Below are 72089 nucleotides of genomic sequence, written 5' to 3'. Positions count from 1 at the left end.
TGATCATAGAGATGAATATCTGAATTACGAGTTTGGCACAGAATTAAGACATTGTGGAAATTGTTTCACAACTAATACAGCCTGGAACACCATAGTGTGATGGTGTGTCCGAACTGCACCCTATTGGATATGATGCATACCATGATGTCTCTTATTGAATTACCACGATAGTTTATGGGTTAGGCATTAGAGACAACCACATTCACTTTAAATAGGGCACCACGTAATTCCGATGAGATGACACCGTATGAACTATGGTTTAGAGAAACCTAAGCTGTCATTTCTTAAAAGTGTGGGGCTACGACGCTTATGTGAAAAAGTTTCAGGCTGATAAGCTCGAACCCAAAGCGGATAAATGCATCTTCATAGGACACCCAAAACAGTTGGGTATACCTCCTGTCTCAGATCCGAAAGCAATAGGGATTGTTTCTCGAATCGGGTCCTTTCTCGAGGAAAAGTTTCTCTTGAAAGAATTGAGTGGGAGGATGGTGGAGACTTGATGAGGTTATTGAACCGTCACTTCAACTAGTGTGTAGCAGGGCACATGACTTGTTCCTATGGCACCTACACCAATTGAAGTGGAAGCTTATGATAGTGATCATGAAACTTTGGATCAAGTCACTACCAAACCTCATAGGACGACAAGGATGCATACTACTTCAGAGTGGTACGTAATCCTGTCTTGGAAGTCATGTTGCTAGACAACAATGAACCTACGAGCTATGGAGAAGTGATGGTGGGCCCGAATTCCGAAAATTGGCTCGAGGCCATAAAATCCGAGAGAAGATCCATGTATGAAAACAAAGTGTAGACTTTGGAAGACCTACTTGATCGTCGTAAGGCTGTTAGGTACATGTGGATTTTAAAAGAAAGACGGACAATGATGGTAAGTATCACCATTAAGAAAGCTCGACTTGTCGTTAAGATGTTTTCCGACAAGTTCAAGGAGTTGACTACGATGAGACTTTCTCACTCGTAGCAATGCTAAGAGTCTATTGGAATTAGCAGGTACTGCATTATTTATGAAATCTTGCAGATAGGATGTCAAAATATTGTTTCCTTGATTATATTCTTGAGGAAAGGTTGTATGTGATACAACCAGAAGATTTTGTCGATCCTGAAAGATGCTAACAAGTATGCAAAGCTCCAGCAATCCTTCTAAGGACTGGAGTAAGCATCTCGGAGTCGGAATATACACTTTGATGGAGTAATCAAAGTTTATGGGTTTATACAAAGTTTGTTAGAAACTTGTATTTACAATAAAGTGAGTGGGAGCACTACGACATTTCTGATAAGTATATGTGGATAACATATTGTTGATCTGAAATGATGTGGAATTTCTGGAAAGCATATAGGGTTATTTGAAAGGTGTTTTTCAATGGAAAACCTGGATTAAGCTACTTGAACATTGAGAATCAAGATCTATAAGGATAGATCAAAAACGCTTAATGGTACTTTCAAATGAGCACATACCTTGACATGATCTTGAAGGTGTTCAAGATGGATCAGCCAAAGAAGGAGTTCTTGCCTGAGTTGTAAGGTATGAAGTTAAGACTTAAAGCCCGACCACTGCAGGAGAAAGAGGAAGGACGAAGGTCGTCCCCTATGCTTTTGTCATAGGCTCTATACGGTATGCCATGCTGAGTACCGCACCTGATGTGTGCCTTGCCACATGTCTGGCAAGAGGGTACAAAGGTGATCTAGGAGTAGATCACCGGATAGCAGTCAAAATTATCCTTAGAGGAATAAGGATATGTTTCTCGGTTATGGAGGTGATAAAGAGTTCGACATAAAGAGTTACGTTGATGCAAGATTAACACCTATCCGGATAGCTCTGAGTAGAGATACCGGATACGTATAATGGAGCAACAATTTAGAATAGCTCCAAGTAGAACAGTTATTTGAAATGGCTCCAAATATAGCGTAGAGATTTGCGAAGTACATACGGATCTAAATGTTGCAGACCCGTTGACTAAAACCTCTCTCACAAGCAACATGGTCAAACCCAGAACTCATTAAGTGCTAATAACATAGTGATGTGAACTAGATTATTGACTCTAGTAAACTCTATGGATGTTGGTCACATGGCGATATGACCTGTGAGTGTTAATCACATGGCGATGTGAACTAGATTATTGACTCTAGTGCAAGTGGGAGACTGTTGGAAATATGCTCTAGAGGCAATAACAAATTAGTTATTATTATATTTCCTTGTTCATGATAATCGTTTATTATCCATGCTATAATTGTATTGATAGGAAACTCAGATACATGTGTGGATACATAGACAACACCATGTCCCTAGTAAGCCTCTAGTTGGCTAGCTCGTTGATCAATAGATGGTTACGGTTTCCTGACCATGGACATTGGATGTCGTTGATAACGGGATCACATCATTAGGAGAATCATATGATGGACAAGACCCAATCCTAAGCTTAGCACAAAGATCGTGTAGTTCGTATGCTAAAGCTTTTCTAATGTCAAGTATCATTTCCTTAGACCATGAGATTGTGCAACTCCCGGATACCGTAGGAATGCTTTGGGTGTGCCAAACGTCAGAACGTAACTGGGTGGCTATAATGGTACACTACGGGTATCTCCGAAAGTGTCTGTTGGGTTGGCACGAATCGAGACTGGGATTTGTCACTCCGTGTGACGGAGAGGTATCTCTGGGCCCACTCGGTAGGACATCATCATATGCGCAATGTGACCAAGGAGTTGATCATGGGATGATGTGTTACGGAACGAGTAAAGAGACTTGCCGGTAATGAGATTGAACAAGGTATCGGATATCGACGATCGAATCTCGGGCAAGTACAATACCGCTAGACAAAGGGAATTGAATACGGGATTGATTGAATCCTCGACATCGTGGTTCATCCGATGAGATCATCGTGGAGCATGTGGGAGCCAACATGGGTATCCAGATCCAGCTATTGGTTATTGACCGGAGAGTTGTCTCGGTCATGTCTACATGGTTCCAGAACCCGTAGGGTCTACACACTTAAGGTTTGGTAACGCTAGGGTTATAGGGAATAGATGTACGTGGTTACCGAATGTTGTTCGGAGTCCCGAATGAGATCCCGGACATTACGAGGAGTTCCGAAATGGTCCGGAGGTAAAGATTTATATATAGGAAGTATGGTTTTGGCCACCGGAAGTGTTCCGGGCATCACCGGTAGTGTACCGGGACCACCGGAGGGGTCCGGGGGTCCACCGGGAGGGGCCACCAGCCCCGGAGGCCTACATGGGCCAATAGTGGGAAGGGACCAGCCCCTAGATGGGCTGGGACAGCTCCCACCAAGGCTTAAGGCGCCTCCAAGAGGGGAAGGGGGCAAACCCTAGGGCAGATGGGCCCTAAGGCCCACCCTAGGTGCGCCTCCCACTCTCCCCCTTGTGGCCGCCACCCTAGATGGGATCTAGGGCTGCCGCACCCCTTGGGGTGGGAACCCTAGAGGGGGCACATCCCCCTCCCCTCCCCCTATATATACTTGAGGTATGGGGGCTGCCCAACACGCGATTTTGATCTCTCTCTTGGCGCAGCCCTACCTCTCTCCTCCTCGTCTCTCGTAGTGCTTGGCGAAGCCCTGCTGGAGTACCACGCTCCTCCACCACCACCACGCCGTCGTGCTGCTGCTGGACGGAGTCTTCCCCAACCTCTCCATCTCCCCTTGCTGGATCAAGGCGTGGGAGACGTCACCGGGCTGCATGTGTGTTGAACGCGGAGGTGCCGTCCGTTCGGCACTAAGATCATCGGTGATTTGGATCACGGCGAGTACGACTCCATCAACCCCGTTCACTTGAACGCTTCCGCTTAGTGATCTACAAGGGTATGTAGATGTACTCTCCTTCCCTCGTTGCTAGATTACTCCATAGATTGATCTTGGTGTTGCGTAGAAAATTTTGAATTTCTGCTACGATCCCCAACAACTAATAGCGTAGAACAAGCGAAGAGATTATGGTAGGGTACGAAACCACCTCAAAGTTATTCTTTCCAATCAATCCGTTGGGCCATTCCTATAAGTGTCACAAACAGCCCTAGAGTTCGTACTAGAATAACACCTTAAGACACAAATCAACCAAAACCCTAATGTCACCTAGATACTCCAATGTCACCTCAAGTATCCGTGGGCATGATTATATGATATGCATCACACAATCTCAATTCATCTATTCAAACCAACACATAGAACCTCAAAGAGTGCCCCAAAGTTTCTATCGGAGAATCACGACGAAAACGTGTGCCAACCCCTATGCATAGGTTCATGGGCGGAACCCGCAAGTTGATCACCAAAACATACATCAAGTGGATCAATAGAATACCCCATTGTCACCACGGGTATCCCACGCAAGACATACATCAAGTGTTCTCAAATCTTTAAAGACTCAATCCTATAAAATAACTTCAAAGGGAAAACTCAATCCATTACAAGAGAGTAGAGGGGGAGAAGAAACATAAGATCCAACTATAATAGCAAAGCTCGTGATACATCAAGATCGTGCCAAATCAAGAACATGAGAGAGAGAGATCAAACACATAGCTACTGGTACATACCCTCAGCCCCGAGGGTGAACTACTCCCTCCTCGTCATGGAGAGCGCCTGGATGATGAAGATGGCCACCGGTGAGGGTCCCCCCCTTCGGCAGGGTGCCGGAATAGGGTCCCGATTGACTTTTGGTGGCTACAGAGGCTTGCGGCGGCGGAACTCCCGATCTATTCTCTGTTTTGGAAGTTTTAGGGTACGTGGAGTTATATAGGCGGAATAAGTACGTCATGGGAGCCACGAGGGCCCCATGAGGCAGGGGGCGCGCCGTAGGGGGGTGGGCGCGCCCCCCACCCTCGTGGCTTCCTCGTTCCTTCCTTGACGTGGGGTCCAAGCTTTTCCGGTAGCTTTCCTTCTAAAAATAACTTCTCTAGTTGATTTCGTTCCGTTTCGACTCCGTTTGATATTCCTTTTCTTCGAAACACTGAAATAGGCATAAAACAGCAAATCTGGGCTGAGCCTCCGGTTAATAGGTTAGTCCCAAAAATAATAAAAAAGTGGATAATGAAGCCCAATATTGCCGAAAACAGTAGATAATATAGCATGGAGCAATCAAAAATTATAGATACGTTGGAGACGTATCAATACTTTCTCCCTTTTTGTCTTCTCCACATAACCCTCATCATCATATTCTATTCCACCTATAGAGCTATATTCATGGCTTGCGCTCATGTATTGCGTGAGGGTTGAAAAAGTTGAAGCGCGTTAAAAACTATGAACCAATTGCTCGACTTGTCATCAGGGTTGTGCATCATGTGAATATTTTGTGTGCTGAAGATGGAGCATAGCCAGACTATATGATTTTATAGTGATAACTTTTTTTGGCCATGTTATTTTGAAAAGACATGATTGCTTTATTAATAGGCTTGAAGTATTATTATTTTTATGTCAAATGATAGACTATTAATTACTTTGAATCACTCGATAACTTGAATTAGTACTACGGGAAGGAAGCAGGTGCAAGTTTGTTTGGAGAGAGCATTTAACTAGAGATTGAACCAATTCACATAGTATGTAGTACATAGCACTTATGAAATACAAGAGTGGAACACAGATTTAGAAGCAAATGGACAAGTACAAAAAATTGTGATGATTTTGCATGTGGTAGAATTTTATTCAACCGTGCTATACGTATGAAAGTCTGGTACGAATTCTGTCCGAGGTAGCAGATCAAACCGTACGTCAATTGGACTCGAAGTCCAGCGACGGCTGGATGTTGCATTGTACCAAATCGGACAAGCATATTCGTATGTGTAGTAGTTTTGAATTTTATTCATGAAACTCCCTTGGTGGTTATAACGATGTTGACATGTTTGCTGCCAGGATGCATTCACTCACGCATGGTTCAGTCCATCCATCCATCCTTTCTAGTAGCAAAAATTGCTTTTCTGTCATGTAGTGCTGCTGCGGATGCGTTTCTTTCGCACGCGTTATGCCGCCGAAATTTATGGCTGAAACTCACATCACTTGTCAGGACTCTGGGTGCAAAAGAAGAAAATTAGTATGAGGAGCTCCAGCAGCAAAGCATGTGCGCAGGTGGTGTTGAACCGTGCTCTTCTGGACGATGAAGGAGATGGGTGCTGGCGGTCACATACTCGGGTTGAACCCGTTGAGTATGTTGATCCCATGGTCAGAGTAGTCTGATCGCAGACAACTTGTACAATGGCAAAATGGCTTTCTGTCATGTACCAATCCATCCTTTCTACTAGCCAAAATTGCTTTTCACTAATGTAGTGCCATTTTAGGATGCATTTCTTAATCCACCCCACGCGTTATGCTGCCGAAATTTCTAGTGGAAATTGTCACGACTTGTTAAAATTTTGTCCTTTTTTGTAAGAAAACAAAAGCTTTAGGGTGTTGACTGCAAAATTTTAGGGTCTTGGGCGTAAAATTTTAGGACATCTCAAATGTAGACCCCTAAACTTGTGTTTTTTATAATATACAATGAACACTTTTAAAATATCTAGCCCAAAAATAACAATAGCCAGTTTTAAAATACAATGTAGACTGGACCACGAGCAAAGCTACGTCACAGAGGAACACTTACAAAATGCAAAATTTCACGTACATGAAGAAAACTTACCCTAAAAAGTGGCCGCCGGTTCGTTTGAAGAAGAAGAAGAAGAGGAGGAGGAGGAGGAGGAGGAGGAGAAAAAAGAAAAGAAAATTTTAGCTTAGTGTGTTTTATTCAGTACTAGCAAAAAAAAACCGTGTGTTGCAACGGGAAAGAAAATAACACACGTTCTTAACCCAATAACCATGACTCAAGACCTTAATAGGCCCGCGTCTCTTAGTTTCATATGGCATCACATTTGTATTTCCTCTGTACTCACACACTCGCTCGAAAAAAAAGCCCATGCATTGCAAAGGGAAAAAAATAACACACACTCTTAACCCAATAACCATGACTCAAGACATTAATAGGCCCACGTCTTACTTTCCCATGGCATCATATTTGTGTTGCCGACAGTGACCTCTGTGCTCACACAATGAAAACACGTTTGAATGTGGTTAGTCTTAATATCTCTCTCTTTTGCGCGCACACACGTGGGCACACTCGCTTGGAATAAGATAAAAAAGTATGTTTTTTTTCCGCAAGGTTTTTCACAGTTGTGTATGCATGGTTCTTGATGTTTTTTCTCTCACTCTGGTTTTAATAGATGTTTATTTGCAATTCGAATCACCGACGGTACAAAAAAAACAGACCATACACTATATATTAAGTTTGCACCAAAAATTATATTTTAGAAATATTTAATAGCTAAAAATAACTTCATATTTAGATTCTACATATTTTTCTAATCAAGTTTCATACATAACATGTTAAAATCTAAGTTACGGTTTAAAAGATATGAATAATCTTATTTTACATAAACTGTAGATTGATTAACCGAAACGTCAAGGGGTTTTCTGTTAAAACTAAAAAAACATTTAGGCTGACTTAAATATGGACGGCGGATTGATTGTCTAAAACGTCAGGGGGTTTTCTGAGAAAATGAGAAAAAACGGTTCGGTTGTAACTTAAACGTGTACTGCGGGTTGATTTACAGAAACCTAAGGGGTTTATTTGTAAAATGGCGTGACGGACGACCAGAAACAGTGCATGCTTTATTAGTAGGTAAGATTATAGTTTTGTTTGGTACGTCAATTATCCAGTATTATAGTTTTAGAAATGGTGACTCCGACATTATAACGTCCAACCATTGTGTAACTATTTCTTAAAAAACTAAGTAAAATGGCAAACTTATGTGAATAGAACACACTAAGTTAAATTTTCTGTACAGGATAATTCTTCTTCTTCTTCTTCTTCAAGTGCATTGCATCCATCTTGATTTTATGACCATCGACGACATCCGAAACATACAACTCCAATATCATTTTCTCCCGCTCAATTATTTTCAATTTTTCCTTCAAGTAATTGTTTTCTTCTTCAACTAAATTGAACCTCTCGATAATAGGGTCAGTTGGAATTTCCGGTTCACATACCTCCTAGATAAAAAAATATATGTCACGTTGGTCGGCGTAATTGTCATAAACAATAAATGAACCAAATAGTTATAAAAGATAATATATACCACATCCGAATCATAGACAGGACGAGGGCCGACGGGGGCAGGGCGGATACCAAAACCGTCGCACTATATAATAACAAATAATAATAAAAATAAGAAAATTATACAAGTATCTATCTAATCATACAAGTAAGAATTTTTTTCTTTTAGAAAGAAGATAAGAACAAGAGGCTCACTACGGTGGTGCCGGTGACGAGATCGGCGCGGGCTGTCGACGGCGGTGAAGATGGGGACGGGACCCCAACTTTGCAGCTAAGCGGGAGGCATAAATTTCTCCATACAAGTCACCATTGCCCGCGCTGCGCTGTAACCTCCGTGCAACAATCGCCCCGTGATTATACGGTTTAAAGCCTGTCAGGGCAGTATGAATAATGTTCAAGTCAGGGGCGTAAAGCGCACTACGGTCTTGTTTACCAGCGATGCATTTTCCATTAGACAGTGCAAAGTAACGAATAGAGAGAAATTGAATACTTTTAACTATAGCTTGCGTAACTCCTCTATCATTGCTATTGCAAAGACTATTAAGAAACATATCATAATTAGATTTTTGCGGTTCGCTAAGTGAACCCCAATATGAAATTTTGCATGCATCACAGAATTCTTCAAGAGGCATTCCATAGGATCTATCATAAAGATGAAATAAAACTCTTGAATCACGAGAATGATGCTCAAACTTCCGGGTGAATGAATGAGTGAGATTATAATGTTGAGTACACTTACCTGCAAGGAAGGCAGTGAGCTCAGTGTTCTAAATATATTGATCAAATTCTTCCTTAATACTAGCACCTATCATGAACTCGTTGCACGACCACCGACATGATTTAGCTTCGGCAATCGACGCCGAACTTGCCCTTGGCTCAACATACACTTGCCGTACCGAGCTCTCACTTGACGACCCCTTCGAGGACCTCCTCCTCGAAGAACTCTCCTAAAGAAGTTTATTTTTCCTACGAACAATTTCTGAAATTTTTTGGACCACAAAATTTTGTCAATAAAACTTTACAAGATTGATAGAAACTACTCATATGGATGTCTAAAGCCTTGATCGCTAACAATTGGATTGTGTCTGTAGCAGTTCGATCTCTCAATTACTTTGAGCCAAACACTGCTACAACCTTGAAAAACTTGTACATGGAGTCTAGGCACATGGATTCGCTCATTCGGACATACTCATCAATGAGGTCACCAGGTAATCCGTATGCGAGCATCCGAATAGCTACAGTGCATTTCTGGTCAGAGGTGAAGCCAATCTTTCCCAGGGCATCCTTCTTTTACTCGAAATAGCTATCGTACGCCAACACCCCCTCCCGGATACGGTTGAACACGTGTCTAGCCATCCGAAAGCGGCACCGAAATAGGTTGTGTTTGAAGAGCGGGTTAGGGGACTTGAGATAGTCCTGCGAGAGTAGGCAATGGCCGCTCTCTCTGTTGTGATTCAACATCGGAGTATGCCCTGGGATTGATCCCCTAAACATCGGCCGCTGCCTACTAATATTGTCATGGACGAACTAAGCAGCAACCACCATCTCATCATCATCTAACGACGAATCATCCGAATCGCGAATGAAATTATTGAAGAAATACTCGTCGTTGGAGTCCATTTGTACCTTGCGGGTGAACTATCAAACAACTTGTGTGCGTGGCGGAAGAAGCCGGTCGGTGAAGAGCCTCACGCCTCTCTTAGACCAGGCAGCAAGCCTCACGGCGTGGAGGCGAACGTGGCGGCAACCAGCGATCGTGGTAACCACGCGTGGTGGTGCTACCTACAGCGGAGGCGAGGAGGGTGGCATCGACATTCGAGGCAAACATGGCGGTGAAAACAACCCACCGACGATGAAGTATGGACCGTGAAGGGGCAGTGTGCTGCTGGAGAGTGTCTGGGTGCGGGCGGGCGGCCTCGGCAGCGGAACTGGACGGTCGCGGCGAGGGCAGGAGGCTGGGTGTGGTGGCGATCGATGGGAGAAGGGGGAAATGGCTAATGTGCGATCGACTAGTGGTCCAGGGGAGGACAAGGGCAGGCCTCGCGCGCATCCGCTATGTGCCCGCGCCGACAAGGGGACGACTTTTACTCAACCGTCGAGCGGTGGAGTATATTCAAGGATAAAGTTGGGGCTGGAGTAAAAAATTTACTCCCTTACGGCGGATAAGGGATCAGCTAGGTGCTGGTTAAAAGAGTAAAAATTAGTTTTTACTCCTCTAACCCATTATAAGAGATCCATTAGAAATGCCCTTACTACACACCTCGCGTTATTACCGCGTCCAATCTCTGCTGTCCCGGTCAAGTATCTTGGGTAGCTAGCCCACACAACCTTAACCCGCACTACAGAGTATCATCGGTCATCACCGACCGATGCCGAGGTTCATGTATCCATTGGATCACTATATCCAGCCCGAACAATATGTCCCTCGCTTTTCTCACTAAAATAGGCTCTTGCTGCTAACTTACACTCTAGCTTCTCCATTAGCCGAGTGAAAGCTTCCATCAGATTCTGAAGCGCGAGGCAAGATGGTCCGGCCATTTCATGTGTGCACAAGTTTTTTTTTCTTTTTCTTTTTTTTGTGTGTGTGTGGTTTTTGGTTTTGGTTTTCTATTTTATTTTTTGGGTTTTTATTTTTTACTATTTTCAGATTTTTATTTTCTTCTGTTTTTATTTTTTTACATTTTCTAAACTTTTATAGTTTTCGCAATATATGGTGAACATTCTTCTAATATACAGTAAACGTTTATTTCAAATATACTGAACATTTTTCTAATATACAACTATTTCTTTAAATACTTAGAATTTTCAAATATATAGTGAACTTTTTTTCATTATATATGATGAATATTTTCATAACATACACCGAACATTTTTAATGTACATTGAACTTTTTTTTAACTAATATTTTCATATATAACATGTACTCCCTTCGTAAGCTAATATAAGATGGTTTCTCAACTTTCCGTCAGCTGATTTTCTTTAACAATCAACACGGAATAGAGTTTTTTTAACCCAACACCGTAGAACAATAGTTCTATGGTAAATATATTAATAAAATAAAATATAGTACAAACCCAAGAAGGGTCAAAGTTTGGCCAATGGATCAGCCAATGCCTGCTCTAGGTATGGAAATCATGCTATTACATGTTATTTTCTATACACTGTAAGAAACTAAATTCAAACTTGTTTTTGATCTTGTGTCGAAGAAGTCTTAAATCTTGCTTGAGATGAAATCGCCAAGATTGAATAGTGTGTTGAAGTGCCTTGAAGACTTTCCCATTTCTCTGAAATCGGCAAGCATCAAAGTCATCACCAAGCTCAAGTTGTATGTGCAAGGCAAAGGTATACCTTATCTAGGTTTTCCTAGTTTTGCTGGTCTCATGGTGCTTGGAGGGAGACCGGATTATAGGTTTGATAGCCGTACTATCAAGAGGGACTTTCGGGTGAGTAGCTTGATCACATCGCATGTAGAGAGCTCAAACCTTTGTATTACTTGCATCATTCTTTATTTTTGATCTTGGGTGGCTCTCTATGTGCGGACCTTGGGCTTTTCCCTAGCTTCAAAACGAGCCCAAGATCATCGAATTCGGAGTCCGTATGCCAAAGTTATCACTGTTTTAGTGGGCTGCTGTAGGCTGTTCTCGGTACCCCGTGGACACGGGGTTTTTGACCTCCATGGGCACGGGGCCCCGTGCACACGGGCTTGGGCACGGGGACTAAACCCCCATGGGCACGGGGTGTCCAGGAAGTGTTCGTGGGAGCCGCAATGGCTAGTTTTGAAAGTTGGCTATAAAGGAGCCCTTCCTCCCCACCGGTTTGGGGGTTGTTGATACAGTTTCTAAACATCATTTTGAGCATCATACTACCTCTCCCAAACCCCTATCTCCCCTCTATGTGAAGGGGGATTTGTGGATGGATCTTGGAGTCATTTGTTGATTTCCTCCATTGCATCCCCTCTCTTCAATCCCCCACTTTCTTGAGTTGCATCTTATGAGATTAAGAGGGTGAGTTGAGCATTTGTTGCTTGACCTTGCATTTCATTTGTTGCATTGGTTTGAGCTCCCCACATCGATTAGTTCGAGTGAGAGCCCGTGAGTTTATTACTCTTGGAGGCTTCCGCCTCCTAGACGGTTTGGTGATACATTGAGAAGATTATGAAGAGGCCTATGTGGCCAAGGTTCCCCTGGATGCTTCCTTTTGTGGTGTGCTCCGGAGAAGGGTGTTGAAGTGGCCTAGGTGGTCAAGTTCCTCTAGAAGCTTCCGTGTTTGTGGTGTGCTCCGGAGAAGATTGTAAAGGTGTGGTGGTCACCTTCAAGACCAACCCCGAGTGAATCGAGGCTCATCCGTTGGGGGTGACTCGAAAGGGAGAATACGGTGAGTCACTTGGTGATGCCCCAAAGCTTTGGCTTCGGCACCGCTCCAACGGAGATTAGTACTCTCACGAGTATTAACTTCGGGATAAATCCGCGTCCCCAACTCACTTGTGGTTATCTCATACCCACACTCTTTACTTTCCACAATTCATACCTGCTCTTATTGATATATCTTATGCTAGTTGAATTGCTTAGTTGTTCCTACATTTCCATATCTCGTGATATAGTTTGTGCCTGCTAGTTTGCTTAAGTGCCTATATTGTTTAGCATAGGTTGTTGGTGCACTTAGTTGAGCCTATCATATTTAGGATTTGTGCTTGAAAAGTATCTGTTACTTTAATTCCGCATTAGTTCAATTATATAGACAGAGGTACCTTCGTAATATGAGCCGTACTAAATATTTGAACCTTGAATGAAGTGCTATCATAGCAAAGCCACCAAGGGGCATAATGCGTAGGCTAACTACACTCTGTTGACTTGTAAATTGACGAAGGTTGTTATTTGGACAGGACCATCTTGTATCTCTGCATATCTGTCGCTTTAAGTCGCGTGTATAGGTATAACTGTTGTGGGCTACATTATCTTGTGTTTGTTAAAAAAATATGTTCTTTGTGCATGACTTGCATGCCATCCTCCGTAAACTGAAGGTGTCACGAATGAATGCACCCTTCTCTTTTTGTATGCTAAATGTTTGACAAGAGCAACTGTCTCTCTACTCCCAGCTTACTAATTACAGAATATGTGTCTCTTTCCTGGCAGACTTCAATTAAAAAAGACTACATTTTTTATATTCTTCCAAAATTAAGCTTTCTAATGAACCTTTGGTTATATTCTTAAGATCGGAAACCACTTTGTCTGCCGCAAGGAAGAACCTCCGTGCCCCTTCGGCTTTGTGGCATCACCGACCGGTCAGCGAAGGCTGTGTCGTAACCTTCCTTTCTGGCTACTATGGCTTGGCGGACTACCCCCCTCCTCGGCAACTACCTCGGCTTCTTCCTCAGTTTTGGCAAGTCCCTCTCCTCCTCCCTTTCCTGTGCCCTAAGATGGTCCGGCCATCGAGCCGTGGCCGGTTGTGGTGCTCGATTTAGTGCCTGGTTCTGTGGTGCCCGATGACTGATTTAGGGGTTGGTTCTGTGTTCATGCTGTTGGAAATATGCCCTAGAGGCAATAATAAATAAGTTATTATTATATTTCCTTGTTCATGATAATCATTTATTATCCATGCTATAATTGTATTGATAGGAAACTCAGATACATGTGTGGGTACATAGACAACACCAAGTCCCTAGTAAGCCTCTAGTTGACTAGCTCGTTGATCAATAGATGGTTACGGTTTCCTGACCATGGACATTGGATGTCATTGATAACGGGATCACATCATTAGGAGAATGATGTGATGGACAAGACCCAATCCTAAGCCTGGCACAAAGATCGTGTAGTTCGTATGCTAAAGCTTTTCTAATGTCAAGTATCTTTTCCTTAGACCATGAGATTGTGCAACTCCCGGATACCGTAGGAATGCTTTGGGTGTACCAAACGTCACAACGTAACTGGGTGGCTATAAAGGTGCACTACAGGTATCTCTGAAAGTGTCTGTTGGGTTGGCACGAATCGAGACTGGGATTTGTCACTCCGTGTAAACGGAGAGGTATCTCTGGGCCCACTCGGTAGGACATCATCATAATGTGCACAATGTGACCAAGGGGTTGATCACGGGATGATGTGTTACGGAACGAGTAAAGAGACTTGCCGGTAACGAGATTGAACAAGGTATCGGTATACCGACGATCGAATCTCGGGCAAGTACAATACCGCTAGACAAAGGGAATTGTATACGGGGTCGATTGAGTCCTTGACATCGTGGTTCATCCGATGAGATCATCGTGGAACATGTGGGAGCCAACATGGGTATCCAGATCCCGCTGTTGGTTATTGGCCGGAGAACGTCTCGGTCATGTCTGCATGGTTCCCGAACCCGTAGGGTCTACACACTTAAGGTTCGATGACGCTAGGGTTATAAAGGAAGTTTGTATGTGGTTACCGAATGTTGTTCGGAGTCCCGGATGAGATCCCGGACGTCACGAGGAGTTCCGGAATGGTCCGGAGGTAAAGATTTATATATGGGAAGTCTTATTTTGGTCGCCGGAAAAGTTTCGCACTTTATCGGTATTGTACCGGGAGTGCCGAAAGGGGTCCGGGGGTCCACCGGGGGGTCCACCTGCCCCGGGGGGGCACATGGGCTGTAGGGGGTGCGCCTTGGCCTATATGGGCCAAGGGCACCAGCCCCAAGAGGCCCATGCGCCAAGACATAAGGAAAGGGGAGAGTCCTCAAAGGGGAAGGCACCTCCGAGGTGCCTTGGGGAGGATGGACTCCTCCCCCCCCTTGGCCGCACCCCTTCCTTGGAGGAAGGGGCAAGGCTGCGCCTCCCCCTCTCCCTTGCCCCTATATATAGTGGAGGGGAGGGAGGGCAGCCGCACCTGAAGCCCTGGCGCCTCCCTCCCTCCCGTGACACCTCCTCCTCTCCCGCAGGTGCTTGGCGAAGCCCTGCAGGATTGCCACGCTCCTCCACCACCACCACGCCGTTGTGCTGCTGCTGGATGGAGTCTTCCTCAACCTCTCCCTCTCTCCTTGCTGGATCAAGGCATGGGAGACGTCACCGGGCTGTACGTGTGTTGAACGCGGAGGTGCCGTCCGTTCGGCACTAGGATCTCCGGTGATTTGGATCACGACGAGTACGACTCCTTCAACCCCGTTCTCTTGAACGCTTCCGCTTAGCGATCTACAAGGGTATGTAGATGCACTCTCCTTCCCCTCGTTGCTGGTTTCTCCATAGATAGATCTTGGTGACACGTAGGAAAATTTTGAATTTCTGCTACGTTCCCCAACAGTGGCATCATGAGCTAGGTCTATTGCGTAGATTCTTTGCACGAGTAGAACACAAAGTAGTTGTGGGCGTTGATTTTGTTCAATATGCTTACCGTTACTAGTCCAATCTTGTTTCGACGGTATTGTGGGATGAAGCGGCCCGGACCGACCTTACACGTACTCTTACGTGAGACAGGTTCCACCGACTGACATGCACTTGGTGCATAAGGTGGCTAGCGGGTGCCAGTCTCTCCCACTTTAGTCGGAACGGATTCGATGAAAAGGGTCCTTATGAAGGGTAAATAGCAATTGGCATATCACGTTGTGGTTTTGCGTAGGTAAGAAACGTTCTTGCTAGAAACCCATAGCAGCCACGTAAAACATGCAAACAACAATTAGAGGACGTCTAACTTGTTTTTGCAGGGTATGCTATGTGATGTGATATGGCCAAGAAGAATGTGATGAATGATATGTGATGTATGAGATTGATCATGTTCTTGTAATAGGAATCACGACTTGCATGTCGATGAGTATGACAACCGGCAGGAGCCATAGGAGTTGTCTTAATTTATTGTATGACCTGCGTGTCATTAAACAACGCCATGTAATTACTTTACTTTATTGCTAACCGGTAGCCATAGTAGTAGAAGTAATAGTTGGCGAGACAACTTCATGAAGACACGATGATGGAGATCATGATGATGGAGATCATGGTGTCATGCCGGTGACGATGATGATCATGGAGCCCCGAAGATGGAGATCAATGGAGCTATATGATATTGGCCATATCATGTCACTACTATATAATTGCATGTGATGTTTATTATGTTTATGCATCTTGTTTACTTAGAACGACGGTAGTAAATAAGATGATCCCTTACAACAATTTCAAGAAGTGTTCTCCCCTAACTGTGCACCGTTGCTAAAGTTCGTCGCTTCGAAGCACCACGTGATGATCGGGTGTGATAGATCCTTACGTTCACATACAACGGGTGTAAGACAGATTTACACATGCAATACACTTAGGGTTAACTTGACGAGCCTAGCATGTACAGACATGGCCTCGGAACACGGAGACCGAAAGGTCGAGCATGAGTCGTATAGTAGATACGATCAACATGAAGATGCTCACCGATGATGACTAGTCCGTCTCACGTGATGATCGGACACGGCCTAGTTGACTCGGATCATGTAATCACTTAGATGACCAGAGGGATGTCTATCTGAGTGGGAGTTCATAAGATGAACTTAATTATCCTGAACATAGTCAAAAGATCTTTGCAAATTATGTCGTAAGCTCGCGCTTTAGTTCCACTGTTTAGATAGTATCCTAGAGAAAATATAGTTGAAAGTTGACAGTAGCATTTATGCGGACAGTAGAAAGCTTATGTCCTTAATGCACCGCTCAGTGTGCTGAACCCCAAACGTCGTTTGTGGATGTTGCGAACATCGGACATACACGTTTTGATAACTACGTGATAGTTCAGTTAAAGGTTTAGAGTGAGGCACCAAAGACTTTTTCGAAACGTCGCGGAACATATGAGATGTTTCGAGGGCTGAAATTGGGATTTCAGGCTCGTGCCCACGTCAAGAGGTATAAGACCTCCGACGATTTTCTTAACCTGCAGACTAAGGGAGAAAAGCTCAATCGTTGAGCTTGTGCTCAGATTGTCTGAGTGCAACAATCACTTGAATCGAGTGGGAGTTGAATTTCCATATGAGATAGTGATGTTTCTCCAAAGTCATTGCCACCAAGCTGCTAGAGCTTCGTGATGAACTATAACATATCAGGGATAGAGATGATGATCCTTGAGGTATTCGCGATGTTTGACACCGCGAAAGTAGAAATCAAGAAGGAGCATCAATTGTTGATGGTTGGTGAAACCACTAGTTTCAAGAAGGGCAAGGGCAAGAAGGGATACTTCATGAAACGGCAAAACAGCTGCTGCTCTAGTGAAGAAACCCAAGGTTGAACCCAAACCCGAGACTAAGTGCTTCTGTAATAAGGGGAACAGCCACTGGAGCAGAATTACCCTAGATACTTGGTAGATGAGAAGGCTGGCAAGGTCGATAGAAGTATATTGGATATACATTATGTTAATGTGTACTTTACTAGTACTCCTAGTAGCACCAGGGTATTAAGATACCGGTTCGGTTGCTAAGTGTTAGTAACTCGAAATAAAAGAGCTACGGAATAAACGGAGACTAGCTAAAGGTGAGCTGACGATATGTGTTGGAAGTGTTTCCAAGTTTGATGTGATCAAACATCGCACGCTCCCTCTACCATCAAGATTAGTATTAAACCTGAATAATTGTCATTTGGTGTTTGCGTTGAGCATAGACATGATTGGATTATGTCTATCGCAATACGGTTATTCATTTAAGGAGAATAATGGTTACTCTATTTATTTGAATAATACCTTCAATGGTCTTGCACCTAAAGGAATGGTTTATTGAATCTCGATCGTAGTGATACACATTTTCATGCCAAAAGATATAAGATAGTAATGATAGTACCACTTACTTGTGGCACTGCCATGTAAGTCATATTGGTATAAAACGCATGAAGAAGCTCCATGTTGATGGATCTTTGGACTCACTCGTTTTTGAAAGTTTGAGACATGCGAACCATGTCTATTGGTGTATACGCATGAAGAAACTCCATGCAGATGGATCGTTTGGACTCACTTGATTTTGAATCACTTGAGATATGCAAATCATACCACATGGGCAAGATGACTGAAAAGCCTCGGTTTCAGTAAAATGGAACAAGATAGCAACTTGTTGGAAGTAACACATTTTGATGTGTGCAGTCCAATGAGTGCTGAGGCATGCAGTGAATATCGTTATGTTCTTACTTCACAGATGATTCGAGTAGATGTTGAGTATATTTACTTGATGAAACACAAGTCTGAATTATTGAATGGTTCAAGTAATTTCAGAGTGAAGTTGAAGATCATTCGTGACAAGAGGATAAAATGTCTATGATATGATCATAGAGATGAGTATCTGAGTTACGAGCTTTGGCACGCAATTAAGACATTGTGGAAATTGTTTCACAATTAATACCGCCTGGAACACCATAGTGTGATGGTGTGTCCGAACATCATAGTTGCACCCTATTGGATATGGTGCGTACCATGATGTCTCTTATCGAATTACCACTATCGTTCATGGGTTAGGCATTAGAGACAACCGCACTCACTTTAATAGGGCACCACGTAATTCCGTTGAGACGACACCGTTGAACTATGGTTGAGAAACCTAAGTTGTCGTTTCTTAAAAGTTTGGGGCTGCGACGCTTATGTGAAAAGTTTCAGGTTGATAAGCTCGAACCCAAAGCGGATAAAATGCATCTTCATAGGACACCCAAAACAGTTGGGTATACCTCCTAATTCAGATCCGAAAGCAATAGGGATTGTTTCTTGAATCGGGTCCTTTCTCGAGGAAAGGTTTCTCTCGAAAGAATTGAGTGGGAGGATGGTGGAGACTTGATGAGGTTATTGAACCGTCACTTCAACAAGTGTGTAGCAGGGCACAGGAAGTTGTTCCTGTGGCACCTACACCAATTGAAGTAGAAGCTTATGATAGTGATCATGAAGTTTCGGATCAAGTCACTACCGTACCTCGTAGGGTGACAAGGATGCGTACTACTTCAGAGTGGTACAGTAATCCTGTCTTGAAGGTCATGTTGCTAGACAACAATGAACCTACGAGCTATGGAGAAGCGATGGTGGGCCCAAATTCCGACAAATGGTTAGAAGCCATGAAATCCGAGATAGGATCCATGTATCAGGACAAAGCATGGACTTTGGTGGACTTGCCCGATGATCGGCAAGCCATTGAGATAAATGGATCTTTAAGAAGAAGACGGACGTGGACGGTAATGTCACCGTCTATGAAGCTCGACTTGTGGCGAAGAGTTTTTCACAAGTTCAAGGAGTTGACTACGATGAGATTTTCTCATCCGTAGCGATGCTTAAGTCCGTCGGAATCATGTTAGCATTAGCTGCATTTATGAAATCTGGAAGATGGATGTCAAAACGAGTTTCTTTACCAGTCTTCGTAAGGAAAGGTTGTATGTGATACAATCAGAAAGGTTTTGTCGATCCTAAGGATGCTAAAAGGTATGCTGGCTCCAGCGATCCTTCTAAGGACTGGAGTAAGCATCTCGGAGTTGGAATGTACGCTTTGATGAGATGATCAAAGATTTTGGGTTTATACAAAGTTTATGAGAAACTTGTATTTCCAAAGAAGTGAGTGGGAGCACTATAGAATTTCTGATGAGTATATGTTGTTGACATATTGTTGATCAGAAATGATGTACAATTTCTGGAAAGCATATAGGATTATTTGAAAGGTGTTTTTCAATAGAAAACCTGGATTAAGCTACTTGAACATTGAGCATCAAGATCTATGAGGATAGATCAAAACGCTTAATGGTACTTTCAAATGAGCACATACCTTGACATGATCTTGAAGGTGTTCAAGATGGATCAGTCAAAGAAGGAGTTCTTGCCTGAGTTGTAAGGTATGAAGTTAAGAGTTAAAGCTCGACCACGGCAGAAGAGAGAGAAAGGACGAAGGCCGTCCCCTATGCTTCAGACGTAGGCTCTACAGTATGCTATGCTGGGTACTGCATCTGATGTGTGCCTTGCCACATGTCTGGCAAGAGGGTACAAAGGTGATCAAGGAGTGGATCACCAGATAGCGGTCAAAATTATCCTTAGAGGAATAAGGATTTGTTTCTCGATTATGGAGGTGATAAAGAGTTCGGCGTAAAGGGTTACGTCGATGCAAGCTTTAACACCTATCCGAATGACTCTGAGTAGCAAATCGGATACGTATAGTGGAACAACCATTTGGAATAGCTCCAAGTGGAGCGTGGAAGTAGCATTTACAATATGACCTATAGATTTGCGAAGTACATACGGATCTGAATGTTGCAGACCCGTTGAATAAAACCTCTCTTACAAGCAAAACATGATCAAACCCCAGAACTCATTGAGTCTTAATCACATGATGATGTGAACTAGTTTAATGACACTAGTAAACTCTTTGGATGTTGGTCACATGGTGATGTGACCTGTCAGTGTTAATCACATGGCGATGTGAACTAGATTATTGACTCCAGTGCAAGTGGGAGACTGTTGGAAATATGCCCTAGAGGCAATAATAAATAAGTTATTATTATATTTCCTTGTTCATGATAATCGTTTATTATCCATGCTATAATTGTATTGATAGGAAACTCAGATACATGTGTGGGTACATAGACAACACCATGTCCCTAGTAAGCCTCTAGTTGACTAGCTCATTGATCAATAGATGGTTACGGTTTCCTGACCATGGACATTGGATGTCATTGATAACGGGATCACATCATTAGGAGAATGATGTGATGGACAAGACCCAATCCTAAGCCTAGCACAAAGATCGTGTAGTTCGTATGCTAAAGCTTTTCTAATGTCAAGTATCTTTTCCTTAGACCATGAGATTGTGCAACTCCCGGATACCGTAGGAATGCTTTGGGTGTACCAAACGTCACAACGTAACTGGGTGGCTATAAAGGTGCACTACAGGTATCTCCGAAAGTGTCTGTTGGGTTGGCACGAATCGAGACTGGGATTTGTCACTCCGTGTAAACGGAGAGGTATCTCTGGGCCCACTCGGTAGGACATCATCATAATGTGCACAATGTGACCAAGGGGTTGATCACGGGATGATGTGTTACGGAACGAGTAAAGAGACTTGCCGGTAACGAGATTGAACAAGGTATCGGTATACCGACGATCGAATCTCGGGCAAGTACAATACCGCTAGACAAAGGGAATTGTATACGGGATCGATTGAGTCCTTGACATCGTGGTTCATCCGATGAGATCATCGTGGAACATGTGGGAGCCAACATGGGTATCCAGATCCCGCTGTTGGTTATTGACCGGAGAACGTCTCGGTCATGTCTGCATGGTTCCCGAACCCGTAGGGTCTACACACTTAAGGTTCGATGACGCTAGGGTTATAAAGGAAGTTTGTATGTGGTTACCGAATGTTGTTCGGAGTCCCGGATGAGATCCCGGACGTCACGAGGAGTTCCGGAATGGTCCGGAGGTAAAGATTTATATATGGGAAGTCTTATTTTGGTCGCCGGAAAAGTTTCGCACTTTATCGGTATTGTACCGGGAGTGCCGAAAGGGGTCCGGGGGTCCACCGGGGGGGTCCACCTGCCCCGGGGGGCACATGGGCTGTAGGGGGTGCGCCTTGGCCTATATGGGCCAAGGGCACCAGCCCCAAGAGGCCCATGCGCCAAGATATAAGAAAAGGGGAGAGTCCTCAAAGGGGAAGGCACCTCCGAGGTGCCTTGGGGAGGATGGACTCCTCCCCCCCCTTGGCCGCACCCCTTCCTTGGAGGAAGGGGCAAGGCTGCGCCTCCCCCCTCTCCCTTGCCCCTATATATAGTGGAGGGGAGGGAGGGCAGCCGCACCTGAAGCCCTGGCGGCCTCCCTCCCTCCCGTGACACCTCCTCCTCTCCCGCAGGTGCTTGGCGAAGCCCTGCAGGATTGCCACGCTCCTCCACCACCACCACGCCGTTGTGCTGCTGCTGGATGGAGTCTTCCTCAACCTCTCCCTCTCTCCTTGCTGGATCAAGGCGTGGGAGACGTCACCGGGCTGTACGTGTGTTGAACGCGGAGGTGCCGTCCGTTCGGCACTAGGATCTCCGGTGATTTGGATCACGACGAGTACGACTCCTTCAACCCCGTTCTCTTGAACGCTTCCGCTTAGCGATCTACAAGGGTATGTAGATGCACTCTCCTTCCCCTCGTTGTTGGTTTCTCCATAGATAGATCTTGGTGACACGTAGGAAAATTTTGAATTTCTGCTACGTTCCCCAACACATGCCATCTGTGATGGTGATCTTCTGGCCACCACAATCTTTCGGTTGTGGTGACCTCAGTTGTGGAAATTGGCCATATGTTGGTTAAGTCAATTTGCTACTGTATATTCTGTTTGTTGGTGTTTGATACTTACATACTTATTTAGTCGACTAAGAATTAGCAAATTCGAAGCAATCCCCTATGAAGGGTGACTTTTGATAGGATTTAGCCTTTTTTATATTCCCCTTGGCACGATACTATCTATCTTTAGTCTTGATCTAGCTTATTTGGGTTCATGATGGGATAAATGTTCCATTTTCCTGTAGCATGGTTTTTTTGTTAATTAATCTCAAATATTAGATTTAAATTAGATTTATATCAGATTTCTGGCATTCTTATCGAATACTATCACTCAACTATGGACGAATATTAAACTGATAGGAACTTGGGGATTAAGTGATCTTGAATGCTAGCAATGGAACTGCCACATTATTTTCTCGAGATTATTTGATGACCTGTTGGTTTCTGAACATCTGTGCAATTTTTTTTTCTGAAGCTTAGTGCCTGAATTTCAGTAATCCACATGTGAAATGTCATGGTATTTGATAATATTGATTGTCAATATAATCTGTCATTATCTTCCAGAATTTTACCATTCTTGGATGTTTAGAGTGGCCACTGCAAGTTCTTGGTTCTCTGTCAAATTTTGGAAGTGATGTTTGTGAAATTTCTGCTGACATCCTACGGTGTGCCATTTTATAGTTTTCTCATTATTTCTGTGCCATCTATTTTTTGTCAATCATTTATGGTACCTGTTACAAGTTTAGCGCTCTCCATCTGTATGCGTTGAAGCTTTTAGTGAAATTTCACTGACATGCAACATGGTACTGTACATCAACAATATAAGATTCTTCTTATAGCTAGCTTCAACTTAATGTCTTGAGCAAGGCCATATACTCTTGTATCTTTGCTTATCTGCCACTTTAAGTTGCATGTATAGGTATAGCTATTGTCGGCCACATTGTTGTGCTTCTATACTCTTGTTCCAGTGATTTGACCCCCGTGTTTGTTGGAAACAGTTCTTTGTGAATGACTTGTGTGTTATCTGTAAACAAAAGGCGTGACGAACGAATGCGCTTTCTACTGCTATATGCTAAATGTTTGACAGGAAGCAATTGTCTCTACTCATAGCTTACTAATTAGAGAATATCTGTGGCTTTTCCTGGCAGACTTTAATTAAGAAAGGGCTGGAATTTTTATATTCTTCCAAAATTAAGCTTTCTAATGAATCCTCGGTTATATTTTTCAGATCAAAAACCAATTTGTCTGCTTCAAAGAAGAACCTTTGTGCCCTTTTAGCTCTGGCGGCGTCACCGACCGGTCAGCGGAGGCTGCGCTGTAACCTCCCTGTACGGCTAACATGGCTCGGCGGACTACCCCCTCCTTGGCCACTACCTCTGCTTCTTCCTCAGTTCTGGTGAGTCCCTATCCTCCTCCCTTTCTCGCTGTGACCTAAGATGGTCGAGCCATTGAGCCATGGTCGGTTGTGGTGCTGGCCATTGAGCCAACGAGTTACGACTTGGTTCATGTCGTCTTTGGTGGTGGTCTTCTAGCCACCACCATCTTGTGATTGTGATGATCTCGTTGTGAAAATTGGTTCACGTGTTGGCCAGGTCTATTTGCTACTATATATTCTATTTGTTGGGGTTTGATACTTCCATACTTATTTGGGATCTTGACTAAGAATTAGCAAAATCAAAGCAGTCACCTCAGAAGGGTGACTTTTGTTTTTTATGATTTAGCGTTTTTATACCCCATATCATGACACTATCTATCTCTAGTGTTGTTCTAGCTTAAGCTGGGTTCACGATGGAATAAAGTTTCCATTTTGTTGTAGCATGGCTTTGTGTTGATTAATGTCATATATTAATATCAAATTAGATTTATGTGATCTCCATGGATGTACACGAGCTCCTGAGCAAAGTTAGATTTCCGGTATTCTTATTGGATAGCGCTCAACTGTGGACTAACATTAAACTGATCGAAACTGGGGGACTAAGTGTTTCTTGAACGCTCGCAGTGGAACCGTTACATTATTTTCTTGAGCTTATTGATAAACTGTCGGTTTCCGAACATCTGTGCAATTGTTGTCTTAAGCTTTGGTGCCTGAACTTGAGTAATCTGCATACGAAATGTTATGGCATTTGAAAACATTGGTTGCAAACATAGCAGTAGCAGGCTATATGATGTTGTTTTAGAAGAAGTGGGTATGCTGCTCTCATATTCTGCTCTTCTTTCAGGGAGTGTTACTATGTGCCAAAGTTGGTGCATGTGGTGATCCTGGCCCTGGCCTCGCTCAGTTGGAGGCTCACTATCCATCCCCGTTTTGTTGCCTGGTCACCATCTTTGAGGCTTTGGGCAGCGCCATCATGGGTGACAATTGTAATAACAGTTGTGATTTTAGTGCCTGGTAAGGAACACATCCACTCTCACTCTAGGTCTACCGTCCTGTACATGTATAGTGATTGCTTGTGCCTTGAGATTATCCTTGATTGAATTCTTCGACTGTCGAGGAAATCTTGTGCTAGTCACAATATAAATATGTGCTTTTGGACTAGATACAACATGACTGCAGATTAAAATGCCATGATATCATTCCTGTACATGTATTATAACTGATTGCTCGTGTCTTTAAAGATAGAAAAGGTTTATTTATTCATCGTTGTGCCGCCAAGACCCAATATGTCAAGTATAAAACTGTAAGTGAAAGCTGGAAGTCTGACCCAGTCACCCAGAGTTTAAGCCACATTCAATTTTTGTAGTAACTTAAGAATAGAAATGTAGAATTCACACATGCATGCGTTTGAGCTGGCGGCCTGTATGGTTGTTGAGGAAGTTATAATTCAAGTATGTTCTTTGGTCTAGAGTCTTGGTCTAGCTTACTTGGGTTCATGATGGGTTCCACAGGGGGTAATTTTCGATAGGATTTAATTTTTTTATATTTCCCTTGGCATGGCACTATTTATCTCTAGTCTTGGTCTTGCTTTTTTGGGTTCATGATGGGATAAGGTTCCATTTTCCTGTAGCATGATTATTTGTTGATTAATCTCAAATATTAATGTCAAATTATATTTACATGAGCTCCATGGATGTACACGAGCTCCTGAGAAAAATTAGATTTCTGGTATTCTTATCGGATAGCACTCAACTATTGATTAATATTAAACTGATAGAAACATGGCGACTAAGTGAGTCTTGAGCGCTCACAGTGGATCTGTCACATCATTTTCTTGAGCTTATTGATAAACTGTTGGTTGCCAAACATATGTGCAATTGTTTTCTGAAGCTTGGTGAATGAACTCGAGTAATGTACATACGAAATGTCATGGCATTTGAATACACTGATTTTCAATAAAATGTGTTATTATGTTCCAGAATTGAACTATTCTTTGATGTTTAGAATGGCTACTGCAAGTTCTTGGTTGTCTGACAGATTTTGGAAGTGATGTTTGTGAAATTTCTGCTCACATCCTACAACATGTTGTTTTATAGTTTTCTCATTATTTATGTGTCGCCAGCTCTTTGTCAATCATTTATGGAACCTATTACATGTTTAGTGCTCTCAATCTCTCTAATTACTTCTGGTCATAGTAGTAGCTAAGTGTACTGTACAGTACTGGTATATATTCAGGTCGTGTGATTTTTCACTACCAGATTCCAAACCATTCACCTATGTTAAGTCTAGGTTCTCTAGGAGTTATCATAATCTGCAAAAGCACCTCCCCGTGTTACAATGTTCGTGCCAAAATATGCATACTTTTATTATTACTATGACCGAAAGACTAAAGGGAAGGGCTCCCTGCCAATAAAATTTATTAACAAGAACATAAATTACAACAGCGAGAAGGGGATGTCCAACGGAAGGGGGTATACATGGTGATCTCCCTTTGCGAACACCTTTGGTCACATTATTTTCTTGAGATTATTGAGAAATTGTTGATTCCGAACACCTTTCCGATTGTTTTGCCTGAACTTGAGTACTCTAGATAGGGAAAGTCATGGCATTTGAAAACACCGATTTTCAATAAAATCTTTTAATTTTTCCAGAATTGTACTGTTCTTGGGTGTTTAGAGTGGCAACTGCAAGTTGTTGGTTCTCCGTCAGATCTTGGAAATGATGTTATAGCTAGCTTCAACTTAATGTCTTGAATATGGCCATAGTCTTTCGATATAATGTGTCGTTAGTAACAACCTTTTGCATTTTAACTGGATTGTTTTTAAGTTGTAGTACAATTCTCTATTTTAATGGCTAGGAACAGATTCAGCGTGAGCATGTTCAATCCAATTTTTTTTTCAGAAAAAGGACATTCTGACTTGTATCTCATTTTTTGTATTGCAGCTGAATGGGCTGTAGCTATCCAGAGAGATAGCTACACATCTTATATTGGTCACTATCCATTGTTGGCGTATTTTGCCATTGCTCAGAACAAACCAACAAAAAATTTAGGGTCCGAATAACTGCCACACGTGTGGCGTCGGCGGGAACCCGCCCGCACGCCTCGTGTGGCATGGACGGGAACAGGCCCGCACGACCACGTCCGCGCACACAAACGTGCGTCCCGCACGTCCGTTCCGTGCCAACACCGCCCGCACTGCCCCGTCCGGGCAAGCCGACCCGCTGCCCGCACGCTCAACCAGTTCCCGGTCTCCGATCCATCCCCTCCATCGTCTGCCGCCATCGTCCCCCACCTCTCGAACCCCCGACCTCCGTCGCCGGCCATCTCTGGTTGCCATGGCAAACAGAGCAGATCCGTAAGGCAATCCCACCTCAAAACCACACCCCAACCCTCCCCACCCCCAGCCCCAAACTCCAACCAAGCCCTCCGAAGACGATCATCTAAAACCTAGGTGAAAATCTCCCGATCTGAACCTTCTCATCCTTAAAAGCTGAAAATCTCCCGATCTTGTGCTGGATCTATGCTATAGAGGTAGAACACTACATGGTTCAGTGTGTAGTTGCAATTGCCAGGCAGAGTACACCAGATCTGCCATGTACTAACGTTTGAAATTGACTTAATTTCCTAGTTTAATTGACGCAAGTAGTTGGGTACGAAAAAGGGCGGTAGGGGCAAAATTTTGGAATGAAGAGGGCTGGAAGAAATTAGTTGCCACTTGTGTATAACGACAGTTGCCACCTTTCGTTGACAGTAGCTGCCACCTATTATGACCCGTCGATTGCCATCCATATCTTTTGTGTGCAAGCAGCAGAAGAATGCTATTCTTGTGGATTGTTGATGCCTCTCTTGTTCATGCAGAGATTGAGAACACATTGGAAAAGAAGGGAGACACGGAAAAAATGAATCACAAAGGTGGCGCTGGTGATTGGGGTTCTCAAAGGCCAGAAACAGCCCCTTGGGATGCAACAGAGTACAGTCAGCTCATCTCTTCAGGGCCGTTGCTGCCACTACTGGAACAGTATGCAGGCCTAGGTATGATGCGTGCTAACAAAAAGAAGAGAACAGTTGCCATCTTCGCGACGAAGTTGACATTCTACTTATGTCGTACACTGTTATTTTTTTAGCAGGTTCTTATGACCAAAACACAATTAGGGAGGCCCCGTGGCAAGTTCACTCGCAAAGCGCTAACACTGACAAATGCACGGGCAGCCAACTTCAACTAGCTTGTATGGACAATCAAGGTAATGTAAAAACGACAAAAAAAGAGCGCATACTGCTGTGGACATGAAAAATGAACATGCAAAAAAATTGGCAAAAGGAATCAGGACTTACCGCGGTGTGAAAATGCAGAGCCTTCGTGCAGCGCGTGGCATCAGGCACCGCCAATCTACCTGCCATCGACGTCATACACAGGTCAGTCCATAAAATAAGGTGAAGTTGCGGATGATCAATTAGCAGAAGGAGCATAGGTGGCAACTGCAATTGCCATGACTGGTCATCTACAGTTGCCATGTATTAGAAAACTACATTTGACATCCCTGTACATCTGTTGTTGCCATCCATGGACAAATGTAGTTGCCAGGGAAGAACAACTGCAGTTGCCATGCCAGTGCAACTACATTTGCCATGTCATGGCACTGCAGCTGCCATGGAGGAACAACTGCGGTTGCCATGCCGATGCAAAAATACGTTTGCCTTGCCAATAAAACTGAGTTGCCACATCAGGGGCAACTGCAGTTGCCGTGCTAGCACAAAACACAGTTGCCATGAATTTGACCAACCACTTCTATGCACACAGGTTATTACGCTGGTGGTACCCCGGCAAACGTCTCGTGGCAACCTTCACAAATTGCAGGTGGGGGGAGTCATTTTGGTGTCCCAGGCAACACGGGGAGGTCGAATGCAACACACCAAGGTAAGGGGAAAAAATCTGAACCAGGAAAACAACAGTACCTTTGATATTTGAAGTTATTTGCATGCAAAAACAAACTAGTTGCCATGTTTGTTGAAACAATAGCTGCCATCACTGGAGAGCTATAGCTGTCGTGCATGCCCACGCACAGACTCACGGCTTGCTGTTTGAAAAATGATGTCGTGGAAAAACACTCGTAGATGGTGTGATCCGTTGCGATACACATGTTATTCAAACATAAAACTTAAATCTGGCCCCTGTTTTCCCTATCGCGGGGCCTACAACTACAATTAACAGCAGCGCAGGGACATCTACTGCGGGGAGCTCTGAGCGCATGGAAGACGCATTCCACCAGCAAGCAGATGCTCGTGCAGAAGACAATTTCGAGTCACAGTCGGGAATGGCAATCATTCCAGCAATACAGACAAGCGCCCCTTTGAACACACTCACTGACAACACTCAAGTAGAAGGAACTGCCGCCGATACTGAAGTGAATGATGAAAGTGACGACGAGGCAGAAGATGACGAAGATGGTGGGCAATCAGAGATCGTGGTACCTCAGCCACCGTACATTGGGCAGAGATTTGAATCATCCGAGAAAGCAAAGGAATACTACCAGACATATGCAAAGTTCCATGGATTTGCGGTCAACACCGAGTACCATAGAAAAATTAAGAAAACTAATGAGTACAGCAGAGGTGAGATGAGGTGTCACAAGGCACGGAGGAACAAGAAGGTGAAAGGTGTTGCGCCTGTCGTTCCGGAACGAAAAAGAGGAATCATTCTCAAGACGGGATGCCCTGTCCGGTGTAAGCTAAACGTAGATGGAACACAGTATGTGGTCACTGAATATTTTGAGGAGCACAACCACAGTCTCATAAAGAAGTTCGACCTGGTCAAATTTCTAACCGCCCACAGAGGATTCACCCCAGTCGAAAGATAATTCGTAAAGCTGCTACATGACTGTAACGTCGGTCCATCAAGAATGGTCCAGATACTATCACTCATCCACAGCAAAAAGGGGAAACTGAGTAGCATGCCCTACATACCGGCTGACGTCACAAACCTACAGGCCAAGTACCGTAGAGGGAGCCGGCTGGCTGACATAGAGGCTACAATTGCCTACTTCGATGAGAAAGCAAAGGAAGATCCAGATTTCTTCTACAGGATAAGGTTGGACGATGAGGACCGTGTCAGGAACATGTATTGGGTGGATGGTGCTGCAAGGAGAGCTTACAAACATTTCCGAGATTGCATTTCGTTCGACGCGACGTACCTCACCAATATGTACAAGATGCCATTTGCTCCGTTCATAGAAATAAATAACCACAATCAGTCGTTGCAGTTCGGCTGCGGGCTCGTTCGGAACGAAGACACGGATGGGTACGTCTGGTTGTTCAAGACCTTCTTGGAGTGCATGGATGGACTTGCTCCGATAAACATAATAACAGACCAGGATTTTAGCATGCGTGCAGGCATAGAGGAGGTCTTTCCGTTGGCAGTGCACAGGCACTGCAGGTGGCACATAACAAAGAAGGCTGAGGAGACCCTAGGACCGTTCTTTGCTGACCGTCCAGAGCTGCACAAGGCATTCGAGCTCTGCGTGGACCACAGTTTGACGGTGGAGGAGTTTGAGAGGAGATGGATGGCCATGGTTGAAACGCATCAAGTCTAAGACAATGAGACGCTTGCTAGTCTGTGGGAGAAGCGAATGTACTGGGTGCCCGCCTACTTCATGCAGTGCTTCTTCCCTTTTCTACAGACTACGCAGCGCAGCGAGGGGTTCAATGCTGTGTTGAAGCGATATGTGAGCCCTGGCAACTCATTGCTACAGTTTGCCAAGCAGTACACAGCTCTGCAACAAAAAATTCTGGGATCTGAGCTCCAGCAAGAAGCTACCACCGCGCTAAAGCAGCCGAAATTGCTAACGTACTTACCAATGGAGAGGCAAATGAGCAAGATATACACAAACAAGATCTTTAACAAGTAAGTCAGTTGCATTACGGTCTTATTTGCGCAAAAAGCACTAGGGCAGTAGCTGCCATATAGAGTTCAAATGCAGTTGCCATGATATGCAGTTGCCCATGTTTAATGGAATACTGTTTGCCATGCTTACTCAGTTGCAGTTGCCATGTTTTGATGAAATTTCAGTTTACAATGCTTACTCGGATACATTTTACATGTTCAATGAAGTGCCGGTGCCATGTTTAATGAACTATACTTCCATTAGGGCATGTTGGTATGCAGATGGCAATGTCAACTGAAAAAAATTGTCATACTGTCAACGCATATGCTGAATATACAAATTGCCATGTTTAATAAAATGCAACTGCCATGTTTGTTGAAAATGCAATTCCCATGTTTACTGAAATGTAGATGCCCATGTTTGATGCAATGTGCTTCCATTGGGGAAAACATTGGTGTGGAAACGACGATGGCTAGTTGAAAATGAACTGCAGTTGCCATGTCTGATGAACTGTAGTTGCCATGTCTGGTGTACTGCAGTTGCCATGTCTGGTGTACTGCAGTTGCCATGTTCAGTGTGCTATGTTTGCCATGTTCAAAAACAAAAATCTATTTCTATTCCCATGACAGCATAACGTGCTACAAAAAAAGGATCACACGATAGATTAACATAAAGCACACAAAACTTGCAGATTCCAGGAGGAAATAAAGCGTGCCAGCATGTTCACGGCTTTCCAGGTGGACGAACATACGTTCAAGGTGTGTTCTATTTTGGGCATGCCGGATTCAGAACCTGAAGACCCAGACAAAGCAAGGAACTACTTCGTGAAAGCCTCGATAAGCGAAGGCGAGTACAACTGCCAATGCTGCAAGTTCGAACGGGACGGCATTGTGTGTTGTCACATACTAAAAGTGATGGACATGAACGCTGTGACACGGATGCCCCGCCATTTCATAAGGCAACGATAGACTTGGGACGCTGACGACGCGTTGGCGCCGCAGACAACACACGCGGTTCTGGCTGTGCATGACGAGAGACCTGAGTCAACCATGGAAGCCGTGAGGCACGTAGTGCTGACAAAGAACTATGCTGAGCTAATTGATGAAGCGTGCAAAAGTGATGAGACAGCAAGAGTCGCAGAAAAACACAGGAAGGGGCTGAAAAGAGAGCTTGATGAGATCAAGAAGAGGAAAGCTGAGGAAGCCTTACACCGGTTCCCCCGCACATCAAGTGTGCCTTCGTCGACGGGGCCATCGTCTGAAAACTCGGACATAGGATCTGGAACAGCAAGCACACAAACGCAGGTCAGGAACCCACCCCGTTCCATCACAAAGGGGCACCCGAGAGAGATAAGGTACAAGTCAGGATTGGAGATTCAAGCAAAACACAAGAAAATGAAGAAAGCGGCGGGCAATCCATGAGCAGAAATTGGGGCATTGCGGCATGGTCCTTGTGGACATTTTGTTTTGTAACCTATACGATGAGATTTTTTTATTTTTAAAATTGGGAGAATAACTACTGAGGAACATCAGAAATGGAAAGGAACAAAATTCATTGACTGCAGAAATGTAGTTGCCATGTTATGGGTGGTTAATCTGCCATGTTATGTGTATTAAATCTGCCATGTTATGTGTATTAAATCTGCCATGTTATGTGTACTAAAAATATGCCATGCTATTTTATACTAAAAATATGCCATGCTACTTTATACTAAATATGCCATGCTAGTTGTACTGGAGCTGCCATGTTAGTTGTACTGGATCTGCCATGTTAGTTGTACTGTATCTGCCATGTTAAATATGCTTCATCTGCCATGTTGTTTGAACTGTAATTGCCATGTTAGCTATGCTTAAAATATGCCATGGTATTTGAAATGACTGTGCATGACATATATTTCCATGACAAATACCATGCAGTTTAGAGAAACATAGTGTGTTGTGGGCAATGTATGCTACATTTGCCATCTATTTTAAAACATCATAGACGCAATCAAAAATAGCAAAAACTGGTGCTGTGTGCGATGAAACCATTGTGATAATGATAAAACATAAAAAACATATGTGCATTAACACCTAAAAAAATAGGTTCACGTCCACACATATATTACATAACTACTAAAAATGTCGCTCACACACCACCACTACATAGTGGTATACGTTGGGTTACAGTCGTAACATAGCACACAAACATAGTTTTCGACAGATAACAAGATAGATAAGTACCTTACATTCCTCAGCAACAGAATGTAAGGTATGCGTCCGGTGTCTAACACCACATGATCACTTGTACTTCTTATTGATTTTCTTGATAGCTTCCTCCACGAACTCGCGTGCTCCAGACCGCTTGTTGAAATCTTCGTTCGTCAGCCAGTTCCACGTGTGGATTTTCCGGAGCTCAACAATCGTTGCAGCTGTGATAGCGGGGATGATTCTGCCTTCCCACTTTGCAAAGTATTCCAGCACGTGAAAGCCGCAGTCCGTACTGCACAAGAAAGAGACTCAGATGAACACGCAAAAAAGGACAGATGTAGCAAAGATAGACTTCAATTCAGATGCGACAAAAAAAAAGAGGGGTTGTATTGATGTAAACGGCACATAAAAGGAGGTGAAAAGAAATTACGTGTTCCCTTGCTTCACAGTCGCCACATACTCAATCGGGAAATGTCTGATCTGAACCTTTGAATTTTCGTAGTGACGGTTCCATGTCTCTTTGAGGTTGTTGATGAAGAATTCGGCATGCGTAGTAAGATCTGAATCAGCTCCCGAACGAATTGAATCAAGCAACTCGAAGCGTTGGTTCTTCAGGTCCAGACAGATCGCGTAGTGGTGACCACACTTGTCGTGTTGGGCATGTGGTGAAAGCTCCTGGAACATGGGGAACATGACCTGCATTTAAAAAATTGAAGAAATGAGAAGCAGAGTTCACATAAAAAAGTACAGCAGAGGGACAAAAAAATTAGAATCATGTAGGATGTTTTTTGGGTTATGGTGTGGGGGTAGTTGAAGGAAAGTTGCCGTCCATGTATGTACAAGATGTGCCATGCATTTCGCAAAATCAAATTGCCACATGGTTCGTACGGGATGCACAAAACAAAAAAAAAGAAAAATGTGCATGGCAACTGTTGCCACATGGAAAACATCTGGCACACAATCAAAAAGTGCAGAAGATGGCAAAAACCACACCCATGTGAAAAAATAGTGCAGACAGGGGAGGATTACTCACATATTTCTTCAGTGTTAGCTTGAATTCACCGTGCTGAGCGAAATTCTTCCTCAGAATTTTGTGGTGGAAGTCACCATCCCATATTTTGCATGTCACGCTGTAATGCATGATGACCTTGTCGGCGCACATATCGATGTGATTGTTGATGTAGTCGATCCCGCATGCAATTACATTCATCGACATTTTACCGTTTGGCCTCACGGACTCGGTGAGATCACCCAGGTCGACGTACGTCAATCCGCATTGAATGACTTTGGTTCTGTCCAAACATGAGCTGTATGAAAACGACATAACACGGAAGAATCATGCCTGCTAAGTAAAAAAGATATATGAAAGAACTAAAATGTAAGCGCATCATGTATAGGGAGTACGAGGAAGAAGATGAAAAATGTTAAAAAAGGAACAAAGCAAAATGAGTGATTATAGGGTGTGGTCATTTACGCTTTCAACTCCTTCATGTGCTTGCTGCTGGCCCTCGCATTTCCAAACCGCTTGATGATGTCGTACAGCTGGGTCTGTTCCTTACTGGCCCTGAATTCGGGCTCGTAGTCTTCCGCGGGAGGTGCGTGAACTACCCTCTGCTGTCTCACAGAACCAGGGGTCGCGCTTCTGAGTGTATCCTCAGTTGCCGTCTCTGTAGTCAAGTTGGAACTTGATTGCCCTTGCCCTCGCGATGTCCTCCTCTGTAATGCTGCCTCCTCAATCTTGCGGTAAGCTTCGTCAAGTGACGGTGAGATTTCCTCAGGGGTGCCTGCAATGATTCAAAAAAAAGTGTGTTAGGATAAGGAGAAAGTCAGAAAACATATGGATTGTGAGGAAAAAGGGTGTATGATGTGAGATGTAGGTAGAAAAAAGTGAGGAAATTGCCATGTGTGGTGCAACTACGGTGGACATGTCATGGCAACTGCAGTTGCCATGCAGTTGTGATGAATTACCGTTCAGATGGCCTGTGGTTGTCATGTCACATCAAATGCAGTTGCCATGTTGTGGCAAGTCCACTTGCCATGTGATTACCGTATAGGAAAAATGCAGAATGGTAACAAAAAAATGCAGGTGACATGGTGTGGCAAATCCAGTTGCCATATGTAATTCACTACATTTGCCATGTGTCAGCACATACAGTTGCCATGATGAATCAACTTCAGTTGCCATGTGTTTACCCAAAATGTCAAAATGCAGCATGGCAACAACCAAAAAAAACTGTAGGCCATGGTGCATCAAAATCCACTTGCCATGTCATCACACCGCAGTTGCCATCGCAAGTGAGAACACCCCGAAAAGAATATGATTGGGACAAAATTCAAACTACAAAAGATGTAGACACGAAAAATCGTAAGGACATGACGAGTGTACCTTGCACAATTGGCTCCGCGAACTTGACAGCCTTCCTGCCCTCGACCATTGGCTGCGCCATCATTGCACCCGTGCCTCCTGGAAAAGCAAAGGCAACTGGCATAGGATCATGCACCACCGCTTGGTCTTGAATTGTGCCAAGGCTGAAGCTCGGTGGGGTAAATTCCATTGGGTGCCTCTCATTCCTACTGGCCGGACCACGAACGATTTGCGGGGCAGAATCCAATGGTGAAAGATCAACAAACATATCTGAATCGGCCGCTACAGAATGTTCGGGCTTGTTTGCAGGGCGGGGCGTGTTGTCATCGGTATCAGCAGCAACTTTCATGGCAATCTTCTTGTTTGGGCTGTAGGGGACACCAACATTGACTGGAAGCCTGGTCGTGCGCAGATTTATGTTGGGGATTTCCACTGCGGGTAAAGGCGCAGTCTGCTCCGGCCGTTCACCTGCATCACTCATGCCAGCCTTGACAGATGCATCAGTTGTGCTCCGGTCTTGCGGGTTCTCCATCACATTGCTTTGGGCGGTTGGCGGGAACAGTGTGGATGCAGGAACATACCCAGACTCATCTCTCCTGCTCCTAGATACAGCCGGTGCATTGGGTACGACTGTTGGTTGCTTACGGGGGCTGCGACGCCTGGGTGGAAGACCAGCACGCGCCACAGTAACCTTAGCAGTATCTGCACCGGCAGGGGTTGGAGCTGTTGTGCCAGGACTCTCACCTGTAGGTGGCATATCCTTATGAACTGCCGCCTCAGCGACTTCTGTCGTGGACACAGGTGTGCCATCACGCACGCGCTTGGAGTCAGTGTCGAAAGAGCGGGAATCTTCCTTGCCTATGTTCGAATCGGGAGCGTCCACTTCAACACTTGCTGATGGGGTTGCGTGGCTCACTGCGGCATCCTTCATTGCCAGAAGAGTTGGCAATATTTCAGCTGTCCTGGCAGATATCGACTCATCACTCCCCGATGTACGGATGCCTGATGTTCTAGCCTGGGCATCCGCAGCCGACGGAGATGGTCGGCCACTTGCATCAGAGTTGGTGGGAGCAGTCATTGGTGCAGCAGCAGTATTGTCGCCGGGTGCCTCATGTACATTTGAGTTGCCCCCCGTTGACAACTTTGAATGTAGTCGTTCAAGCGGATCATTGATGCTATGCTTGGCCCCGCGCGCAGTAGTCTTCTTCATGAGAAAGGTTTGAAAAAATGAGCAAAAATATGTTTTGCAAAATGGTAGAAAACCTTAAAGTGAATGAAAAACAAGTGGAAAGTTGGTAGTTGCCATGTAATGGGAACTTGAGTTGCCATGTGTCATGGTTAGCAGTTGCCATTCAGCAGTAGTTGCCATGTTAGCAAATTGAAGAATGAAAAACAGATGTATGTTCTGTCAGGAATGCAATTTGAAACCTGTGTGTGGGATGAGCTCACAAAGCCATAGGTAAAAAAATGGCAGTTGCCATTAGGTAGAGGGTTAGATGCCAGTTGCCCCTAGATGCCAGTTGCCATGTAAAGACCAAATATGAGTTGCCGTAAACTAAAAAAAAAAGAAGGAAGAAATCATTTGGGGGAAGAGAGGTTGCCGCGTGGGTGACGGTGACAGAAGATCATGTGACAAAGCTGAACAAATAGCATTGGAAAATTCAAGGAAAAAAAAACAAAAACGTAAATGAAAGCACATGGATGAACATACTTCTCGACTGGCTTCCTCAGGTCTGGCAACACAACAGGATCCCCAGTGTTGGTCGTCGTCGTACAAGGAGACGACCTGGTGGAAGGGGTGTCACCTGCAATGGGGGCACCTTTGTTCAAGCGAGCAGAAGCACGGGTTGGCGTTGGCGCCTGTTTCTTCGTAACTGCTCGTCCACCAGTGGTCGGCTCGCTGCAAAATAACAGATGGAGTGGAAAAGGCAAGGTGGCAAATGTCAGACAACAAACCAGTTGCCGCGCTTGACAAAAAAAAGTGCAAAGAAAATGGATGAGATTGTTCCAAGAAAATAGACACAGCGGAAAACTAAAATTGAAAGTCGAACCTCCTCCTGGTAGCTACGGGATCGGTCTTAGACTTCTTGCCATGAGAACCCTGCCCAACATCATCTGTATCCCTCCCCTCCTTGATGGCAACACCCCCTGGCCTCTCGCAGCCATCTGTTCTTTCACTTTCTCCAGTGGGGGGCATCTGTTGCATCCTTGCCCCTGTTGTCGCCTCTACGAACTTCAGCTAGTTCATCGTCATACGTGTCCTGGTGCACATTGTCCATGTCGTCGTCATCATCCTTGCTGAGGCCAGCGTCTCCATCTACATCATCTTGTGTGTCGCCGGGCTCTTGGGAACTGTTGTAGTCATACCGGCCACGGCAACCGGTTGGCCGATGTGTATGTTCTGGGACAAATGAAGTGAACTGCCTCGCAACCGCGTCGCTGTCAGAGGCACTGAGGGAGGTCCATCCCTCAACCAACTTCCCGAGCAATCCAGTCATTCCGGAGGCAAACTTCCCAATTAAATGCTCAACTGGTGCCCTCGCCTGTCCACGAAAACAAGAAGCATCAACAACAACCCGTATTGAAGTCACTTGCGCAACATCAACATATAATCCACAGCAAAACATGGATGTAGACATTTTGATTACCTCAGAAGGACAAGACGAAGCTGAGTGCACGACCATCCACTTTCCAAATTTTTGAGGCCCCCCAAACACGCTGTAGTCTATAGCATGCTTGGCCATCAGCTATGAAAAACAAAAAAAGAAAATTTAGGCATGCCTTATAAAACCACAGACGTTTGCGTCATGTCAAATTTGTAAGCATGCCGTGTGAAAAAAAGACATAAGCAAAAACTAACCTGTAGTTTTCCATACGTGCCATCAGTTGCCCTGTCTGCGGCAAGCACAGCCTTGACAGCGCTGATGGTCCACGCAGAAACAGCAAACTTGTGCGTAGGCGGCGGCCCTCCTACCCCAGTGAAATCCACGGTGGACAGATCAAGACAGTCGACATACATGAGCTGATTTAAAACAATTTTACAAAGAAAAGAAAATATCAGTTGCCATCATGGGTACTTTGTAGTTTACAAAAAAAAAGAGCAGGATAATGTATGATCCAACGATAATATGTATGTGCTAGTTGCCATCAAAGTGTGATGGAAATTGCCATCCTACTGTGATAGCAGTTGCCACGCTAATATAAAGGCAGTTGCCACATTGTCGGTATGACAGTTGCCACGTTGTCGTTATGGCAGTTGCCACATTGTCACTATGGCAGTTGCCATCTTGTTATGACCAGATTGTCATGCATGAATAATAGTGTGTTATAAAACAAAGAGTTCACACAGAGTTCTGGTAAAAATAAATACCATTAAATGCAGCCGACAACCCTTCTGGTACATCTTGTTTTTGAAAGCATCGTGGAGAAAGTCGGCAATAAACTTACACCAGTTCATATTTTTCACATTTTTCAGATTCGTCTGCACCACACAAAATTTCATGGCAAAAAAGTTTGCCGCGTCGGAAATCAAACAGAATAAAACGCAACGAAAACACTGGCAAAGAGTACAGATGGATCATTCACCAGGATGGGGAAACATTTGTTGCTTGGCCGTAGAGAAGTGGTAGGCGCGAAAACAGCTGATATGAGGTACATGAGTAGCTTCATCTTGAAAACTTCTCCGTGCGTCGTCATGGCCTGCAGCGAGTCTCCCAGTACAGACGTGTTCGGCATGGACTCCAAACCAGGAAACAAACGGGCGAACAACTCTTCCTCGATCTCATTATTGACCTCGTACGGGACTTTGATATGTCCACGAGGCACACCCAAAGTGCAGAACACGGATTCCTCATTCAATGGAAGTCTTCCCCGTCCCGGAATCACGAATTCCCTGGAGGTGGGATCATATATCTCACCAAGCCAGTCGCATACAGGGTTGACAAGGTTCGTGCACCGGACATCCATCAGAACCTGCATACCCATCTCAGCAGCAGCTCCCTTTTGATCGTCAGTGAATTTGTCAATCAACACAGTCAGACGTTCCTGAGAGGCTCTGTTGCGAATACGCTTCTTCTTCTGCGGAAAACAGACACAAAATTGTTGAGCCTGTTGCCATGTTTTTGCAATGTCATGAAAATTTAGTTCACGACGGACGACTGCAGAAAGATCTAGGTGCCAACATAAATAACATAAATCGGGAGGAGGGGGGCGGGTGCGCGGACAGTTACCTCATCGCCCTCTTTTCTCCATCCAGTTGCCCGGTTACGTTGAGGTGGATCCATGAAATCGTCGTCATTACTTTGGTGATCGCCACGAGCAATTCTGCTGATGTAGGAACAGAGCAAATTGTCAAGGGCGAACATGTAAATGCAATGGGTAAGCATTTGTCCCCTAACAGGGAAATGTCACCTGATTTGAATGCAAATGTGGTTGCCATATTATGCAGCCAGTTTGCCACACTGTCATATCTGTATTGTGGTAACAGACATTGTGTTCGCGTACTATATTGCCACATGATTATACAACCCAAGTGGCAAACACGCACGCTCGATGTGCACATTAGTTCCGTCCAGTGCTACCGATTGTGGCAACTATCAAAGTGTGGAAACTGTCACAAATAATTCAGAAAAAAAACAGGTCTCACAAATGAAAAAGCATGTTTGTGGTTACTATCATGTAAATTCAGCAAAAAATCTCGTTTGCCTCGTGGAAGAGCGTGTGTGTGGCAACTATCTCATTCATTCAGTAAAAATTAGTTGCCCCCCCACCCTGTGTGTGAGCTTGAACACATTTGTGGCACCTACGACAGTCAGTTTCAAAAAATTTGTTGCCGCAAAAAGAGAACACATTTGTGGCAACTGCCACATTTGTTCAGGTAGTTTAGTTGCCACACATTTGTTCACGTTCAGTCATACTGCCATAGTTGCCACATTCGTAAAGCATATTTTTGCGGTTGCTTATCATACAAGTTCATCAGAATTCAGTTTGCCACCCGGGAAGAGCATGCATGTGGCAACTGTCACAGTCGTTCAATGAAATTAGTTGCCCCCTATGTGAAAGCTTGAGTGTGGCAACTATGACAGTCATTTTCGGAAATCTGTTGCCACAAAGGAGAACACGTTTGTGGCAACTACCACATTTCTTCAGGTAGTTTAGTTGCCACACATTTGTTCACGTTCAATCATACTGCCAATTTCGCCACATTCTGCAGTTTCAAACACAAAACTAAACTAGATCTAAGTTTCAATGGCAACTACTTCGACCTCAAAAATCACCGTCACAATTCTCGCGCGAAATGACTGCAACCCCAAATTTCGAACCAATGCGCACCAAAACAACCCGGCGGACAACTCTCACAGCCAAATGCAAGACTAATACGTGCCTCCGAACAGGCATAACGTCACAAGCGACGGCAGGCACACAACTACGGCGCCGGCGGGAACGCCGGCGCATCGCCTAATCGCCGGAATCTCTAGGAATCGGATCTAGAAATCGAACAGGGAGGGAAAAGGGGAACAAAATCAGGGAAGGGATGCGAGAGATGAAGCGAGCATTACCTTCAATCCGCATGCGTTCCGGCGACGCCGCTCCGCTCCGGCGAGCACCACCGACGGCCGCGAACACCGTCGACTGTTCCGCCTCCGCCGTCGCCTTCTCCCCTCGCCTTCTCCTCAAGTGGTTTGAAGAGCGAGTGGGTTGTGCCAGTAAATGCGTCGCGGGGGGTGAGTGAATGGAACCGTGAGGAAGAGGGTGGAGGGGTGAGCGACGAGTTTGACGTCAACCGCGGTCGGAACGTGGCGTGCGGGCGCATGGCAGTTCCACCGCACGCCTCTCAGTGGCAACCGCTGACCGCGGGGTGGCAACCACCGTGCGGGCGAACCCACTCGCACACCGCACACGACACTCGTCCTACGTGGCGCCGAAAACCAGCCCTTTTGCTCCAAGATTCGTGCGTACCGAAGCCAACGGCGATGCTTGCGTGTGGACGGAGTGGTGAACGCCCACACGTGTGGGCGTTAACATTTCCGAAAATTTATGCCGGTACTGATGGTGGCCTCCCGTGCTCGCGTTGATGTCGGCTCTGCTCGACAATTTCTAAATTGTGGATATTTTGGCCCATAAAAATTGAATATGCGTGCGGTTTGTGCAGGACCCCCATCTCGTTTCTGTTGGCGGTTGTGGATTCTTTTCCCTCCCATCTGGTCACAGTCGCGCGCTGGAAGGGAAAGGAGCCTTCTGGCTCCGACCCTGCTATACTATGGAAGGTCCCCTCCCATCTCCTCTCTCTTTTTGGTTGGTTCTAAAAGGAACAAGCTCCTGGGCGAGTTTGACCTTGTCGACATCCCGCCAGCACCAAGGGGCATACACCCGCCCAAGACCAAGCCAATTTCCTCCACAATTGCACGCGGAGGGAGGAGTAGCGTCTGCTGCTACCTCTGCATGTTTACATCGCCCCACCAGAACCAGGCTGCTTGCGGTAGCCAAGGTAATCTAATCTATCCATGACTAAAGGTTATTTTTTTATTCACCGGGTGAAGCATATTGCTTCTACTTATGTCGAGTTCCTAATTTCTAGTAAATGAAACTATTGGAGATTGTCCTTTATTTTGCTTGGTCTTTACTGCAGTGTTCTCTTGTAATTAGATCCCTTAGATCACCATGTGTAGGAGTTAATTTGATTGGAGAAGCGCAAGTTAAGCACAAGAACATATATAATAATATTGGACATTTGCTTCAGGACTTGCTCTCTACTTTATAATAGTTGGCCTTGATTGAACATTTGTTCTCTTCTACTGTGGGACAGCTGTCCAGTGAGTTTATTTTGCATGGAAATGGCATGTAAGATGGAAACTTATTCGCAGGACATCACTTACTTTGAGGGATGCATTTTTTGGATGAAAAAGATGATGTTAAGACTGGTCACAGTGGGGAGGAACTTAGGAGTAACATCACACACTCCAATACAACTTTATTTATGTGGCACGTATTTAATGAAAAGAGAGATGCTTGTGGTAACTAGCTAAGTTACCGGAACATCACACACTCCAAGAAACAATGAGTCTATAACCTAATAAATACATCGTTGCATGACACTACATAGATGTTCCTACCCACTATGGAGGTAGTAACATAGTCTAGGAAAGTGAGAAGTTACTTGCTTATATTCTTGCCCATTGTGACCAGCCTAAGAGGAGAGCGGCGATGGTGCTCACAGGCTCGCCTGCTCACGGTAGGTGGGCCAATCGAACACGGCCGAGTGGAACGAGGCATTCAATGCCACTCGTGGGCCAATACACGCGTATGTACGGCGAAACAGTATTATACGGTAACCTCGCCGGTACATATAACAACCCCGTCGCGCCACGGTGCTACCTGTTCTGTTCGAACATGATGCGCGTGACGGTACACACGCCTGCGGTAAACGGTAAACGGTGAACAATATGCACGCGTGGCACGGCACATCCTTGTCCGCATCCTCCTCCACCAACCGCACCGCCAGGGCGCCACCATATTTGGGGAAAAAACACTTATCGCTTGGATCGCGCCTCGCTCCCCGCCCCTGCTCCCCCCTCCTTACCCTCGAGCAAACTGGAAAACAGAGCAATGGCGACGGAGGATGCCGCAGTCGGCGGCTTGGAGTTTTTGTCAGATCCCATCGACAGGTACCTACGTCATTTTGCGATTTACAACTCCTCTTACTGTTCGCTTTCACTCCGAGGGGTAGATTCATCTGGGATCTGACTGGGCGGCTGACTGTCCGGCTGTCGCCTCTCCTCGATCTCGGCAGTGGTGAGGCTGTGCTTGACGCTGCAACCACCCAAACACTCGTGGGCGCAGCCGCACAGTCGAGCATTGCTGATATAGGCGATGCGACGACGATGGTACAACTATTAGATGCGAACGGCAGCTGCGATGGAGTCAGCTTATCAGCACCAACCTCCGGGCAGACGGCCGGCAAAGACGAAACCCAAGCCCCTGGCTGGACAAAAAGGTATTGATCTTCTGATTTATTAATGAAAGCAACATTCCCTTAATTTTCCAAAAGAACTGCACAGATCTCATGCCTCTGACGCAAAAACTGAGTTACTCTTGATGCTCCATGACTTATTACGTCAAAAAAGATTTTGATATGCGTACTGATGCTCCATCTCTTGATCTCCCAGAGTACGTATTGGACGAGCACCTCTTGAGCGTCCTTCATGCGCTGGCAGAATAAAATGTATGCAAGAAATGTATGCAAAATGTGGAGATTCAATGTGGAGAGAACAAAATGTATGCAAGAAATAGTTTGCGGCTGCTCGGTTAGTAATTCTTCTCAGTTCCAGCCTGAACATACTATTTCACTGTTCTCTATATACACAAAAAAGGCTCACATGCTGTTGGTTGCACCCAAAAAATGCAGGGTATACCGAAAAGAAGTAATACAAGGTCTTGCCGGTGCAGATGTCCAGCAATGATAAGGTTACTACGCTCAAAGGACAACGGATGGTATATAAGCGAGCACAGGGCATTCCACAACCACTCTCTCACAGATAAGTGTGGACAGAAAATATATTGGCCCTCGCATAGACATATCGACATTTATATACGAGATGTTATCAAGCAGCTGCGTGCAAATAATATTAGCATTGGCAAAGTCTACAACATAATTGGCAGTTTCTTTGGCTCCATGAGCAGTGTGCCTTTCAGCAAGAGAGCGTTGAGGGGGCTTTGTGGACAGATTAGCCGAGATCAGGCAGATGATGACGTCAGAAAGACAATAAAAGTTTTTGTTGAATTGGGATCCAAAGATTCAAGGTTGTACTACAGAGTACAGCCAGACACGGACAGCCGCATACGAAATCTGTTATGGTCAACAGGAGCAAGCAGAGCACATTACCACTACTTTGGAGATGCAATAACTTTCGATACAACATACCGTACAAACATGTATCATATGCCATTCGATTTGTTTGTCGGAGTAAACAATCATTTCCAAAGTGTCATATTCGGAGGAGTTTTAGTTAGAGATTAGACAATGTTAACATTTGAATGGGTGTTCACTGAGTTTATCCATATGATGGGCGGCAAGCATCCACAAACCATACTGACAGGTGTGTCTCCTTACAAAAAAAAGATTTTTTTCACTTAGTTTCCTATATTAGATTATCACATCAAAGCAATCCCATATAACTCAACAAAAATATGATATCACATTCAACAATGATAATCCTAACAAAAATGACTTGTTTTTGTTATGTGTATACAGACCAGTGCAGGGCTATGGAATTAGCAATAGAAAAGGTGATGTCCAACACAGCACATCGGTGGTGTAAGTAGCATATCTTAAAAAAAGCAAAAGAATCTCTTGGAGCACATTACACGAAGAGGAGCAAGTTCTGAATGGAGTTCCACAAGATAATACACCACATGTTGACAGTTGATGAGTTCGAGACTACATGGAAGCAACAACAACAACAACAACAACAAAGCCTTTAGTCCCAAACAAGTTGGGGTAGGCTAGAGGTGAAACCCATAAGATCTCGCAACCAACTCATGGCTCTGGCACATGGATAGCAAGCTTCCACGCACCCCTGTCCATAGCTAGCTCTTTGTCGATACTCCAATCCTTCAGGTCTCTCTTAACGGACTCCTCCCATGTCAAAATCGGTCGACCCCGCCCTCTCTTGACATTCTCCGCACGCTTTAGCCGTCCGCTATGCACTGGAGCTTCTGGAGGTCAGCGCTGAATATGCCCAAACCATCTCAAACGATGTTGGACAAGCTTCTCCTCAATTGGTGCTACCCCAACTCTATCTCGTATATCATCATTCCGGACTCGATCCTTCCTCGTGTGGCCACACATCCATCTCAACATACGCATCTCCGCCACACCATGGAAGCAGCTGATAGAAATACACGGTTTGCAGAAGCACCCTTACTTGACTCAGATCTATGAGACAAGAGAAAAATGGGCAAAGCCATATTTAATGGGAAGATTCTGTGCAAAAATGACCAGCACACAACGCAGCGAGAGTGCAAACCATATGCTCAAAACTTATGTTCCAGCAAGCTGCCCCATGCACCTATTTGTGCGGCAATATATGAGGCTTCTTTTCGATAGAGAAGCAGCTGAGAACTACGAGGAAAGACGCACTATGATAGTAAGTTGGCATTTTAAATTTTCATTTCACTTACGAAGCAAAAAATAAACTCTGTGATCATCACATGACCATCCATGAACAACATTTCTTCTGTTCTACTTCATTCCCAGAATGCACCAGTTATGAGGATGAACACGCCACTCGAGCAGCACGTAGCAATGTGTACACACGAGTTATGTTTGAGAAATTTGGTGAAGAACTATATGAAGCAGGGCAATACAAAATAGAAGAGGTGAGCAGATGGAAATCATATCTAGCGCGACGACACCATCCAAAGAAGCATGAAAAATGGTGCAGAGTACTCTACAAGGTTGAAGTTATTGATGATGGCTCATCAATAGTATCGATAGTGTGCGAGTGTGGTAATTTTGAACACACGGGCTTGCTTTGCTGCCACGCATTAAATGTAAGGTATTTCATCCATCAAAATAGTGTATCCTTGGTTTCTTCCTTCTTGGGTCTCACTCATTCTGTATGCAACAAAGTACACAAGAAGTTGTTGGCCTTCGACCATCCTAAAAAATGTTGCCGTGCAGGTCCTCGGTGTCCTCGGAATGGATCAGATACCAGCAAAGCACATTCTGAAGCGCTGGACAAAGGATGCAAGGGATGTGTTGCCAGATCATCTGGTGCACCTTCAGAAGGATAAGATTAATGTCAACTTTATAACATTCAGGCACTCAAATTTATACACTCATGCCCTCGAAGTTGTCCGTCTTGGTGATGCCAACACATGGACTTATGAATGTGCAATGGAAATACTGAAGAAAGCAATGGATACACTGACGCCCATGGCCAGCGTCCGCGACGGGATGGGGCTTGAAGACGGAATTCATTCAGATAAGGGGAAAGACAAAGAGCTGATTCCAATGCATGCAGCAGAAAGTCATGAAGACAACGATGCAGAGGGTACTGCGGTTGGAAATTTCATCGGCTTAAAGCCTCCAGAACGAAAACTTAAACCAGGTAGACCTACTACCAGCAGGGACAAGCCTCCATATGATGATCCAGGCGCAAAGAGCAAAAAATTCAAGGATGCAACGAACGGAAAAGCTCCAGATGGTTCTGGTACAAGCAAACGTACTCATTTCTGCAGTATATGCCGTGGAGCTGGGCACAAGAGTACTACATGTCCGCAGAGAGGTGATCTCCCTCGCAAAGAAAGGAAAGAGGCCAAATGTTCAAACTGCGGTGTTGGTGGACACAAGAAGAACACCTGCAACAAACCTAAAGTGGTGCTGCATGTTGTTAAAAATGCAACCTTGGAGCAGATTTCCATCTAGAAAAATCTGAATTCTGTTGTAGTCGGCTCCGTAGGCATAATAGTTCTGTTGCCTCTTGTAATGTTGAGTGCTCATCCATTAATCAGTAGAACTATTTCAAATAATCCTGGTGGCAGTTTTCACGATCAGCTGCTGTCATGACTGTCTGTATCTCTCTTTCCCGCACATAATGTGACCACTTTCATGTCTTAAAAAACTTCCATCAGCTCTGTCAAATTGCGGGTGTTCATTTGTATTTCATTCGAAAATGACAGTAAGAAAAAAGAATTTCCATTCAGTGCCCTATGTGTTTCCACCTTTCATAATGCTTGCTTGATCGCTGGTCTGCACCTAGACTGACAAACTATGCATGTAAGAATACTCCGAGTCCATGTGGCCACAGCATGAACATGTGTCCAAACATGCCCAGCTCCTCCTCGGTGTTACCGGGCAGGAAGCTCGGCCAGTTCAATTTTCGAACTTGCTGGGCGGGATCTTGTCTATCGCGTACTTAACTACCAGGCTGTACGCCCCGGATGCCTCACACCTTCTGTTCTCTCCCCATTTTCATTTACAGTCTCACTCCGCCTGAACCCCTTCTGAAGATGTCCGCCCCTGCTTCCACTGGCAACTCTGCAGTACGTGGCTCCTCCGGGTCCAGCTCCGTCGTCTTCACCAACTATGCTGCTCAGGTCCAGCGTGCCCAAGATGTAACCGCCTCCATCGTGGCTATGGTTGCGTCCCTCCTCGGGGGATGATTCTGCAGCAAGGTGATTCATCAGTCCAGGAGATGTTTCTGCAGGGAGGTGTTAGGTGGGCCGACGCCTGACCATATTGAAACGGATGCCACCGTTTTCTCTTGCCGTTGCGCCTACGGCCCACGTTAAAACAGTACCCACGCCCGTCCGCTTGTCCTGGAAGTCCGTTCATCCTATCCTAACGATCGTCATGTCCACGTCCCACGCGTACACAATAACCATCCCGCCTATACTCTTTGACTACGACGACCAGTCCAGATCTCATCGCAAAACAACGCTCGCAGATACCGTGAGCAAGCGTGGACGAGCACGCCAGTGAATTTTCGATATTAAGAGCTCCTATGATGTTTCCTGCATCCCCTGATATGCTGCTTTTTAGACTGGTTGTGCAGTTTAATTTTGTTGTTGTTTTCTTTACAAAGCTATGCCACCAGTTTGTGAAAGATGATGCCATGCACTGGCAACACAATGGTGTCGGTGACCGTTCGTCCTTATTTTAGCTAGCTCAATGGATGGGTTAGCTCTCTCATTTTGGGTTGTGAGCAAAGCATGTTGTCGTTTTCGCCGCCTTCTTATAATAGTATCAGCCAACACTTTGTGTGGGCTTTTCCAGTCTCCTTTTTGACACTCGGTATTGAAGATTTAGTAACTGATTCTTTGGCTTGTTGCTATGGTTTGTCAGGTTCCGAGTCATGGCATGGATGGATTATGGTGGGCGAGCAATGTTTCTGGCCGAACACGCCTCGCTGGCCTAGAGAATGTTGGCCTTGGAGGTGGATGCCCTGATGTGTGAGGAGGTGGCCCTAGGCAGGGGGTTCTCGCTGGATGGTCTATCAGCAATCAATCAAGATGCACGATGAACACTGTTGCCACTGGATGGACCAAGATCCCAATCTCATGGTTTAAGTGTCTCCGCGGAACGGACCAGGATACTCGGGACGGAGTATAAATGCTGAAATACAAGGGCATTCTTTTGTGTATTTTTGCTTTATTCTTCCCCGTTGGCCGGGTGTCTCTGGAGTTTGTAAAATTTGGGTTGTATTGTATTTTTGGTCAACGTCGTCAAGAGAATGGATTGATTTGATGAATGCGTGGTTTCTTTTGTTGACTCAGATGATTAATTCTTCATGAAAGAAGGCTCGTTCATTTGTTCGTCCGTTCGTTCAGTATATGAAAACTGCTGCATGTTTGTATGGTTTTGAAATCAGGAATAAAGGGCTCCAAGGAGCTCGGTCTAAAAAATGCCCTACTCGAAGGTAGGTGCTTTCAACTGGTGCATGCATGGTGTGCACAAATTAAATTTACAAACTAGAGATGAGATGAGACTACTATTTGGCTATTGTCCATGTGATTGAATTGAAAGAGGTGTAGTACAACCTGTATTAAATCTTTTGGACAAGATGAGCTTCTTCAGTACCATCTATCTCTTCTCCACAGCAGCATTGTATGGATGTAAAGCAGCAAATGACCTAAACTCGACAACATGTTCACCTTAACTTCAAGACATCCTGCTGCAGGACCAATGAATTGCTGGGTCCAGGTCTCCCTTGGCAGCTCGCTCCAGTCTCTTCCCATCATCATTCTAACTAGGAGCATAGCATTGAATTGAATCTTGCTGCTGTATATACTGGTACAAGTCAAGTGATCATTTTCTCCTGCTTGCCTTTCTTCTCCTCCAATATACAACTCCCTCCGTTCCTAAACATAATTTTAGATTTCAATATGAACTACATACGGAGCCAAATGAGTGAATATGTATTCTAAAATATGTCTCTATACATCCATATGTAGTCCGTACTAAAATCTCTAAAACGACTTATATTTAGAAACGGAGGGAGTATTATCTTTCTTATGTTTTTCTTTTCCGTACATGCGAAGTAGATGCAAAGTTTGTCATGTTATAGGAGACACAAGGGAGAGGATTAGGGATCAACACTTGTCAAAGAAACCCTCGCCGAGTCTCCCTTGGCATGCATCTCGCTCCAGTCTCTTCCCATCATCATTCTAACTAGGAGCACAGCACAGTGTTGAATTGAATCTTCCTGCTATATATACTGGTACAAGTTAAGTGATCCATTTCCTCATGCTTGTCTTTCTTCTGCTATCTAATATACTAATATCTTTCGTATATTTTTATTTTCCATACGTATGAAGCAGATGCAAAGTTTGTTATGTTATAAATAGGAGATACACAAGGGAGAGGATTAGGGATCAACACTTGTCAAACAAAGAAAAAACAGAGACATAACAAATCCAAACGTGATTCATGTGTATTAGTTAGAAAAAAAGAAATAGATGCGATTCATGTGTATTAGTTAGAAAAAAAGAAATAGATGCGATTCATGTGGATTAGTTTTTAGGAAACATAACAAATCCCACATCAATTCTCTCACACGTATTGCTCCTCGAAATCAGACACTCCCCAAGAACCAACGCGTCCTCATTCAATCGTCGATGTCGCTCCGCCTCCCGTTTCTTCCATCAATCCGCTGCCGCGCGCCTCACCTCACGCGGATCGCCATCCCATCCGACGTATCTCCTTCCTCGTTCCCGCTCAAGCCTTATCTGTCTATAAATATAAATGTACAACTCTTTGCCGCAGCCTCTGGATTTGCCGCTCGCGCCCCGCAACTTCTCCTCCTCTGCTTGTTCGACTAGCCCCTCCTCCTTCCTCCTCACACCATGTCGAGAGATGCTCTGCCAGTGAGTGGCACCAAGACCATGTCTCGTCGAGTGGCCACGCCATGTCTTCGACGCCCGCCCAAGCCGTACTTGTCGTGTCCTTTTCTCGAGCGAACTTCTTCCTCAAGGAAATCATGGCGTGGTACCAGTACCTCTCCATCTGATGAGTTTTCTTGTGAACCTTTTATGGCAGAGATGAGATGCCGACACCAAGTCGGGGGACAACATAAAAAATCTGAACGCTAGGCGGGATACGATGGTGTGTGTTCCTTGTCAGGGATGCCGACGTGTGTTTGTTCCGGAAGATTCACACAAGCCAATGCAAGCAAAGGTTAGTATGCATCAGCATCTCGTCAGTGCTTCGTTCCTTTCATTGGTAAAGACTTTTTTCCCTATTGCCACATGTCTTTATCTTAGATAGAGTTATAAACAGTGGTTGAATTATTAAGTACAATACGACCATGAATCAGTTGACAAAAGATTTGGTAAAGAAAATTAAATAGCTTGATCTTAGCTGAACTCCAGTAGTAGTTAAACATACAAGGTCATCTGCCTTCCTTTTATTCTTTCTTTCTTCCTTCCTTCCTTCTTTCTTTCTTTCTTAGAGAATGTGCCATTGGAAAATTATAATTATTCATCAGAGCAAGAATAGTAGAAAACAGAATGTGTTGTTGGAAAATTGTAGTTATTTACAACTGAACTGTAGATTCGTCAACAAAGTAGAATCGATTGGGCAAAGTCCTGAAACTCCTATACATTCTGTTCTAACTGGTTTGAATCTATCTGCATTTAAATAGATTGTGTGCACATAACAGTACACAAAAGAACTATTGCAGATTTTTCCAAACATTTTGTTCTAACTGGTTGCATGCAGATAACAACACTCATATACCAATATTTACATTCTGTTCTCACTGGTTGGAATCCATCTTAACTAGAACATTGCAGATTCCTATCGTAGTTTTGTTGTCTTGCTTCAAGCATGAAACAAAACAGTACCCTTTAGAGAGAGTTAAATGAGACAACTAGAAAAATCCTTCACTATATAACTCTGCGCTGGCTAAATAAGACATGTAGATGTTTCGTAAAAAAACCTCCATAGATGAATCAAGCAGTAACAAAACATTTGCCAAGTAAGAAGTAAATGCATCATCTGTGCACTTTGTTTTCGAGCTTCTTGCGTGCATTATGCATACCTACGGTAAGGAAAGTACTAAACATGTAGGCATGCTTAGAAGATAGTACCATTAGTAATACTAGTTCTTAACAAAATAAAAGTGGAGTGTAGAACATGTGAAGCATTGCTTCTCGCTGACATTCACAATATGTTGCAGTTATTCCAGTTGTTGTTGAGTGGTCATTATTCTAAGTAAGCTCCATGAATGACGGTTAGAACCAAAAATAGGGGGGAGGCATCACATAGTACCTTGTGCAAATGAAGGTCAGGGTTAAATCATCAGAAACATCTAAATAAGTTAGGTAAATAAGTAACATCGGCCAATTTATTTTCAGTGGGTGTAACTTGATTTCATAATAGATACTTCCCAGCTGAGAATATGTTAATTAAGCCGAAGTGGAAGTATAAACATATGAATCTAATTAGTGCACGCATGTATACATGACTGGTCCCATTTTTTGATAACTTGAATTAGTACCACCAGAAGTGATACGTCTCCAACGTATCTATAATTTTTTATTGTTCCATGCTATATTATATTCTGTTTTGGACATTATTGGGCTTTATTATACACTTATATATTATTTTTGGGACTAACCTATTAACTGGAGGCCCAGCCCAGAATTGCTGTTTTTGCCTATTTCAGAGTTTCGAGGAAAAGGAATAGCAAACGGAGTCCAAACGGAATGAAACCTTCGGGTACGTGATTTTCGGAACGAACGTGATCCAGAGGACTTGGACCCTACGTCAAGACATCAACCAGGAGGGCACGAGGTAGGGGGCGCGCCTACCCCCCAGGCGCGCCTACCCCCCAGGCGCGCCCTCCACCCTCGTGGGCCCCACGTTGCTCCACCGACGTACTCCTTCCTCCTATATATACCTACGTACCCCCAAACTTCAGATACGGAGCCAAAAACCTAATTCCACCGCCGCAACCTTCTGTACCCGTGAGATCCCATCTTGGGGCCTTTTCCGGAGCTCCGCTGGAGGGGGCATCGATCACGGAGGGCTTCTACATCAACACCATAGCCTCTCCGATGATGTGTGAGTTGTTTACCTTAGACCTTCGGGTCCATAATTATTAGCTAGATGACTTCGTCTCTCTATTTGGATCTCAATACAATGTTCTGCCCCTCTCTCGTGGAGATCTATTGGATGTAATCTTCTTTTGCAGTGTCTTTATTGAGACCGATGAATTGTGGGTTTATGATCAAGTTTATCTATGAACAATATTTAAATCTTTTCTGAATTTTTTTATGTATGATTGGTTATCTTTGCAAGTCTCTTCGAATTATCAGTTTGGTTTGGCCTACTAGATTGATCTTTCTTTTGCAATAGGAGAAGTTCTTAGCTTTGGGTTCAATCTTGCGGTGTCCTTTCCCAGTGACAGTAGGGGCAGCAAGGCACGTATATTGTATTGTTGCCATCGAGGATAATAAGATGGGGTTTATGCCATATTGCATGAGTTTATCCTTCTACATCATGTCATCTTGCTTAAAGCGTTACTCTGTTCTTATGAACTTAATACTCTAGATGCATGCTGGATAGCAGTCGATGTATGGAGTAATAGTAGTAGATGCAGGCAGGAGTCGGTCTACTTGTCTCGGGCGTGATGCCTATATACATGATCATACCTAGATATTCTCATAACTATGCTCAATTCTATCAATTGCTCAACCGTAATTTGTTCACCCACCGTAATACTTATGCTCTTGAGAGAAGCCACTAGTGAAACCTATGGCCTCCGGGTCTATTTTCCATCATATTAATCTTCCAACACTTAGTTATTTTTATTGCCTTCTATTTTACTTTGCATCTTTATCATAAAAATATCAAAAATATTATCTTATCATATCTATCATATCTCACTCTCGTAAGTGACCATGTAGGGATTGACAACCCCTTATCGCGTTGGTTGCGAGGATTTATTTGTTTGTTTAGGTGCGAGGGACTCATACGTGACCTCCTACTGGATTGATACCTTGGTTCTCAAAAACTAAGGGAAATACTTACGCTGCTTTACTACATCACCCTTTCCTCTTCAAGGGAAAACCAACGCAGTGCTCAAGAGGTAGTAAGAAGGATTTCTGGCGCCGTTGTCGGGGAGGCTTACGCGAAGTCAAGCCAAGATTTGACTCCCGACAACGAGCCATTTCTGGCGTCGTTGCCAGGGGGTCTATGCAAAAGTCAACACACCAAGTAGCCATCACAAACCCTTATGTCCCGCATTACATTATTTGCCATTTGCCTCTCGTTTTCCTCTCCCCCACTTCACCCTTGCCGTTTTATTCGCCCTCTCTTTTCCGTTCGCCTCATTTCCGGTTTGCTTGTCGTTATGGCTAGTCCCTTATCTACTCTGTTGTCCCCCGAGTTTGAAGTCTTTCACTACAAGAAAAGACAAGGAGAAAACTTAAAAGATGCATGGTCTAGAATGATGAAGTCTTACCGAAATTGTACCTTCGAAGTGAACCTTAGAATTTTGCTTCGCAATTTTTATGTTGGATTGAATATGTCTCATAGACAACTCTTGGATTGCGTTGCCAAAGGCAATTTTATTGAAATTGATCCCCATATTGCGCATGAAGTTACAGAAGGTATAGTGGGAACACTACCTCAACAAAAGGGGCCTCATCATACCCAGGAAGAAACACAAGTTTTTGAGAAAATTTGCGAAGTAACGAAATTTTTACAAAAAGCTCTTGAACCCCTTAAGGGTATTAGTGGCAATCTTCACCGCATGAACATGTTGATTACTCTCTGCAATAAGCGGTTGGATTCTTTAGATCTGAAAATATCAGAATATGAAGGGAAGCGTAAAGAACATCCCGGATTCGAGCATAACTCTGTTAAGAAATTAAAAACCCAAGATGGCAATACCTAGATCTATCCTTGCTATTATGCCTAGCTAGGGGAGTTAAACGATAACGCTTGTTGGGAGACAACCCAATTTTATTTTTAGTTTTTTGCTTTTTTGCTTCTGTTTATGAATAAATCTTTGATCTAGCCTCTGGTTAGATGTCTTTTTATGTTTTAGTTAGTGTTTGTGCCAAGTTTAACCTATATGATCTTCTTGGATGATAGTTATTTGACCTTGCTGAAAATTTCAGAAACTTTCTGTTCACGAAAATAATTGTTAAACATCACCAGAATGTGATAAAATATTGATTCCAATTGCTTCTGATCAATAAACAAATTGTATAGGTCGTCCTATTTTGGTAGATTTTGTGGAGTTCGAGAAGTTTTTGTTAGTTACAGATTACTACAGACTGTTCTGTTTTTGACAGATTCTGTTTTTCGTGTGTGGTTTGCTTATTTTGATGAATCTATGGCTAGTAAAAGAGTCTATAAACCATAGAGAAGTTGGAATACAGTAGGTTTAACACCAATATAAATAAATAATGAGTTCATTACAGTACCTTAAAGTGGTCTTTTGTTTTCTTTCGCTAACGGAGCTCACGAGATTTTCTGCTGAGTTTTGTATTGTGAACTTTTCAAGTTTTGGGTGAAATATTTGATGGATTATGGAACAAGGAGTGGCAAGAGCCTAAGATTGGGGATGCCCATGGCACCCCCAAGATAATCTAAGGACACATAAAATCCAAAGCTTGGGGATGCCCTGGAAGGCATCCCCTCTTTCGTCTACTTCCATCGGTAACTTTACTTGGAGCTATATTTTTATTCACCACATGATATGTGTTTTGCTTGGAGCGTCTTGTATGATTTGAGTCTTTACTTTTTAGTTTACCACAATCATCTTTGCTGTACACACCTTTTGAGAGAGACACACGTGATTCGAAAATTATTAGAATACTCTATGTCTTCACTTATATCTTTTGAATTATATAGTTTTTGCTCTAGTACTTCACTTATATCTTTTAGAGCACGGTGGTGGTTTTGTTTTATAGAAACTATTATTCTCTCATGCTTCACTCAGCTTATTTTGAGAGTCTTAAATAGCATGGTAATTTGCTTAAATAATCCTAATATGCCAGGTAATCAAGACTAGTAAAAACTTTCTTATGAGTGTGTTGAATACTAAGAGAAGTTTGATGCTTGATGATTGTTTTGAGACATGGAGGTAGTGATATCAAAGTTGTGCTAGTTGAGTAGTTGTGAATTTGAGAAATACTTGTGTTGAAGTTTGCAAGTCCCGTAGCATGCACGTATGGTAAACGTTATGTAACAAATTTGAAAAATGAGGTGTTCGTTGATTGTCCTCCTTATGAGTGGCGGTCGGGGATGAGCGATGGTCTTTTCCTACCAATCTACCCCCTAAGAGCATGCGCGTAGTGCTTGGTTTTTGATGACTTGTAGATTTTTGCAATAAGTATGTGAGTTCTTTATGACTAATGTTGAGTCCATGGATTATACGCACTCTCACCTTTCCATCATTGCTAGCCTCTTCGGTACCGTGCATTGCCCTTTCTCACATTGAGAGTTGGTGCAAACTTTGCCGGTGCATCCAAACCCCGTGATATGATACGCTCTTTCACACATAAACCTCCTTATATCTTCCTCAAAACTGCCACCATACCTACCTATTATGGCATTTCCATAGCCATTCTGAGATATATTGCCATGCAACTTTCCACCGTTCTCTTTATCATGACACGTTCATCATTGTCATGTTGCTTTGCATGATCATGTAGTTGACATAATATTTGTGGCAAAGCCACCATTCATAATTCTTTCATACATGTCACTCTTGGTTCATTGCATATCCCGGTACACCGCCGGAGGCATTCATATAGAGTCATACTTTGTTCTAGTATCGAGTTGTAATCATTGAGTTGTAAATAAATAGAAGTGTGATGATCATCATTTTCTAGAGCATTGTCCCAAGTGAGGAAAAATAAAAAATAAAAAATAAAAACGGAGAAAGGCCATAAAAAAAGAAGAAGGCCCAAAAAAATTGAGAGATAAAGAGAAAAAGGACAATGTTACTATCATTTTTACCACACTTGTGCTTCAAAGTAGCACCATAATCTTCATGATAGAGAGTCTCTTATTTTGTCACTTTCATATACTAGTGGGAATTTTTCATTATAGAACTTGGCTTGTATATTCCAACAATGGGCTTCCTCAAATGCCCTAGGTCTTCATGAGCAAACAAGTTGGATGCACACCCACTTAGTTTCTTTTGTTGAGCTTTCATATATGACGCCACCCGAAGGCGCATCGACATGTGCCTCATGGTGTTTGCGGAACCCGAGCCTGAGCTACAGCTCGACGGCGGGGATGGCTGCAGAGGCGGCTGCCTCGTGGTAGCACCCGGCACGGGGGATCGCGGCCCACGCCCGCGGGATCCCCTCTTTGTGTTGCCACGGCGCGAGGAGGAGGACGACGACGAAGACGAAGACCGTCCCCACACTGCGGGTGCGCCGTTGTGGCAGACATTAGCGCGTCAGGCTTCTACACGGAGACATTAGCGCCGTCACGGAACAGGGCAAGGACGCGTAGGCCCGCCGGACCCGAGAGCGAGCTCGATGTTCTTCCACAGGGAGGCGCTAGGCGGTTGGCGGTGATCAGAGCACGGCGGCAGAGCATGACCAACTGCAATTTCCCTGTGCATAGCGATTCTTTTTCTTATGAATCTTGAAGTCGTCGGAATTCTTGATCCGACTCTGTTTCTTGAATTCTTGCAAATCTGACAAAACAATACCATGGACATCCCATCCAAAAAAAGAAAACAATTGTTTTTCATACTAAACTTTTATACTTATTTAAAACTATGTGTAGCATATTACAGTTGTAATTATTATTTTTCTATTACTTAGAAACATAAAATGTTTTCGAATAATAGTTATATTATTTATTGGTATGCAGTTGTAATGTATATCATTGAAAATTTTAATTCTACAAAATGAAAAAATTAATGATGTAGCAATTTTTCTCTTTATTGTTAAAACAATCTTTCATATTTATTTTTTAATATTCCATAAACGATATAGTGTATACACATTTGCATATCTATGCGTGTGTTCATATATCTTTTAATATTATAATGAATATTATGATAGAGATTTCTAAATTATGAACACACTAAGAAATATTTTAATAGTGGTTTCTAGTGTATATTAGGCAGTTATATTCATGAAAACTTCTAGGGCATAGAAAAAAACTTGGATTGCAACTTGGCTTTAGTAATAGAATCATCGAAGAACCAAAAATGTTGTTGATTATACTTTTACGCAAGATTCGATTACCTAACATGCTCGTCCATATTCACTTGATTTGATTTGGTGCAAATGAGATGCCTACACATTTATCGAATTAAAAATTGTGCATTAGTTTAAACATTCAAATCTAGTTGTCATAATTTTCATTATGATATTATAAGACGTGCATCGTAGAAACTAATGTACTTGGACTCAACTTTGCCAGTCGGATTGGTTTGCCTATGCGTGGTGTAACTTATCTTACGCTTCTGCAAATTGAGGTTCTATTTAATCCATTTAATAATCTTTCAGATGTAATGTATACTTGCATAGTTCTTAATACTATAAGTTTTAGTTGGACCTGTCCCCTCTTGGAGCCCGGGGCGGTCGCCCCTTTTGCCGCGCCTATGGGCCTACCCTAGAGGAGTGCCCTTTCTTGGATAACTTGTTCGCGAACAAGAAGCGCCGGGGAGCACGAGGAGGCGAGGCCGAGGAGCGCCGGCGACCATGAGAAGGCGCGCGTGGATAAGGACAAAGATCTTGCGATGAATCTTTGCATTGCAGCTTTCTGTGAGATCGGCGGTCGTTTACAGATATGGGCCACCGCACCGACGCCATGGTGGCGGAGGTGGACCTTGAGCTCGAGCTCGATGAGGGGGGCGGCGGCGATGGCGGACGAGGCAGTGGTGGATGCGGTGTGCTAGTTGCAGCGTCGGATGGAGATCGCGGTGTTGGCCGAAGGTCCCCTCTTCATGCTTTCCGTCGACCGCGAGCGCGAGGAGGAGGAGGAGGCATGCAATGACGGTGACGGCAGGGCCATATTTCTATGCCTGGGGTTCGGTCTCGACACTAACACCTTCGCTCCATGCCAAGAAGAAGACGACGATGATGAAGATAAGCAGAAATGGATGGTGTCTCGGTGGACGGCAGTTAGGCGGCGACATTGTTTGTTCTTTGTAGAATCTTTCCCAAGATTAGCTATTTTTTATTCGATCGGCAGTTATTGGATTTGTTGTTATCAATTGAGGTCTCATTAGCACGATTGAGGTGTTAGAGCATCTCCAGCCGTTCGACCCCCCAGGTTATGAAGTAGCGCTCCCGGGGGCTAATCGGCGATATTTTCGCCGTGGGGGCGCTCGGGTTCTCAAAAGCCGCCCCAGGTTGGCATCCAGATCCCGTTTTCCAAATGCAAATTGGGCTCAAATTCGAATAAAATGACTCAATTTTGGACGAAATTTAGGCGGTCTCATTCATATTTGTATAAATTTAAAGACATACATAAAAACTAAAAAAACTACGCTACCGCCATCCCGAACCTAGTTCATGCCGAGGAGCTTGTAGAAGGCGGTGTAGTCGCCGCCGCCGCCGTTGTCGGCGTTGCCGTCATCCTGCACGCCGCCGTCCTTGCTGCAGTCCTGCCCTGGATCGCTGCTGCGAACGGGATTGGTCGGCGCCGGCGCCTCCTCCTCGTCAACGATGACGCCACCCTCTTCGCGGCCTCGGCGTCGCTCGACGATCTCCTCCAAAGCGCTGCACTGGCGCTCCATCTCCTCCCGCACATAGTCGTCGCGCGCCCATTTCAGGCCGGTTTCGAGGTCGGCAGCCATCTCGACGTGTTCTTGCTTGACCACCACGGGCGTCACCGGCTCCTTCTTCGGCCTGACCAGGCGAAGATGGCCGCGGGAAGGTGAAGGTTGGCGGCAGCCCTCATTTATGATGAGGTTGCCGTCGCGGCTGCACCGACGCTCCGGCGTCTTCTGGGGCTCGGGCTTGACGAGGGCAAGCAGGATGGCAGCAGTGCGGACGCGTGGCGGGAAAGGGTGGGACACGCAGCGGCTCGCCTTCACTACTCCGCCTGTGATTAATGGAAGGCTGACCTGCGGCAGCTTTGGCATTGATTCGCGCGGGAGCCGAGGTGAAGAGATGAGGACGATAATGCCTAGTCGCTGACTCGGTGGGCCCACGGGTGGCAATCTGGCGCGGGAAGTTTTGGCGCCATTTTTCTTTCGCCGGTGCCCACGGTCGGCCCCCAGCGAGCTGGGTTCGGCCCGGTTGCATCGGCGCCAGTTTCGGCCCTAAGCGGCGAAATTTAGGCTCCTGGGGGTGCTACTCAGCCATTTTTTGGAGCCGGTGATAAAAAAGCGACCCTGGGGACCCTGTTGAGGGGCGAGTGGAGATGCTCTTAGTAGCATGAAGGTTGATGAAATATGATTGACTGATTGAATTACAAACTTGGAACCGATCCTATGGTTGTTCTTGCAATGGATAATTTTCATTAATGCAAATTTCCTTCTTGTATTCATTCGGGTCGACGGTTTTCTAAGGCAAATCCTGATGATTTTGAAGTTGCAGCACTTCTTGATTTGGACATATGGTCATAACTCTGTTATTCTAAATTCAGTTGCACCTCAGGTTGAAGTAGTAGTCCTACCAGGTTGCATCACCATGTTTATAATTCGGTTTAATCTTCTTGTTTGCGATGAGCTCAGATGCAAAATCGGGGTTGCCGATGAGCTCAGCTTTGAGCGGCGCCTCCACCTCGAGGTTCTTGGCCACGCACGGTGGCGACCTTGGTGCCAGTGTCCACGAGCTCCTTCGTAGAATCGATGAGATCATCGCCATCCTCCTCCCTATCCTCTGCGCACGGGTCCTCGCCAGCGGTCGCTTGGGCCACGCGCGCTGCATAGTACGTGCGCTCGGCGGTGGTACCGCTGCATCGAAAGCATGGCGTAGTAATGATGAATTGCACCACGGCATCTCGACTACTAGGTATTTTCCCGTGTGTTGCAATGGGTCAATACATATTCCAGTAGCATGACATCAATTATGTATGTGTACAACCATAGCTCAACGTAGACAATTCTAGCTTGAATTCACGATTTTTGGTAGGTATGAATCACATCTGGATAACACCACGATTTATGGCCTTATACATAAGAGATTCAATGAGTTTACGGCAGAGCTTGATTGATTATTTGCTTTCCCCACAAGTTTATAACCTTAACATGCGTGAATTGATTGATTACCATAATTGTTATATTTGAGATTTTCGTGAGTTTATGGCCTTAACATATGTGAATTGATTGATTACTGTAATGAGCATATTTGGGATACGCTGGGTTTTCACGGGTAGATGAAAAAGCAGTAAGAGAGAAAAACCGGTGGAAGGGGGATGAAAATCGGTGGAGGAAGAGAAATCAGTGAGGATGGGGGTTCTCATACGTGGAGGGGTGGACGAAAGGTGGGCGACATAAGAAGGGAGAGGGAACGTTACACATCTTTTAAGTAGTACTAGGTAACTGCCCATGCGTTGCCACGGAAAAATAAAGAACTTGTGAAAACAAATAACTAGCTATCAGAAAATGTCCATCGCCACATACTTCTTGTTTGCAGACATTTACCATTGCAACCTCCCTCTCTCTCTCTCTCTCTCTCTCTCTTTTCTTATTTTTCTTTCTGTTTTCTATTTTCTGTAATTTGTTTGATTTGATTTTCAAACCAAATCATTTTTGAAAAAACTGAAACTTTTTGTAGGCACTAACTGAACTATTCCAAAGGCCCTCACCAAGTTTCAAATTATTTGGAGCTATAAAACTATTCTTTAGGATTAATTAGCTCTAACTCAAATACAATATAGGTCAATTCAAAAGTTCCTAAATGCCATGCAAAAATGTGCATAATCTCTGGTTAAGGGTTTTACCTTTTACCTTAAATCATTAACATTTTTCAAGGGCATTTTAGGTTCAATTAAAAATATTTTAGATGAACCTATTTTATTAATGTGGTGCTAGGGTTTGATCATTCACCATTTCATGTTCAAGAGAAATTTGAACATGATGCATTCAAGAATAGCTAACTTAGGCCATTACAAGACTAGGGATGTCACAGTTTGCCTCGCTTCGGTGAGGGAGGGATAATGACGGAGGCACGCCTTCGGTTCATCATTAGATGGTCTATGAACCTGGAGTGTTGCTTTTAGTGTTCTTGTACTACCATGTTGTTTAATGAATAGATCTAAAGTTTTTTTCAAAAAAAAAAACATTTGCTATGGGAGGATGATGACTTAGTCATACTGTTTTACATCCCATCTTTATTGGTCATTTAGTGTACCCTGCCGATAATCCTAGACGTACAGGGGTTTTACAAGTCCGTTACGGACCCCTTCTCGCTAATTCGCTCGCCCCCCCTGATTTCAGGGGGTGGGGGCCCTGCTGCTAATCCTAAGCCAATCAGTTTGCTCCACATCAGCATGTACAATAAACCATGTAAAACAAGCCTATAGCTCTAGCATTACTCGTACCCTGCTCATAAAATTTTGGGCCTTGCCTTACATGTTTAGAGGGTGGGAGGAGATAATATATTTTTTTTGAGAAAAAAAACAACACAATACAAATTGGGACACAAAAACTAGAACACATGTGTGCAGAGCAAAACGGAACAACACATGTTTCACCGTAGAATCTTAAACTGAATCGGCAGCCCAAATTTCCATCAGCCAAACCATAGGCTACACAAACCTAGGCGGACGTACCAACACAGGACGCCGGCCGGCCGGCCGGCCGGGCGGTAGCTAAGCCACGAAGGCGTACTGCTCGTACCGCACGCTGCAGTCCACGAGCACGGCCCTCGCGCCGACGGCGTGGCTGCAGGTGGCGTTCATCTGGCTGACGGCGGAGCCGAGGCAGCTCGCGCAGTCCGCGCCCGACAGACCGGCGCGGCACACGGCGTGGCCGTAGGCGAACGCGTTCGGGTACGGGGAGATGCTGTAGGCGTCGCGGGAGCGGGACTGCGGCGTGGCGGCCAGCAGGACGGCCAGCACGTAGGCGAGGCTCTCCGCGAAGGGGTCCCCGGCGCCGTACACCGCGCCGTTGCAGATCACGGAGAGCGGTGCCGTGTTGGGCGCGCCGCTGGCGGTGTGCGGGCAGGAGGAGAGGAGGTGCAGCAGCGCGAGGGGGAGGAAGAGGAGCCGGTCCGCTCTGCGTGAGGGCGCCATGGCGCCTCCGATCTTGGGCTACGGGTGTAGTAGGGTGGTGTGTGGTTGTTGGTGGCGCTGTGAGCTTTGGGAACAACGGTATCTATGAGTGGGAAGAAGATAGGACGGACAGGCTGAGGCCGGCCGGCCGATGGTCGTTTTCACGGAGACTGCTAGCCCGCTTGTTTGTATGCTTGTCTGCTTGCATTACGATGTGAGCGATGCATGTGATGTGCCAGGTGCCTATCGTATCGTATTAGGGCAACTCCAACGCTCAAACGGACCTGGATTTGATTTTTTTTATCCGTTTGGATTGGCTGGTAAGGCTAAGTCCGGCTCTGCCCTGACCGATGCATTTCATTCCTGGCCGGTATGTCAGATTTGTACATAATTTTTGCATACAAATCTTAACGTTGCCTAAAGTCTAAATCACATAAATATTACATCACAAAAATAAATAGTTTACAATTAAATAAAAATATCATAGTTTACAAGCCAAATAAAACTTAAATTGTCACAAATACATTCAAAGAAAAAGGGCTGATACATCTATTGGTTGCAACGCTTTTGCCACGACTCATACCTTATCGAACTACTCACACATGGAGATCATATTATAAAAGAACACATCATAGAACAAATCATGAAGGTAGATTATTGATAATATGTCTTACAATGGATGTCGTGTGTGAGACACGATTACAAGTATGACTAGAGGAGGATGAACTGTGGTGAAGATGGAGATGGAAAATGGCGGTGGTTAGGGTTGATGAAGATGGGGTGAAGATGACTCTGTTTTGTGGCTCCTCTCACGGTTATTTTGTTGACATTTCGGCCTTCACCCCTTTATAAAACTTGTCCAAGTGGATGACAAGCATCAGTTTCCATGCCATACAACCGCTCATGTGAGCGGTCGCAGTCGCATGATACACTGTCATTTACTCTATTTCTTCTGGTTGCGGCTCCACTTGATTTCTCCTATCTCCTCCTTTTCTCCTTTTCATGTCCTGGCTTGATTTCATTCATAAATAGCCCATTTCCTGTGGAAAAAAAGGATTTTTAGAATCTTATGCATTTATTAGTCATTGGTGGCAATATCGGAGCGAATATCTCATTTTTTTATGAAATATATCAATTTAAACTAAGACTAGAGGAGAGTAAAAATAAGACTCATCATTGTATATGGTGTGGGTAAAGTGTACAATCTCTGCAGAGTGTAAAAATCTATTCGAATAGCCGAGTCCCCGATAGTGGGAACCATTTGTATTAAGTCACACTATTTGATCAAAGCCATGAATAAAGGAAACTAAAAGGGAAAAGTTGGAACAATTGATACTAGAAAGAGCCGAGTTGATCACGAGGTGGTCATGAGAAGTAAACCGTCGGGGATCATGCCGGGAGATGGTCCATGGGACCTTAAACGAGCAAGCCATATTTATTTCATTACAGTTGATTTCTTTTACTTATTGTGTATAACTTTAACCTGTTTCATGTTAAATTGTCATGTTCTTGCTTGCTTTCTTGCTTCTGGACTGTTTGTGAGTTTGTGAGTACATTCAAAGTACTAACCTAACTTATCATCCAGATGCAGGAGATGTCGTAGCTGGATACCTCGAGGATCCTGAGTATGTGAACTAGGATGTGTCTTAGTAGTGTCCCTTTGGATTGAGTCCCTCCATTGTCATGCTATTCTGCTGTGTTATACCCCTTCCGCTACGAGTAGACCGAGGTCGAGTGGTTCGAGGAATAATGTGCATATATAGTACTACCGCACCAGTAGTGCCCCCTTGACTCGCAAGAGTATTGTAAGATAAGACTCCTCCCCTAGTATTTCAATAAATCATGGTGTCATTCTGTATCAAGTTGTATACCGTGTTCCAGAAAGACATTTATCTCTGGGCTGGACATGGGGCGACCGACTCGTTGAGCTGGGTGCCACACTCAGGACATTGGTCTCCCGATGATATACTGTGGAGTTCGTTGACACCCCGCGCGCCTAAAACACCCAAAAAGGTGCCGGTTATCTGAAGAGTCGAATGTTTTTTTTAGTCATAGGAAAACCACATTCTTAAGTGGGGTTGATGTGATTGCGTAAGCTTGGGGATCAAGCAAAACTTATACTCAACCATCACCATATTTACTTCAAATATTGGTTAAAATTCTAGCCAAAACAGTCTGTTGCTAGGACCCATGGGTCCCCGGGGTCCATAGAATACTCTCTAGATAACATGGGTCCCCAAGCCACCGGACTCCATGCTCGAGGCCCCCCTCTACCCCGTGCCTATCTCACTGGACGGGCTGAGGTTCTTCGACCCCCGGTTAGAATATTAATCCGAGGTGCACAGTCGATCATCCGAGAATCAAGCAATCACACGAGGTACGACATCGAGATTTGTTAACGAGATTCACCGATATGGCTACATCCCGGGGCCTGGCTATAGTCCCCGTGATACCGCTATAATACCGCACCCAATCGCCCTGTACGCCGGCACATGGCACCGGCTTCCCCTGCGTTCCTATGCTATTATGTTGACATAGGTTACATCGCGTGTCTACCCCCATTCGCATTTGTCTCACCACATGTATGACCATCAGAGGCCTGGCCCGTCTCCATGTCCCGTGCATACCGCACGCCTCGCCGCTATTACCGTGTTGATCCTCTGCTATCCCCGTCGAGTCTCAAGGGTCGCAAAGCCACACCACTCAACCCCCACTGTAGAGTACCATCGATCATCGCCGACCGATGACGAGTTTCACGCTTCCATTAGACCACTAGGCTCCAGTCCGAATTACGTGTCACTCGCTTTTTCCTTGCTGAAATAGGCTTCAATTCTCTAGATCCTTACACTGTAGCCCCTCAATCCAGCTCCACCTTCAACATGACTCCATGGTAGATGATCAGTCCACCCCGCGCCTCGTCGACATCAAGCTCCCATGTGCACCGTCTTGAATCAACCCCGCACCATAGTCTTGTTGAAGTCACACAAGCACTCGGGCCTGCGCCACGCGTTTGCACGCCGCAGAAATCGGTCACCATTAGCATCACGCTCCTATGTCATCGTCATCAATCCCACCACCATCTTCTTTATCAACCGACTCACGTCAATCCGTCAGACTGTCTAGTCCGACCCAGCCGAACTTGTCTAGTTGTATGACACGCTCGAGGCTCCCAAATCCTCTTCCGCAAATCCTGACCCATCACATGATAATTCCATCTTAGCTAACATGAATTGCCGCAACGAATTCAACCATCCCTATTGTGTCAACAAAAACTTTCATTCTTGTGTGCCATAACCCAAGGTTTCTAGTCTCATCGAACTTCTCCACCTCAAATCTGGTACTCGTTGGCGGCATGATTCTTTATACGGCCCTGCGAGAAGTTATCCGAGCTTTCCTCACGTGATGTCCAAGTACACAACCAAAACCTGACGTGGTACACCCTTATGTACTAAGAGAAATTCCAACCAAAAATCTTTCCGGTCTTCACGTGTGTAGCGCTCCCTGGCACAAAATTCGAATGCTAAGCTTTGCTTCGTCTTCTGCTATTTCCAATGGATGACAACATGGTGGATTTGTTTTTCCTCGCCGAATTGATCTGCCTCTCGCCGCGTCCACACAAGGACTTGGTCCTCCCTTCAGATCAACTCGACCGCCTCCCGGGCCTTTTAAATCTTGCTCATGATACCACTTGTTAGAATATTAATCCGAGACGCATAGTCGATCATCCAAGGACCAAGCAATCACACGAGGCATGACATCAAGATTCGTTAACGAGGTTCACGGATATGGCTACATCCCCGGGGCCTGACTATGGGCGCTCTTCCTCATGATACCGCTACAATAGCGCACCCGGTCACCCCGGACGCCGGCACATGCCGCTGGCTTCCCCTGCGTTCATGTGCTATTATGTTGGCATAGGTTACATCGTGTGTCTACCCTCACTACATATGATAGGCCTAGGATACAAGTGTCCTACTTGGACACCACTCCATATTCTATCTAAACACAATACAACTACAAGTTCAACTGTAATCTACTTTGTACACAATATTCGACACAACCTAACAGGTTCTACGGGTAGATATTTTACTCTAGATAGCCTGGGTCCCCTGGGCCCCCGTGTCGACCTAGGGTCCCTTACGTATATGGTTTTGTCTCCGGTGGCCATTTAGCCCATGTCCACAGGGTGTCAACGGTCAGATTTGGTGTGGAGGTATGTATACTTACCCATATTCAACCTCTAGTCATAATCGTACATCCGAGCTTCTCCACCATTGACAAACCTTAAAGCTCGATTGATCTTCATCACTCCACTCAAACTTTACTAAACTTTGAGGATGGAAAGAGATTCAAACAATTTACACTTGGACCTAACCAATTTAATATCTCCATAATTTTTCATAGTAAACTTATTGCTTAGAGATCTAGGACTCCTAGGCGGTAGGAGTCAAAGACAGGAAGCTTCCTTGTGTGTTTTTTTTGCTCCAGTGAGTTTGTAAATATTCGGTGGTCGCCTTCAATACCAATCACAAGCGATTTGTGGCTAATTCGTTGCACCTCTCCAACCTAGATTAGCACTCCCCAAAGAAATGTGAACTTGGGATACATTGACATGTTTAACTTTTGTGGTTTATCCATTCCTACACCTTTACTCTTATTGTTTGCTTGATAGCTTGTTTGCTCTTCCTTACCTAGTGTATTAACTTGCTTCCCATATAGATTGTGAAGAAAATATGCCGTAGAGGCAATAATAAAGTTGTTATTTATATTTCCTTATATCATGATAAATGTTTATTATTCATGCTAGAATTATATTAACCGGAAACATAGTACATGTGTGGATACATAGACAAACAGAGCGTCCCTAGTATGCCTCTACTTGACTAGTTCGTTTATCAAAGATGGTTAAGTTTCCTAGCCATGGACATGTGTTGTCATTTGATGAACGGGATCACATCATTAGAGAATGATGTGATGGACAAGACCCATCCATTAGCTTAGCACTATGATCGTTAGTTTATTGCTATTGCTTTCTTCATGACTTATACATGTTCCTATGACTATGAGATTATGCAACTCCCGCATACCGGAGGAACACCTAGTGTGCTATCAAACATCACAACGTAACTGGTACACCAACTTCAATATAGCATAAAAACAACTACTGTGAGGAACACAATAACCACAACTAAAGCAGAGCATCGGTATGCTAGCTATAATCCCTAAAAACTTGGATCAGTCAACAAGCTAGCATCAGTACTAATTAAACAAGATCGATGGATCTAACAACCACATGTGACAACTTAGCATGGGATGATCATCAAGCTCAACATGCAAACCAACATAGCAAACTAGCATCGATAAACTTTAATGCTAGTCATCGCACTCTCAACGTCTCTCTCCTCACCGCACTCCACGGCCGTCGCCGTCACGGCGGCCAGCAACAGAGCCGGCAACCCCTACGTGCAAGTCACCCCGGCCAGCGCATCCCCCTCCACGGCCCCATTATCCGAGTGGGGGTGGCGGAGGAGGTTGGGGGACAGAAGGGGGACTGGGAGCAGCGGCGGAGTTAGGGGGAAGTAGGGGGAGTGGGTAGGCGGCCGGCGATAGTGCGCGGGCGGCGACAGTGCGCGGGTGGCGACAGACCGGGGCGGCGAGAGGGGAGAGGAGCATTACCTGCGGTGGGAGGTGCCGCGCGGTGGCGGCGGCGGGCGGAACCCTAACCGCGGCGGCGGCGGCCGGAGGGGATCGATCGAAGTGAGGGGTGCGCGGGGGAGGGGGGGAGGTTTTCTTTTGGTAAAGTAGTAGCGCTGGGTATGGGCCGACGCTACTGCTAAGACCACTACCTGTAGCGTTGGTGGTCAGGAAACACTACAACTAAGTGGGCTTCCGTTCTGGGCCCTGCGGCACATGTACCACTAGCGCGGCACATCCTAAACAACGCTACTGCTAACCAGTACCAGTAGCGCGCTTGGTAACCAGTGCTACTGCAAATTACTAGTAGAGTTTGTCCCAAACAAACGCTACTGCTAAACTTCTATGTATAAGCATTTTTAGAGAAAAGGCCATAGCCCGACTTTATAAATAAAGCCACATGGCAGCGTCACATAACCGAACAAGAACGAAGCCAACTAGCGAAACATCGCAGTACAGTACACCGAGCAAATAGTTTTGGACCAGCAAACGAAGAGGGGCTACAGGCAACCTGCCATACACGGCGCGCAGGCCGGAAGGGAGAAGATAGAACCAAACTACGCAATAAGCTCCACCCTGATTAGACGACGGGGTCCAGCCCAGAGATGTGGGATGCCGAAGCCCGAATTTTGGCGATGAGCAAGTCCAGGGCATCCCGATCTTCATCCTTAGTCAATGATCTCCACTGCTGCAATAGTATAGATGATTTGAAAAGAACGCCAACAGGCTTAGATGGGAAGATATGTTTAATAGTAAATTTGTTCCTAATAGTCCAAAGAGCCCAGCATAAGGCTCCCAGGCCGACCCAGAACACCCTCTTGGTAATCCCAACCAAAACTTTGGCTAGGTTTCGAAGATCGGAGAATGAGGAAGGGTTCCAAGAAACCTGTAGCCAAGATCTGACACAACTCCAAACCAACTTAGCCAGCACGCAATTGAAAAAAATGTGATCCGAGTTCTCCAAGGCACCACAAAGATGACAGAACTCCGAGCCTGGCCCATTGCGCTTTTTAATCTGGTCAGCCGCGGGGAGGCGGCCACGAAAGGCTTGCCACAGGAAAATTTTAATCTTAGGAGGGACTTTGGACTTCCAGACACAAGAAAATCTGCTTGAAAGGGTACCACCGATAAGCCTAGTACAACGACTTAACCAAAAATCTGCCAGAGGCCGTATGCGGCCAAACCACAGCGTCAGACGTCTCCGAGAGCACGGGGAAGAGGGCAGAGAGACTTTGCCAGTCTTCCAACTCTTCAGGAGACAGGAACCGACGGAAAGCCAGATCCCAGTTATTAGTCGCCACCTCCACAATGGAGATATCAGGTTTAGGGCAATACGAAAACAAAACCGGAAAACTAACAACTAGGGGGGCATCCCCAGACCACCAGTCCAACCAGAAGCGGACCGCCGTCCCATTACCAACGGTAAATTTAACATGTTCCAGGAAGGTAGGCCTGACTTTGACAAGGGATTTCCAGAATTGAGATCCACGACGAGCGGTGGCAAACATCGGGCTAGAGTGTGGGAAGTATTTAGCCTTAAGAATCGAAAACCAAAGGGAATCGGCCCCACTAGTCATAATTTTCCACCACCACTTAATAAGCAAACATTTGTTCATCACCTGAGTATTAATAATGCCTAACCCCCCAAGGTTTTTAGGCTTACACATATATTGCCACTTGACCAGCCTATATTTCCGTTTATTATCCGCGGAATTCCAATAAAAGGCTCCCCTATGTTTGTCGAAGCCAGCATGCACGCCAGCCGAAAGAAGATAGAAGCCCATAAGAAACATAGGGAGAGAGGATAAGCACGAGTTAATTAGAGCAACTTTGCCAACATTGGTATTGTATCTCCCCCTCCAGGGGAGCACCCTCTTTCCCACTTTAGCGACCGCCGGAGAAAAGTCCTTAGCATGGAGCAAGACAGGAGAAAGAGGGAGACCTAAATATTTAAAGGGGAAGGAACCCAAGGAGCAGTTAAGAAGCCTGGCCACCCGCAAGGCTTCCGCATCATCAACACCCGTCACTAGGACCTCACTTTTAGAGAAATTAATCTTAAGACCCGATACAGCTTCGAAACAAAGCAGGATGAATTTAAGGTTGGCAATACATGTGTCGTCTAGCTCCACCAAGATAATTGTGTCATCAGCATATTGCAAGTGGGATACCCCCTCCGGTAGAAGATGGGAGACCACTGGAGAGATGTGACCACAACGGGCCGCCCTAGTGAGCATGCACGAAAAGGCATCGGCCACAAAATTAAAAAGAACATGGGAGGCAGGATCCCCTTGGCGGAGGCCCCTGCCATTGGCGAAGAAGTTGCTAATGAACCCATTTACAGAAATGGCAGTATGACCACCCGAGACCAACTGCATGACACGATGAACATAAGCTCCGTCGAAGCCTTTTGCAAGCAGGACCTATTTGAGGAAGGTCCAGCTAACCGAGTCATAAGCTTTCTCAAAATCTAACTTAAGGATAATCGCTTTAGATCTCCGAGAGTGAAGGTCGTGAACAATCTCGTGCAAAGATAAGATACCATCTAGAATGAAACAACCTTTGATGAAAGCAGATTGGAAGGGGCTAATAACTCTATGCGCAACCGGCGACAATCGATTCGCAAAACCCTTAGCCGGAAATTTGGCGAAGTTATTAATCAAAGCAATAGGACGGAATTGAGAGATTAAATCGGCACCCTTAAACTTGGGGATCAGGGAGATCACAGCGTAATTCAGGCGGGCGATATCGACACTACCAAGACAAAAACCCTGGATGACTTTACAAACCAGCTGTTTCAACTGAGGCCAGAATTTCCGAAAGAAAGGAATAGAGAAGCCGTCTGGCCCAGAGTTAGCATTAGGGTTAGAGGAATTAACTACATCCCAGATTTCCTGATCAGAAAGAGGGATCATCAAGGAGGCATTCTCCTCGGGCGAGATTTTAAATCCTATGTTCCAAAGGGAAGGGAGATGGAGAAGCCCGATTGAGGCTTAGCCCCCAACAGCGAAGAGAAGAAGTCCACCACATGAGCCATAATAGCCGACTGATCCGAATATCGCACACCATTAATCATCAGGCTGTTGATACCACAGCGCCTTCTCCTACCGTTCGCAATCGCAAAGAAATAGGCCGTGGGGAGTCACCTTTTAGAGTCCAGTTGAGAGTGCCCCATTGGCGCCAATAAACCTCAGCCTGGTGGTGAACTGCATTAAGGCGGCCTCAAGGTTATATCGAACCGCCCATCCATCATCAGAAAGCCCAATAGAGTCGACCGTGCGATCAAGAGACGAAATATGATCCTCAAGGAATGATTTGGTACGACGATCCTCCGCTGCACGGTTACGAGACAGCCTCTAAGGAATTTACGAAGGTTGTAGGAGCACGAGTGCCAATCATCCAGAGGCCCAAAAGAGCGAGAGTTGGAGGAAAGAAGGAGGGATATCTTCGAGGCCACCATCTCGATAAAACCATCAACAGACAACCAAGAGGCATCAAATTGAAATGTAGCCGGAGGCCTAAGGCTGATAGAGCCATCGTCAAGAATTAACGGGGTATGGTCAGATCCAACTATGCATTTGGCGCCGAGGGAGGCCCTAGGGAACATGGAATCCCACCTGGGACATATGAAGACTCTATCGAGCACATATCTAATAGGGTTAGCCTGATGATTGGACCAGGTATAGCGGGCACCGCCCCGGGGAAGCTCACGAATAGCATTGACATTGATAAAGTCGTTAAAGGCATTAGCTAGAGGCCAGGAGAAGATATCATTACTTTTATCAGAAGGACACCGCAGAAGATTAAAGTCTCTCCCGATAACCATCGGGAGATTGCAGGATTCGATCTTCACAGATAGCTCATTAAGAAATAAAGGAGACAAAGAATGATCCGCATGTTGGGGAACATTGCAGAAAATTAAAAATTTTCCTACGGTTTCACCAAGATCCATCTATGAGTTCATCTAAGCAACGAGTCATGGGAGAGAGATTGCATCTACATACCACTTGTAGATCGCGAGCGGAAGCGTTCAAGGGGATGGTGATGATGGAGTCGTACTCGCCGTGATTCAGATCACCGATGACCAAGTGCTGAACGGACAGCACCTCCGCGTTCAACACACGTACGGGACGGGAGACGTCTC

General features: G+C 44.8%; 2 protein-coding genes and 1 long non-coding RNA gene across 4 annotated transcripts; 2 read left to right on the top strand and 1 right to left on the bottom strand.

Moving 5' to 3' along the window:
- The first annotated feature begins 42618 nt into the window (after positions 1–42618).
- Positions 42619–44670, top strand: LOC123043918 (uncharacterized). Its single transcript, XR_006419721.1, has 5 exons — positions 42619–42764; positions 42890–43093; positions 43266–43403; positions 43505–44195; positions 44351–44670. It is a non-coding gene; the product is annotated as an uncharacterized lncRNA (long non-coding RNA).
- A 182-nt stretch (positions 44671–44852) lies between these two features.
- Positions 44853–46805, top strand: LOC123043917 (uncharacterized). 2 transcript variants are annotated; one of them, XM_044466508.1, is made up of 3 exons: positions 44853–45245; positions 45356–45651; positions 45782–46805. In XM_044466508.1, the coding sequence occupies exons 2-3, from the start codon at positions 45421–45423 to the stop codon at positions 46526–46528; spliced, it is 978 nt and encodes a 325-aa protein (XP_044322443.1). In that variant the 5' UTR covers positions 44853–45245; positions 45356–45420; the 3' UTR covers positions 46529–46805. The 2 variants fall into 2 exon arrangements, with proteins under 2 accessions (XP_044322443.1, XP_044322444.1); XM_044466509.1 differs by having other exon boundaries at positions 45356–45656.
- A 14729-nt stretch (positions 46806–61534) lies between these two features.
- On the bottom strand, positions 61535–62410 carry LOC123040826 (antifungal protein ginkbilobin-like protein). Its single transcript, XM_044463572.1, has one exon. It carries the CDS (start codon positions 62273–62275, stop codon positions 61853–61855), a length of 423 nt encoding a protein of 140 aa, XP_044319507.1. The 5' UTR covers positions 62276–62410; the 3' UTR covers positions 61535–61852.
- Positions 62411–72089: the final 9679 nt, after the last annotated feature.

Source organism: Triticum aestivum, chromosome 2B (assembly GCF_018294505.1).
Source record: "Triticum aestivum cultivar Chinese Spring chromosome 2B, IWGSC CS RefSeq v2.1, whole genome shotgun sequence".
Lineage (NCBI taxonomy): Eukaryota > Viridiplantae > Streptophyta > Magnoliopsida > Poales > Poaceae > Triticum > Triticum aestivum.
The sequence above is the reverse complement of the archived record's forward strand: the minus strand, read 5'-3'. Positions and strand labels throughout refer to the sequence as shown.

What these genes read in the sequence shown, in the direction of transcription:
- LOC123043917 (XM_044466508.1), top strand. Translation starts at nt 45,421, where the DNA reads ATGTTTGAGAAATTTGGTGAAGAACTATATGAAGCAGGGCAATACAAA. An exon ending in TTTGCTGCCACGCATTAAAT is followed by an intron (nt 45,652 to 45,781) that starts GTAAGGTATTTC and finishes GTTGCCGTGCAG; the next exon opens with GTCCTCGGTGTCCTCGGAAT.
- LOC123040826 (XM_044463572.1), bottom strand. Translation starts at nt 62,275, where the DNA reads ATGGCGCCCTCACGCAGAGCGGACCGGCTCCTCTTCCTCCCCCTCGCG.